This window comes from Octopus sinensis, linkage group LG6 (genome assembly GCF_006345805.1).
Source record: "Octopus sinensis linkage group LG6, ASM634580v1, whole genome shotgun sequence".
Classification (NCBI taxonomy): domain Eukaryota; kingdom Metazoa; phylum Mollusca; class Cephalopoda; order Octopoda; family Octopodidae; genus Octopus; species Octopus sinensis.
In genome coordinates, this window is record NC_043002.1 from 96,021,811 (window position 1) to 96,093,899 (window position 72,089).

At 38.7% G+C, this 72,089-nt stretch overlaps 3 protein-coding genes, 1 long non-coding RNA gene and 1 other non-coding gene across 5 annotated transcripts in view; 3 read left to right on the forward strand and 2 right to left on the reverse strand.

Moving 5' to 3' along the window:
* The window catches only part of LOC115213088 (ester hydrolase C11orf54 homolog), a 24,931-nt gene extending 19,634 nt beyond the window's left edge, over positions 1-5,297 (reverse strand). Inside the window, exon 1 of the mRNA XM_029782008.2 lies at positions 5,038-5,297. Coding sequence (XP_029637868.1) covers positions 5,038-5,113 — 76 coding nt within the window. The 5' untranslated portion in view covers positions 5,114-5,297. The remainder of the gene's footprint in view (positions 1-5,037) is intronic.
* Positions 71-177, forward strand: LOC115213583. Its single transcript, XR_003881833.1, has one exon. It is a non-coding gene; the product is annotated as a U6 spliceosomal RNA (small nuclear RNA).
* A 19,898-nt stretch (positions 5,298-25,195) lies between the features above and the next one.
* LOC115213111 (thioredoxin domain-containing protein 17) lies at positions 25,196-45,874 on the forward strand. Its single transcript, XM_029782041.2, has 4 exons — positions 25,196-25,394; positions 37,639-37,720; positions 41,830-41,911; positions 45,735-45,874. Exons 1-4 carry the CDS (start codon positions 25,256-25,258, stop codon positions 45,801-45,803), a joined length of 372 nt encoding a protein of 123 aa, XP_029637901.1. The 5' UTR covers positions 25,196-25,255; the 3' UTR covers positions 45,804-45,874.
* Positions 27,658-43,995, reverse strand: LOC118764002. Its single transcript, XR_004999777.1, has 3 exons — positions 43,886-43,995; positions 42,434-42,436; positions 27,658-27,669 (listed from the first exon to the last, which is right to left on the reverse strand). It is a non-coding gene; the product is annotated as an uncharacterized LOC118764002 (long non-coding RNA).
* A 25,726-nt stretch (positions 45,875-71,600) lies between the features above and the next one.
* The window catches only part of LOC115212831 (LON peptidase N-terminal domain and RING finger protein 1), a 57,204-nt gene continuing 56,715 nt past the window's right edge, over positions 71,601-72,089 (forward strand). The window contains exon 1 of the mRNA XM_029781602.2: positions 71,601-72,089. This exon is cut by the window's right edge and continues 823 nt beyond it. The gene's annotated coding sequence lies outside the window, so the exon portion shown is untranslated.

The window sequence follows — 72,089 nt, forward strand, 5'->3', positions numbered from 1 at the left end:
GTCGATGTAATCGACTTAATACCTATGTCTGTCCTTGTTTGTCTCCTCTGTGTTTAGCCCCTTGTGGGTAGTAAAGAAATAGGTTGTACATACACAAAAATTGGAACAATACAGAGAAGATTAGCATGGCCCCTGCACAAGGACAACATGCAAATTCGTGAAGTGCTCCATATTAAGAAAGGTGGCAAGGTGGCAGAATCATAAGCACGCCAGGCAAAATGTTTAGTGGCATTTCATCCATTCTAATCCCACCAGGGTTGACTTTGCCTTTCATCCTATCGCGGTCAATAAATTAAGTACCAGTTGTGTACTGGAGTCAATCTAATCGACTGGCCCCCTCCCCCAAATTTCAGGCTTTGTGCCTTTAATAGAAAAGATTATTACAATTCAGTTTAAGGCAATGGATAGGTAGAATCAGATTAAATCTCCCATGGTATTTTATTAGGGACCTTTACATTCTGAGTTCAAATCTCACTGAATTCAATGTTTTCTTTTATCCTTCCAGGGTAAGTAAAGTTCTTATGAATATAATCAACTAAGCCCTCCTGCAAATTTATTGATAGGTGCCTATGTTAGAAATTATTACAATGCAGCTATTTGGAGCAGTTGATTCTCAGAGAAAATCCAATATCAACTTACATCTAAGGTTACAAAGCTGAAAAATAGTTAACAGAACATTACATGGAACAATCTTGTGGAGAGTGTGTGAGAACAAATAGCATAATTCTAAAGTCCACTTTTCCATGCTTGTATGGGTCAGACATTGCTTAGTGAGCTAGATTTTCTACAGCCCAATACCCTGCTGCTAACCCTAGTATGTTTCCAAGCAGGGTAATATTTTCCCTTGGCCATTTCATCTGCTGCTACGTTCTGAGTTCAAATTCCACCGAGATTGACTTTGCTTTTCATCCTTTGAAGGTCAATTAAATACACACTTTATCCATCGCTACAGGTTTATAGCTTTATGTTTATAGAGTGTATGTGTGTGCATATACACACACATACATATATACATACATACATACATACATGCATACACAGGCGTATGTGCGTACATGCATACGTACATACATACACACATGTATGCATACATACACACATACATACGTACATATATATGACGAACTAACTGTTACTTTCTCAGATGCAGCACGGATTTTTGTCAGTGAACAGGTCGCGGATTTTAGCGACGAAAATATTTTGACAAATTAAACTTAAATGTTGAAGTGAATCGAACGACTTTTGTGTGTTTCTTAAATGGCTTATAAACACCTTCCACGCTGCAATTGTTTTCGTTTCAGCACACGATCTCAGATCAAATTACTTGCTATGCGAGTACATCTCCCCAATAAATAGACACTAGGGTTGATGTAATCAACTTACTCTTCTCCCCTCAAGTTGCCATTGTGACAAAAATTTGAAATCATTATTAAAGGCAGTGAGCTGGTAGAAACATTATGACACTGGGTGAAATGTTAAGCAGTATTTTGTCTGTCTTTACATTCTGAGTTCAAATTCTGCCATGGGCAACCTTGCCTTTCATCCTTTTGGGGTTGATAAATTAAGTACCAGTTGTGTACTGGGGTTGATCTAATCACCTGAACCCCTCCCCAAAAATTTCGGGCCTTGTGCCTAGAGTCGAAAAGAATATTTTCCCTTGGCCAAACATGTTTTCACAAAATATTCAAAATGAATACAAAGCTACGCAGTGGGGAAGAACCTGAAACCATGTGATTGGGAAGCGAACTTATTTATCACAAAATCTTTAATGAAACTTTGGGGCTAGCCATGCAGCAGATAAAGACTTGTCTAGTTCCACTGGAAATTACGATACTAAATATTTTTCTAATAAACTAATTCATATTCTACATCTGCTTGTAATTGTATCAATCTTAATTACTCACTTGATAATAAATGTTTGCTAAAGTCATTTAGTGCACTGAGCTAAATGACTGTTCTTCATGCTGGCATGGGCTGGATGGCTTGACCAGAACTGGCAAGGCCAGGGGCTACATCAGGTTCCATAGTCTGTTTTGGCCTGGTTTCTATGGTTGATGCCCTTTCTAATGCCAACCACTTTACAGAATATACTGGGTGCTTTTTACATGGCACCATCACCAGGGCTTTTTACATGGCACCAGCACCAGAGCTTTTCATGGGGCACCAACACCCACACCAATGTTTTTTTACATGGCACCTTGGATTTAGGATCCCACTTCTTTTGTGGAGGGGATTTTCTGAGAGAAATTAAATAGCATATCTTTCACAGGAGATAACTATTGAAGGACTTTGTTACAACTAAGTTTACTGCTGAAGACAACAAAGACTGAGTGTACTCAGTTGTTTTTCATTTTGTTTTAGTTTTTTTTTTTTTTTTGTCTATGTAATATAAAACAGTATACACTTGGTGGCGGGATTAAATAAATTCGAAATGTATTTTTTATAATATGATGAAAAGATAGAGAAATGTATGCACAGTAAGTAATATTTCCCTTGGTTAAAATTAAAACTGTAACTTGTAAGGGATATATTTTCTCAAGATAAGTGTTGGATCTTTTCGGTTTGAACGCCAGTTTTTTCTAGCGGTGTCATATGAAATTTTCACCCATAATTATGACCCTAGTATCGATCTATTGCATTTCAATCTCTTTTAGGGTTAGGGTTAGTTAGGTTTGGTTAGGGTTAGGGGTGAGGGGAAGGGTATCTTTTTTTCTTCACAAATGTAAATAAACCCAATCTGCTTCTTAAACGAGGGAATGGCACAGAATGTTTTTTACCTCAATAGACGTCAGTGATTGGTTGAAATTGCAGAAATTGAAGAAAAAAAACAACAAATATCTTACAAACTATAGAATTTTCTGAATAAAGCCAAGAGAAAAAGATGTTTTATAAACACATTCTACCGGTATACGAAGTTTAACATTTTTTAGTTACCTAGAAATTGTTAAAAACTGCCGTTCAAACCGAAAAGATCCTAAGTGTTTTGTATATATTTTTAGTAGAGGAGGTGAAGGGACAAAAATGTAAGTTTTAAAAAGTTTTCTTCTGTACAACTGGAATCTCTAATTTTCAAACTTTAGAAATCTGAAGATTAATGTGGAAAAAAATAAAAAGTTAGAGGGGGACGTGAAGCATTTATTCGTTTCGGTAGTTTAAGAAAAGCCCAATTTAAATTTTTATATTCCCCGTTATTGTTTGTCTCAATTTTAATTACACTGCTTTCATCTGCTGAAACCATTACGTTTGTCTTGTATGATATCTTGTTTATATTTCATGTTGTAGGGAGGCAGTGTGAGAGAGAGAGAGAGACTACAAGCCACCGTACTAGAATACTACTTGCATTCTTTTTAAAGTTTGTCAGTTTGTCTTTCGTCAAGCAGATCAAGTCTCAGGCATGTGCGCGGTTTAGATCCACTTGATTTAATCTACAGATAAAACTTTAACTACTTCAGATATCTTGTACTCTTCTTTATGTAGTACAATCAGTTTATTTTTTTAAGTTTTGTTTTGTCTTTTACTTGCTCCAATTCATTTGATTTTAACAATGACGACCCCGCTGTTTTTTTTTAACATGTATTTTAGTACTGGAGCAGACGATAATGCACTCGTGTACAACTTATTTTAATGTTATTGTTTGGCTCCTGGTCATCACTGATAGAGCAAATCTATTATTAAAGGACTTCCATCCATGACCGTCTTGGGTTTTTTTTTCTTTTTTCTAGCAATTATACTATCCGATCAGTCTTTATCTACAACAATAAGATGTGATTTTGAGGGAGATTGGGCCACTATTTCAACTACTTAACACAAGGAAAGTTACTTCAATATGACAAAACTAATAACACGTTTAGTTGACATTTTTTGCTCCTTACCAAAAACATATCACTCTTTCTACATTTAAAACTGTAAAACTGTATTTATTTTCTCATGAGAAGTTACGATTCAAAGAGGGAGCGCTTGTGTATTCCTTCTTCCTTCTTGAAGCTATGCCTGGCTCATAAGGGCCGGTTTCCCGGTTTCTTGGCGTATAGGTTCCCTACATGGACGGGACGCCGGTCCATCGCAGGTGAACTGCAAGATGCAGGAGGAGAGAGTGAGAGAAAGTTGTGGCGAAAGAGTCAGCAGAAGTTTCGCCATTACCTTCTGCCGGAGCCGCATGGAGCTTAGGTGTTTCGCTCATAAACACACACATTGCCCGGTCTGAGATTCGAACCTACGATCCCTCTACCGCGTGTCCGCTGCTCTAACCACAAGGCCATGTGCCTCCACCGCTTGTGTATTCGTTCGCGCTGCGATAGCAGCCAAATTTTCCTCAAACACCACCCTACTGTCTAAAGGGAAAGGAAGGATATTTTCGTTAACACAGCCGAAGATGCCCTTCACCTTGGGTCTGCTCACAGAACCGAGTGAAAGAAACTGACTTGAGTTGTTTGGACTATTATAAAAATCTGATATCAGTCACGTGAATAATTAGCATTAATTTTTAAAAATCTCGATAAAAAATACTTATAAAAAAACAAAAAAACCGGTAACATTGGAAATTCTGTCGCGTTTTGTGTAAATATTAAACAATAACAATAGCTTGTAAGGCGATCTTCGCTTGTAAAACTAAAGTAATGCTAAGAATGGTTTGATACTTAAAATGTGTATCATATCAACATTTAAATATTAACTACTTTCAGACAACTACCTAGTGTTGTTTATCTACCCGAGGTCAAACTCTGATAAAAGGAATTCAAGCTGTGACCGTCCCATCTTTGTAGGGGTAGCTAAGACTACAATATACCATTTCTTCTTATATAAGACGGTATAGTGTGGTTCTAGACAAATTTAGTTCTTATTTCTAGTGAATTCATTTACCGGTAACATCTTCGTAAACTGTTATGTAATTAACAGGCATCGTAACTATATTTTCGGCGATCTAACCGAATAAGTTGGAATAATTCAGTATTTGATATTCTTCAATGAGCGTAAATATTTTGATAATCAACAAAATGCAGAATAACCTGGAATTAAAAAATTAATTAATAAATTTACCTGAAACTAACTCAGCCTCGTCGGGTACTTTTAACGGTAATTTTATGGATGGAGGATCTGACAATTCCTCTGCCATGGTTTTAGTATGTTATTGCCTTGTTGTCCTGAAGATACTGATAATTGATAATAATATTATTTGTCACATACTCAAAAGAAAGATATTCTAGAGATAAAGACAACGTGACATTTCCTAACTTCTATGAATTCCCGGATGTTGGCCTGCAAATAAAAAATAAATACATGAACATTTCTGCTATTGTTCAAAATTTTTATTTTCTTTTTCTCTTTTTTTTTTTTGGGGCGATTTTTCGTCTCTAGTAGATCTTTCCGTCGATTTGCGTAAAAATTTTTTTTTTACATATGGGCTTGCGGGAACTTTTGAAGTAACATACATACATATACACATACACCGAGTAAAAAATTTCAGTTATCTCTTTCTTTCACACATTACTCTGTCTCTTCACACATACTAACAGAAGCACTTCACTTACACAACATACTGTCTGTCTCCCACACCCCCATCAAACACACACACATGTACATCATGCACGGTAACTTCAAAAGAACTTCCCTCGTCATACAATCGCTTTCTCTTAGTCTCTTTCGCTCTCATTACTTCAAAAGTTCCCGCAAGCCCATATGTAAAAAAAAAATTTTTTTACGGAAATCGACGGAAAGGTCTACTAGAGACGAAAGATTGCTTTTTTGTTGTTTTTTTTGTACGTGTCCCTAATTACATATAAGTTAATAAACAATGTTTTATTGAAATTAAAAAGAATGGAATAAAATTCTGATTGTAAAGTGAATGTAATCTTAATCGCAGTCCTCAAACAAATATTATGTGGGCCATATGTTGTTACTGCAGCTGCATTCCTTTGTGCTTATAGCTATTAAAAGTTGCAGGCAAAGAAACAACTGTTCAAACCACCTCGTCTGTTGCTTCGGCGTGTCGTTTTTAGATTTTATCAAATGTTGCATAACGAGGTTGTATGACCCTGATCTTGAATGTTATGCGTTGGAACACTGTGGGATCTTTTCGGTTTGGGTTAATATAGGGCGTAACAAATATCAGAAAATCAAAAAAAAAATGTGTGTAATAGGTGTAAAACAACTTCCTATGAAAGAATATGAAAAAAAAAATTCGCGCACGCGAAAGGGGGGTGGCGGAGAGGCCTCGGAATATTCACATCAGGAAGTTCCGAAAGCGTCTGAGGGGCTGACCCGGGCACCAAAACAAAAAAAAAATAGTGTAATATGTGTAAAACAACTTGCTCTAAACGAATATGACAAAAAAAAATGCGCTCTCGAGAAAGAGGGGTGGGGGAGAGGCCTCGGAATATTTATATCGGGAATTTCCGAAAGCGTCTGAACCGGGCACAAAAACAAAAACAAAAACAGCGTAATAGGTGTAAAACAACTTGCTCTAAACGACTATCATGAAAAAAATGCGCGCTCGCGAAAGGGGGGTGGGGGAGAGGCTTCGGAAATTTCACATCTTCAGTCCACGGCCTTTAAACTAAGAAAAAATAGTGTAATTGGTGTAAAACTACTTGTTCTAAACGAGTATCAAGAACACACACTCACACATGAATCATAAACTCCGTATTTCGCAAAAAAAATAAATAAAGAGAAGAAATTCTGGAAAAAGTGAAGAAATGTTGGATCTCCGCCATGTGAATCAAAATACGTGTCAGAAACATCTTGAAATACTACAGAAATTATGTTACGAAAATGATAATGTATACATACCTCTTTGAGTGGTCCATTTATAATGATGATAAAGAAATGAGTTGGATTTGAACTCAGAATATTGACTAGCACAACTACATACTACAAGACTCAAAATATTCAGCCAAGTCACCACCCTTTAACTAGCAATAATAATAACATCAATAACATAACAGCCAAAGATTTATTTGTTCTGAAAATAACAATCATAGTAAATAAATATGTTCTTTAATATTCACATTCATGTGCACAGTTAAACACACTTACATACAACAGTCACGCATGCATAATACAGAACGGAACACATAAATGAAGGATGCATTACTTAGTATATATTACATCTAGAGAATTTTGATTAATAAGTCAAATATGCAAATTATAAAGATAATTAATTGCTTTACTAAACAGTGTTGTAAAGGTGAAAAAATAAATTTGGGAAAAAAATACACGCCAAAACTAATTAATAAAGGATAATTAGGGAAGGATTGACACAAAATAATAATTTTTTCTGTCTCTTTTTTTCTGATAAATGCATCTTAATAAGTGAGAAGAATTGCATATATCTGAACTATTTCAAAGAAAAGCATAAATTTAATGTTTAAAATAGCTTTAACCAAGGAATGAGATCCAACATTTCTTCACTTTTTCCAGAATTTCTTTTCTTTATTTTTTTTTTTTTTGCGAAATACGGAGTTTATGATTCATGTGTGAGTGTGTGTTCTTGATACTCGTTTAGAACAAGTAGTTTTACACCAATTACACTATTTTTTCTTAGTTTAAAGGCCGTGGACTGAAGATGTGAAATTTCCGAAGCCTCTCCCCCACCCCCCTTTCGCGAGCGCGCATTTTTTTCATGATAGTCGTTTAGAGCAAGTTGTTTTACACCTATTACGCTGTTTTGTTTTTGTTTTTGTGCCCGGTTCAGACGCTTTCGGAAATTCCCGATATAAATATTCGAGGCCTCTCCCCCACCCCTCTTTCGCGAGAGCGCATTTTTTTTGTCATATTCGTTTAGAGCAAGTTGTTTTACACATATTACACTATTTTTTTTTTGTTTTGGTGCCCGGGTCAGCTCTCAGACGCGTTCGGAACTTCCCGATGTGAATTTTCCGAGGCCTCTCCGCCACCCCCCTTTCGCGTGCGCGAATTTTTTTTTTCATATTCGTTCATAGGAAGTTGTTTTACACCTATTACACACATTTTTTTTTTGATTTTCTGATATTTGTTACGCCCTATATTAACCTCGGTTTGAACGGCAGTTTTTAACATAATTTCTAGGTAACTAAAAAATTATAAACTTCGTATACTGGTAGAATGTGTTTATAAAACATCTTTTTCTCTTGGCTTTATTGAGAAAATTCTATAGCTTGTAAGATATTTGTTGTTTTTTTCCTTCAATTTCTGCAATTTCAATCAATCACTGACGTCTATTGAGGTAAAAAAAACACATTCTGTGCCGTATGAATATGTCCCTCGTTTAAGAAACAGATTGGGTTTATTTACATTTGTGAAGAAAAAAAGATACCCTTCCCCCCACCCCTAACCCTAAAACAGATTGAAATGCAATAGATCGATACTAGGGTCATAATTATGGGTGACAATTTCATATGACACCGCTAGAAAAAACTGGCGTTCAAACCGAAAAGATCCACACTGTGCATTGTTTTGCACAATACAAGTGGGAACACTAATAAAGTCTTAATTATAAAATTTGCATCATGTTTCCTCTCTTCAACAGACGAACAATTTTATAGTCCTAGAATTTTGTTATGACGTTGTTTACGATTACTAAATCAACCCCATTATCAGACCGATCTTTTATGTGACTATATGATTGAAATGAGATTCTTAAAAGTGCTTTGCAAATTCAGCAATTTACATTTTAAATTTATAATGTGGCATCTTGGGCAAATGTCTTCTACCCTAGCCCTGAGCCAACCAAAGCCTTGTGAGTGGATTTGGCTACAGAAACTGAAAGAAGCCCATCATAAACGTATATATGTATATAAAGTTAATCCAAACAAGAAAGCACAAAAAAACACAACAACGCGAGGACGTGGAACAAATATAGTATTATTGGAAGCTCAGGAAAGAAGGAGGGTTTAACGTTTCGAGCGGAGCTCTTCGTCGGAAACATAGGAGAAGGAAAGATCCAGAGAAGGGAAGACAGAGGGGAAAAAAAAAATTGCCAACGGTACGCACGAGGTCACATTTTGGATATATATATACATATGTGTGTGAGTGTGTATGTCTCTTCTTGTCTTGGCATAGCATAGTTGTAAATGAGTGTCACTGTCATACAAGCAGTTTCATCATTTCCGGCCACAGGGAAATTATTACCTTACTTGGAAGAAAGTAGGAGGGGGAGTTGGTGACAGGAAGGGCATCAGACAATAGACAATCTGCCTCATTAAATTCTCCCCAATCCATGCAAGCATGGCAAAATAGATGTCAATATCATGATGATGTATGAGAAGAAATAAAATCTAACTGAATTATGTGCATGTAAGTGGCTGGGCACTTACATGTATATCTATATATTTCTTTACTACCCACAAGGGGCTAAACATAGAGGGACAAACAAGGACAGACAGAGGGATTAAGTCGATTACATCGACCCCAGTGCGAAACTGGTACTTTATTTATCGACCCCGAAAGGATGAAAGGCAAAGTCAACCTCGGCGGAGTTTTTGAGCTCAGAACGTAACGACAGACGAAATACCGCTAAGCATTTCGGCCGGCACGCTAACATATATATATATATAAAAAAGCAACCACTCCGTGAGTGTAGTGGGTGCTTTTTACGTGCCACCTGCACAGGTGCCAGGCGAGGCTGGCAACGGCCACGGTTGGATTGGTGTATTTTATGTGCCACCGGCACGGAAGCCAGTCGAGGCGGTGCTGGCATCGGCCACGAGTCGGATAGTGCTTTTACGTACACCAGACCAGGGATCCTGGCTGGTTCAATTCGATTTCAATTTCACTTGCCCCAACATGTCTTCACAAGCAAAGGGGGTTGGCATGGGTGCCTGTCGTATGGTCGGATTGGAGTATTTACGTGCCACGGCCACGAGTCGGATAGTGCTTTTACGTACCACACCAGACCAGGGATCCTGGCTGGTTCAATTCGTTTCGATTTCGCTTGCCCCAACATGTCTTCGCAAGCAGGGGGGGTTGGCATGGTGTCTGTCGTCGGATGAGGTTCTATATCGACTTCGCCTGCCTCAACAGGTCTTTGTGTCCAAGGGAGGAAAGGCATTCATAAGTGGGCTGGGCTCACTTGTCCTGCCTGGTCTTCTCACGTACAGAATATTTCCAAAGGTCTCGGTCGCTGGTCATTTCCTCAGTGAGGCCTAAAGTTCGAAGGTCGTGCTTCACCACCTCGTCCCAGGTTTTCCTGGGTCTACCTCTTCCACGGGTTCCCTCAACTGCTAGGGATTGGCACTTTCTCACACACCTATCTTCATCCATTCTCGCCACATGACCATACCAGCGCAATCGTCTCTCTTGCACACCACAACTGATGCTTCTTAGGTACAACATTTCTCTCAAGGTGCTAACACTCTGTCGAGTATGTACACTGACATTACACATCCATCGGAGCATACTGGCTTCATTCCTCACGAGCTTACGCATGTCCTCAGCAGTCATGGCCCATGTTTCACTGCCATGTAGCATGGCTGTTCGTACACACGCATCATACAGTCTGCCTTTTACTCTGAGCGAGAGGCCTTTAGTCACCAGCAGAGGTAAGAGCTCCCTAAACTTTGCCCAGGCTATCTTATTCTAGCAGTTACACTTTCAGCGCACCACACCCACTACTGACTTGGTCACCTAGATAATGGAAGCTATCAACTACTTCTAGTTTTTCCCCCTGGAAAGTGACGGAAGTTGTTTTCTGCAGATTTTCGGAGGTTAATGCTCCCGAGCATCTGCCACATACAAAAAACTATCTTCCCAGTTAGCCTACCTTTGACATTGCTGCACCTCTTATGTGTCCATAGCTTACACTGGGTACATCTTATAGAGTTTCTACCTACACCTTTTCTACAGATCGAGCAGGGCCATCTTCCTGAAGACATTTGTGGATTGTCTACCTTCCTACTTATTAGTACTTTGGTTTTAGCTAGGTTGACTCTAAGGCCCCTCGATTCTAAACCCTCCTTCCACACTGGAACTTCTCCTCCAGTTCTGATAGTGACTCAGCAATAAGAGCAAGGTCGTCAGCGTAGAGGAGCTCCCAGGGATAGCCTGTCTTGAATTCCTCCGTAATTGCCTGGAGTACTATGATAAATAGGAGGGGGCTGAGTACTGAACCCTGGTGGACCCCAACCTCTACTTTGATTCTTCTGTGTACATGTTGCCAACCTAACCTTACTTACGGCATCTCTGTACATGGCTTGCACAGTCCTCACCAGCCATTCATCTATCCCTAGTTTCCTCATTGACCACCAGATAAGGGATCGGGGGACCCTATCAAAAGCTTTCTCCATGTCAACGAAAGCCAGGTACAGGGGCTTATCTTTGGCTAGGTATTTCTCCTGCAGCTGCCTTACCAGGAATATAGCATCAGTGGTACTTTTCCCTGGCATGAACCCAAACTGCATCTCATCTAAACTAACTCTCTCTCTAATTAGTTGGGCTATGACCCTCTCCGTAACCGCGTGATCTCAACATAGTTGGAAAACTGGGAGAATGGCTTCATGACTTTCTGAAAGATAGAAGTCAGGTGGTAGTAGCCAATGGGGCCACTTCCATTAACACGCAAATAGTGAGCGGTGTTCCGCAGGGCACTGTTCTGGGACCACTACTGTTCATAATGGCCCTCTCAGACATGCCCTCAGCCACGCAGAGAGCCACAATCACAAGTTATGCAGATGATACAAAAGTTTCACAGGCAATACAGAACCCTGAGGACATTAAACGCCTGCAATGTGAGCTGGACAAAATATACAAGTGGGCTGAAAAGAATAGCATGCAGTTCAATGCTGAAAAGTTTCAAGCTTTATACTATCAGCATGCAAAACTAAATGCAATACCCAATGAATACACTGGACCCGGAGGAATAGCAATCCCAGAGGCACGACAAGTGTGTGACCTGGGTATTTACATGAGTGATGACGCAACCTTTCGTGTACATGTTGCTAAATTGGCAATGAAATGTAGACGACTGGCCGGATGGATTCTCAGAACCTTTAGAACAAGAGAACAAGAAACCATGATGGTCCTCTGGAGGACACTTGTCCTAAGCCACTTTGACTATTGCTCTCAGTTATGGTCACCATCAGTGTCAAGTTGATCACAGAGCTCGAGGCGATCCAGCGTAGCTACACGAAGAAGATAGCCTCTATGCAGAATGTAAGCTACTGGGAAAGACTCAAGAGATTAAAACTATATTCCTTGGAGCGTAGGCGGGAAAGATATGCCATAATATACATCTGGAAGATTCTGGAGGGACGTGTCCCAAACTTTGCATCGAGAGTTACACAAATGCCAGAACTGGGTGCCACTGCGTGGTGCCTAGGACTCCAAATTTGCCATCAAGATGTAGGACAAGATACTGTGATAGCCTGGGCTTCCGAGGCCCACAGCTCTTCAATATCCTCCCGAAGAACCTGAGAGACCTGCATGGGGTGGATGCAGATGTCTTTAAAATGAAACTGGATCTCTTCCTGTCAGGTGTCCCAGATGAACCAACTTCACGGCAGGAGGTGCAGATGAGGGCAGCTGCATTGAACTCTCTCATGCACCAAATGGCAATTGCTAAAAAGCTTTCGTGAAGTAAAACCAAGTAGCAACACCAAATGGCGGTGCCCCAGCATGGCCACAGCTCATGATGAAACAGAATCAATCAATCAATCAATCATATATATATATATATATATATTATATATATATATATATAATATATATATACATACATACATATATATATATATATATATGTATATATATATATATAATATATAACATTATTGGTGAATTGAAGAAATGGAGCTGAACGCAGATTGAACAGAAATCGTTTTATTTCATTCTACACGTTTCGAAAGGCACAAATTACCAAAATCCGATGAATAATGGGACCATATTGGTCTTTCTCTTCAGGAAGAAAAAAGGAAATCCGTTGGAAAACAAAAACAGAACAGAGGCGGAGCAAAAAACAAATCGAACTGTGCTCCTAAGAGCCCATGGCGAAACTGTTTATCAGTGTATGTTGAGAACCGGTGGCTGAAGAATTCAACGGGTCAGGCATCGGCAATCATGGGGTGAGGGTGTATAGATGTTCTTTGTGACCGAGAATAAAGTTTGACTATTTAAAGAATATTGGATGTTTTATAAGGGGCGAGAAAAAATCTACTTAGAGACGTGGTGTGTGTATTACTGTTCTATATATGTGTGTGTTGGCGTCGGGTAGAAAAATTTTTTGTGTACGTGTGTGCGTTTGATCGTTCGGCTGCAGGACTTACTGCGTGATAACCGTTGGGTGGCAGAAAGAAAAAAAGAAAAAAAATATATATATATATTATGTTTTATGTGTGTGGTGTTCATCTAAGCCTGCCTTGTCAAGGAAACCCCCGCTGTGAAAAAATCAAGCCCCGTTTGTCTTACAGGAGTAATTCCCCTTGCAGTGGTTAATCGTAGATATCTTAAAGGCTATTTCAGAATTGTTACCAAGGGCTATGGGTGCCGGTATTATTATAAACGCTATTTAAAGGCCAGATAGTGTAACGCCGCCAATGGGGGCATCGAAAAGCCGACTGTAAGAGCCCGTTTACCATCCGGCCTCTGGTAAACAAAATATGGAAGAGTTCGGAGACACAAAGGTTGCACTGTCTTCTGCCCCTATCAAATGGGAGGGCCACCGACAAAATTGACCATTCCAGCCTATAGCTTAAGTTCGCATCCTCAGTCGCCATATTAGCTTACTGAGTCCCGTGGTCTGGCGCTTGTTCACGTCCCGAAAAGTTGCGTAATGGTTGGAGACACGCAAAGACAATCTTGAGGATGATGCCCCTACATAAGTGAAGGCATCTGAGTCCGGTAAACCTTGCATTGGTAGACGGCGTTTTTGATCTTGGAGTTCACCGACGAGAATCTTAATCTGCTAGGATTGGTTTCTGAAATTAGAACTGCGTTCCTGTCACTATATTCGTTCCGAGACTGCAGCGCTTACTACTCTATTTTCCACTACGTCACTATTAACTATAGGAATAACCCCTGATTCTCCACTATCTATCAGAGTGCTGTCATTGCTACTGCCCGTGGTACTGCTATTGCGGGAAATGATGCTGGGGATGCTAATGGGGCTCTCTACCCTACTCCCATTGTTACCGTCAACCACAACACCCCTATTATAACTATACCCCTAGTGGGTACTCCCTGGCTGGAGCTGAGATTATGTGTCACTGTACTGGCTCTCATATCATTATTACTACTATAATTATTCCTACTGAGCATTAAACCGGGAGCGGAAGAGGCTGTGCCTCCGGAAAAAGGTGATAGGGTCTAGTAAGTAGCCTATTATTATGGGAGGCGATTATCTGGGCGAGGTTTTTAGTGTTGGAGAAAGCTATCCTAACTTTATGTGAGTTAACCGTGGAGTAATATTGGAATTTCTGGGGAAGTATGGCGATGGCATGTCTAAACATGAGGGGGAGGTTAGTTCTAATCTGCTTACCAAAGGGGATTACAAACCATATATGCTTATTCCTATCAGTGTGATGGGTCGGACGCCAGCTCTCGCATTCGGGTGGGTGATTCTCGGATGAATAAGGGTCTTGGGTTAGTGTAAGACCTCCCGGACCGATAATTATCCTTGTTCGCTAAATTAAATGCGGGAGCGACTACCCCGGCATCCGCCGCGCTCCCGTCCTTACTTAAATGTTAATGTTATTATATACGGCCCTATCCTGATGACCGAATGATGGCATCGGAAGGGCCGGATCAATATAAATTACCTTCTGCCTATAACCGGCCTTGGATAGTGCGGCGTTATAAAATTCCGCTTTCTGCATAAAAATATCGGCACTGGCGGACAAGCCAGACAATCTTAGAGAGATGTTTTTAACAAATTGTCTGTTATGGTTTTGGCATGATTTGAGAAGACACTGACATACTTCAAATTAGTGGAAGGCTTATGGTAAGGGCAGTATGAGGTTAATAAACATCCAATAAAGAATATTGGATGTTTATAAGGGGCGAGAAAAAATCTACTTAGAGACGTGTGTGTGTGTATACTGTTCTATATATGTGTGTGTTGGCGTAGGGGTATACACACACACACGTCTCTAAGTAGATTTTTCTCGCCCCTTATAAAACATCCATATTCTTTAAATAGTCAGAACTTATTCTCGGTCACAAAGGAACATCTATACACCCTCACCCACATGATTGACCGATGCCTGACCGTTGAATTCTTCAGCCACCGGTTCTCAACATACACTGATAAACAGTTTCGCCATGGGCTCTTAGGAGCACAGTTCGATTGTTTTTTGCTCCGCCTCTGTTCTGTTTTTGTTTTTCCAACGGATTTCCTTTTTCTTCCTGAAGAGAAAGACACAATATGGTCCCATTATTCAATCGGATTTTGGTAATTTGTGCCTTTCGAAACACGTGTAGAATGAAATAAAACGATTTCTGTTCAATCTGCGTTCAGCTCCATTTCTTCAATTCACCAATAATGTTTATTTCAATTATCCGCACCAACGCACGGTTGCAACGCCAGATGGTTGTACCTCCAACCGTGCTGTTTACTGCTGTGATTTTTGCTACTAAGGTATCGGTTAAACTTTTGATTAATCTACTACAAGATTATTCATCTTTCTATTTCACAAAATTATATATATATATATGTATGTATATATATATATATGTATATATGTATATATATATATATATGTATATAATATATATATATATGTATATATGTATATATATATATATATATATATGTATGTATATATATGAATATATATATATATCTATATATGTATATATATATATATATAATATATATATAGTTATCGCCATACTAATATGGCATTCTTATAAAAATATAGTATGGCGATATACATATTATTTTCCGGGAACGCTGCCGCTGTTCTCTTTTAGAGAGACTTAGTAATTTAATATTTCTATTATATATATATATATATATATATATATTATTGTATATATTATATATCTATATATGTATATATATATATATATATCTATATATGTTATGTATATATGTATATATATATATATATATATATGTATATATGTATATTACCTACACATTAAAAATTAGAAAAAGAGGGGAAAAAAAGAAAAGAAAAGAAAGATAAAATAACTGCAAGCTCATAATTCAAATACAAATTTCTCAGTATTACAGCAAACATTCTGTACAATCTATTCTACATACTTCTCCTTAAAAAAAAAAAATAATTAAAAGTAATCAACAAAACAAACGAACAAAATAAACTTTAATAAAACATATCCACCAGAATGGCTAGCCACCAAAAATCCAACTAAAACTGGTCTGATAATGAAATCGACGTTCTTATCAACACATGGCATTGCCTTACCCAAACAGAGAGCATAGGTGCTTCGTGTCTGAACGAAATTGCTAAACGAACATTTCCCCATTTGCAAACTCGATCTGAACAGCAGATACAAAATAAATTAAAACAAATCGAAGTTGCTTTTAAATTAATAAATAAACACTTCGATAAAGTGAGATGTGTTTTCTCTTCAACAACAACAACAACAGCTACAGCAACAACAACAACTTCAGCAGCAACAACCTCAGCGGCAACAACAACAACAACCTCAACAACAATAACAGATACAGCAACAACAACAACTTCAGCAGCAACAACCTCAGCGGCAACAACAACAGGATGAACCACTCCTTGATTCATCTACAATGGCTGATTTGCTAAACGAGGGTCACACAGCAGGAAGCACCACCCCTTCCTTTCACGGTCCCAGCAGCTCAATCATCATCACTGTCAACATCATCTCTTCTGCTTACTACTGCTAGTACTACTCCCACTATGTATCCACAAACATCTTTGTCTACCGCTATCTCATGGAATTGACCTCCTCAATCGTCATCACTGTCAAAATCTCTTCTACCTACTACAACTACTACTACTAATGCTATCTCAAGGAATTTACCTCCTACAGGTCACAAAAGTCGCCAAAACCTCAACTATCATCTACACCTCCCACAACTCAAACACGCACCTACACACCCACTCGAAACCCCATCATTTGCTGATATTCTCTTCGCCATAGATTATGCACTGATAGAGACTTCAAATTCACCCATTTACCTGGAACAAAACGCTCTATCCCCACAAACTACAACAGCAACCACCATAATACATACTCTATTACAACACCACCACAACCACCAATATCTCAAACAAGGAATCCCCAAATCTGCCGCTATTCCCAGCGAGATAGATTGTGTTTGCACAGGGATTGCCCCTTTACCCATCTCCCGGGGACTCGTCGGACAAATGACATTATAAATAAAAATAAAAGCAAAAAACCTACGACTCATATAGAAATAACCACTCATATAAAAATAACCACAACCACAGTCACCTACAGTTCCCTAGACAGGAAACCTCTTCTTCCCCTTTTTTAGCTATAATGAATCTGGCAAAAGAACTGGAAAAAAACATCCGAGCTATCACCCACCACTATCCACCACTATTACCCCACTGCACATGCCATTAAAAAGCAATCAAATTAACAAATCACCAAAACAATTAAAACCATCCACTCTCGCCTCAACTTTTTTGCTTAATGCCCAAGGCATCAGCCCTTCCACCAATACACAAAAATGGAAGATAAAATTCCTGGAGGACTGGGTCGATGCCCATCCAAACCACATCCCTTTCTTCGTCCTCACTGAAACCCATCTTAGTAACCTTCACTTGGAAGCCGAGGTGAAAGTTAAAAATTTCAAAGCCATTCGTGCTGATCGTGCTGGCAGTAGAAAGGGTGGGACTGCCATTTATGTTCATGATTCTTTCTCAACTGAGGCTGTGAACATATTTTCCAATGGATACTGCGAAGCAGTCGCTGTATTCAGTCAAACCAACAACTTAACAGTAGTTGGGCTCTACAGACCACCCCAAGCGCCCCTACCATGCTTCAAGGAATGCCTCAACAACATAAAGTGTTTCATTCAGCAGTGTCAACCTGACAACATTTTAATGATGGGAGACTTCAACCTTCCCAGGGTTGACTGGTCTACAAACAGTCTGCCGCCAGGTTCTTCTCTCTCAACCCCTGACAGGGAGGCAGTGGAATCGCTTCTTGACTTCATGGATGATTTCTTCCTGTCCCAACTGGTACTTGAACCAACGAGATGTCATAAAAACATCTTAGACTTAATTTTCAGCAATCACACTGATACTATCCACAATATTGCAGTGGAGAAAACCCTACTCTCTGATCATGACATGGTTCTCTGTGATCTGAGATTTCACTGGCCAAAATGCAAAACAAATGTCATCCCTCCTGTTCATCCATTTGACACTATGGATTTCCACAATGCAAACTGGGAAGCAATCAATAATGATCTTGCACAAGTCGATTGGTCCTTCACACACACATACACACCTGCCAACATCAAAAAGTCCTGGCAGTCATTTGTAGACACCATTACGAACATATGTGCAAAACACACCCCATTAAGATCTGCAAACAAATCTAAGTGTCGAATCCCTAGAAATAGAAAATCTCTCATCAGGAAAATTAAAAGAATTAACAAAAAAATCAACAAGCTGAAATACTGTCAACAGCAACACACCAACCTGACTGCCATCTCGTTGCTAGAGATTAAAAAACATAAACTCCAAAACAACATCAATAGTCAGCGAAGAGCTGAAGAGGCCTGGGCCATTGAGAAAATCAAACTCAATCCCAAAGTGTTCTTTTCATTTGCAAAAAAACACAGAGTCACTGGTTCTACTGTTGGCCCTCTGATTGATGAAAATGGTACTCTTCAAGACAATGCCAAAACCATGGGAGAGATATTGCAGAAACAATATCGCTCTGTTTTCAGCAATCCTGATATGACTAATCTGGGCTGTATCAGTGATATTACTCCCCAATACACTTTATCGAAAAAAAAAAAGATGGCGAAAATCATTTCAGACTGGGGTGGTGAGGGGGTGAAAAAAATAAATTTTCAAAATATTTTCCAGTTTTTTTTTTTCATGAAAAGATGCTTCTCGTCATTCTGAAGACTTTGCTGAGAAACATTGGAAAAAATCCCTGTCAAAACAGAGAAATTCTAACTTATGTGGGCCATCTGATCCAAAACTTCGTTTTCCAGAAACTCCTCGCCCCCACCCCCTTCCAAAAATTTTACCCACAGATTTCTTTGTAATTGTAATCTACACCGTTTGAAAGAAATTTGCTTAAAATTTCATCAAAAGATACCTATTTTCCAGAAAGTTATGAGGGGAAATTGTTGAGTCCTGTGAATTTTCCAAAATTACTCTCCCCAACCCTTCAGAAATTTTTCCAACAAATCTTTACATACACTCAATCTACAGGATATAAGCAATTATTTGGTGAAAGCTTCGTTAAAAAGTATCCATTTTTCTGGAAGTTATGAGGCAACAAAGTCAGGGTGTTAAACTGTAGTTAAACCCTTTTTCAATAAAAGTTAACGGATTAACGTTAACTTCTGTTACATTTTCAAAGAATTAACAGATTAATGCTGTTAACTTTTTGGTTAACAGATTAACAAAGTTAACTTTTCAATTAATGGTGCCCACTTGTGTGTGTGTGTGTACATATATATATATATACACACACACATATTGATATATGTGTATTTGTATAGATATATTTGTATATACTATCCATACATACATACATACATACATACATACATTATGGCTGCCCCCTCGTTATCAAGTATGGCCATTGCACAAAGCTTAACTGTTACTGGTGCTGTGATCGAATGTGACTTTTTAGCCCAGCCAAAGATCTACAATGTCTTGTACAAAATTGGCAACTAAAACCTTTACTGGTAATAGCCGGCTGTAGTTGTAACTGGGCTTCATGTACCTTTGCATGTCGTTTAAGTCCTCTTGCCGAATTACACTCTCTTCCACATGCCCGACAGATATGGTTAGTATGGTGTGTTACACCACAACCAGTGGCCAAGTTGTCACTCATCTGTCTCGTTTTATGACTACGAAGATGACTCATGAGTCCAGCTTTACTGAGGCAGGGTCTTGCACAGACATTGCATGCCAGAATCAAAGGAAGACCCTTCCCTTCTGGAAGTGTAACAGCGATGCCCTTCCTGACATCCCTCCTTACTTTCTCATGTGCAACTCAAATATCATTGGTATGGAGTAGAACTTTGAGCAGATAAGGTAGAAACAGATCCTAACTCATCTCCGTATCAAAAGATACAGAGATGACTTAGGATCTGTTCCTACCTGACAGTAAAATGAGGGAGAACTATAAGGCAATATATATTTCTTTATTGCCCACAAGGGGCTAAACAAGGACAGACAAAGGGATTAAGTCGATTATAACGACCCCCAGTGCGAAACTGGTACTTTATTTATCGACCCCGAAAGGATGAAAGGCAAAGTTGACCTCGGCGGAATTTGAACTCAGAACGTAGCGGCAGACGAAATACCGCTAAGCATTTCGCCCGGCGTGCTAACGTTTCTGCCAGCTCGCCGCCTATAAGGCAATATAGCAACATTTCTATCAACAGACTGACTATTTCTCTGATGTAAGATAAGGAATGTTATAGGTACATAGGGATGGATGAAAATCAATCCATTGATGTAACTTGTGACAAAGAATGCCTAATCAGAAAATGTAACACCTGGATGAAACAAAAATATAGTCCTCAGGATTTTTTTATAACATTAAATCAGTATTCCACATGTTTATTATATCAATAATTGTATGAACATTTGGGTTACTTGATGAGATACTACAGCAGGTCCATCCATATTGTCAAAACAAGAAATCTGTAAGCCAACACTAGAAATTTCAATATCATTACTAAAGTACTTTGTCTCTAATTAAAAGGAAAATAAAGCAGCAAAGTGTTAATATTGATTCAAGCATTTGTATGATGTATCACATGCATGCAACAACATCCACTAACCCTCCAAATGTCAAAGTTCATGTATAGATGAAGCATACATGAGGTAAGTTACGTAATGAAACTTGGAAAAGAGTACCTCAGAAAGTATCTTCTAACCGATGATCAAGGAGGCACACCCAGAGAAATTGCACAAGTCTGTCACAACACATTATCAAATGAAGAGCAGTATGCGTATCAGTAGAAGGTCATTCATGGTGGCTGTTTTGCTTGTAAACTTCAAATTGACAACACAGTTAACCAAAGTAATCTATTTTGAATTGCGAGGCAATGACTAGTGACCAAGACCTTTGGAAGTATGCTGTGCATGAGAAGACCCGGCAGGACAAGTGAGACCATAACCCGTGGCCTCTACCTGAGATGTAGCCAGTCCACTTATGCATACCTTTCCTTCTTGGGACACAAAACTCAACTTGCGAAGATCTGTTGAGGCAAGTAAAATCAAAATCGATCAAAATTAATGGAAATTGTATTTGTGATACCAGTGTCGGTGGCGCTGCCCCGACTGACCTCCGTGGCGATGGCTCGTAAAAAGCACCATCCGATCGTGGCCGTTGCCAACCTCGTCTGGCACCTGTGCCAGTGGCACGTAAAAAGCACCCACTACACTCACGGAGTGGTTGGCGTTAGGAAGGGCATCCAGCTGTAGAAACACTGCCAGGTCAGACTGGGCCTGGTGCAGCCTTCTGGCTTTCCAGACCCCAGTTGAACCGGCCAACCCATGCTAGCATGGAAAGCAGACGTTAAACGATGATGATGAGGAGGAGGATGACTTGGCGGTGTATATTTTTGTCATTCAGTAACAAAATGCAATTTTCTTTTCTCAGCCATTTGCCCAATATTTCTTGCACCTTTGAAATAACAAGCTGCATACCACCAAACCACATCCTCCCCAGCCAATCCTAATTGCTTCTCTTCCTCTTGTTGTTCCTAATGTATTTCAGATTCCACATTAAAGAATGTCCTGAACATTTGCTGTCAGAACTGTAGACATTGATATTCTACCCTGTCAGCTCTTGTTCCACAATAGTCAACCTATAGAATATAAGTACAGGAACAAAATTTACTTAAGAGTGCAAACCCAGGTCCAAAATTTCTTATAAGGTCGATTTTTTCAGTTTCAATGTAAAACAAACACAGGTGTCAGACGAGGCTGGCAAACGGCCACGATCAGATGGTGCTTTTTACGAGCCACTGGCACGGAGGCCAGGCGAGGCTGGCAATGGCCACAATTGGATAGTGCTTTTTACGTGCCACTGGCACGGAGGCCAGTCGAGGCGGTGCTGGCAATGGCCACGTTCGGATGGTTCTCTTACGTGCCACCGGCACTGGTATCACAGCTACAATTTCCATTGATGTTGATCGATTTCAATTTCGATTTTGATTCTCACTTGCCTCAACAGGTCTTCACAAGTAGAGTTTTCAAATTTTGGCACAAGGTCAGCAATGTTGGGGGAGGGGTAATATAATTCCATCAATCCCAGAGCGCAACTGGTATTTATTTTATCGACCTCAAAAGGATGAAAGGTAAACTCAACCTCAGCAGAATTTGAACCCAGAATATTAAGACAGACAAAATGTTGCAAAGCATTTCGCCTGGCATGCTATCAATTCTGCCAGGTCTAATAATAGAAATAGTTATTACATTTACACATCAATCAAATCAGATAAATTCAATGATGGAAAAGAAATTTTTAAATTCAGTCAAAAAATGTTTCTATGCTTGTTCATTTTGGCAATGAAGTTTTTTGGGAGGATGCTCAAAGCATCTTCATTGCTCCCACCAAAAGTTTTAGAGAGTACTCTTGCACCCTCTGCACCTGACTGAGCCTAAGCCACAGAAGTAACCTACAAAGCTAATGATGACTACTTCTAAATGATAAAAAAAAGAAAATTGTTAACACATGATTAAATATCAGTTTTCAGATAAAAGTATTTGAGATAAAATAGTCACATAGAAGTGACTTAATTTGATATACAGGGTTGACCGAAGTCACTTGACAATAAATCAAAACCGTTTAATGTCAAGATCTGTTTATGCTTAACAACTAAATGAATTTAATAAAAGCATCTGGATCTTTTCGGTTTGAATGGCAGTTTTTAACATAATTTCTAGGTAACAAAAAAATTTTAAACTTCCTATACTGGTAGAATGTGTTTATAAAACATTTTTTCTCTTAGCTTTATTGAGAAAATTCTATAGTTTGTAAGATATTTGTTGTTTTTTTTCTTCAATTTCTGCAATTGCAACCAATCAAATACGTCTATTGAGGTAAAAAAAAACATTCTGTGCCATATGAATATGTCCCTCGTTTAAGAAACAGATTGGGTTTATTTACATTTGTGAAGAAAAAAAAATTACCCTTCCCCCACCCCTAACCCTAAAAGAGATTGAAGTGCAATAGACCGATACAAGGGTCATAATTATGGGTGACAATTTCATATGACACCACTAGAAAAAACTGCCGTTCAAACCGAAAAGATCCAAGCATCTAAATATGAAACATCATGAAAATTGTTCAAATTGAAGTCCTTCTTGGGCAATACATTTTTCCATTCGAGTCAATATAGAATTACAGATACTATCTATGGAATTTTGATTTACTGTTGGGTGAATTTGGAAAAGACTTTCTAACTAGAAAGGGTATGGCCTGGTCAACCTGTAATGACATGTATAAGATCTGGTCATCAAATCTAAGTAGAGACCTCAAACTTGAAATCTTCAAAGCCACAGTCGAACCAATTCTACTATATGGCTCAGAAACCTGGATGTTATCAAAGAAGCTTGAGAGGCTGTTGAATGGAACCTACACTCGCCTCCTTATGAGAGCTCAAAATCTCTCGTGGAGGCGCCATCCAACCAAAATGCAAATATATGGGAAACTACCACCTGTGTCATTTCTTGTGAAAGGTAGGAGAGTCCAGTTTGCTGGACATTGTTGTAGAGATGAAAAAGAGGTAATTTCTACTCTTCTCCTCTGGAAGCCATCTACTTGCAATACCAGAGGGCTCACAGAACAGTGAAATAGACTATACTCCTCTGAAAATTTCAGGACTTGTGCCTATAATACGGTATAGGTGCATTGGGCAGTTGCCTGAAGGCCTCCTGAGCCTAAGGGCTCGATTCTAATCTACGTCTTGCACTCAATAACTATTCTTTTCTATTCTAGGCACAAGGCCCGAAATTTTAGGGGAGGGGGCCAGTCGAAAAGATCGATTCCAGTACGCAACTGGTACTTAATTTATTGACCCCGAAAGGATGAAAGGCAAAGTCGATCTCAGTGGAGTTTGAACTCAGAACATAAAGATAAACGAAATACCTATTTCTTTACTACCCACAAGGGGTTAAACACAGAGAGGACAAACAAGGACACACAAAGGGATTAAGTCGATTACATTGACCCCAGTGCATAACTAGTACTAATTTAATCGACCCCGAAAGGATGAAAGGCAAAGTCGACTTCGGCAGAATTTTAACTCAGAGCGTAGCAGCAGATGAAATACCTATTTCTTTACTACCCACAAGGGGCTAAACACAGAGAGGACAAACAAGGACAGACAAACGGATTAAGTCGATTACATCGACCCCCAGTGTGTAACTGATGCTTAATTTATCGACCCCGAAAGGATGAAAGGCAAAGTCGACCTCGGCGGAATTTGAACTCAAAACGTAACTGCAGACGAAATACAGTTACGCATTTCGCCCGGCGTGCTAACGTTTCTGCCAGCTCGCCGTCCATTCAATAAATATTATAAGACCCAGGGCTGGATTTTTACCTGGAGGTGGTGGGGGGAATATAATGCTGTTAAGACGGCTCTACTATAGTGGAAAGAATTACTTTTGCTTTACAATTTTGTAATCAAAGTCTGTCAGTTATCAGGCCGTAGGATTCCGAAATCCGCCGAAACTACACTTGATTATATATAGACTTTAGATGAGTTGTAGTGCACCTGAGCACTGTACACAATTATTATTATTATTAAAGACATCCGTACATAATACTATATAATACTACTTTAAGATAAAACAAGTTAACTGTGACTATGCATTTATACAAGTTACAATGACTCAACGATAGTGCGAAAGTTGAAATAAAATCATATTATGTGTTAACGGAATTAAATCCGAGTACTGGCTCGATTTGTGATCGAAATAGAAATAAACACTTGGAGTAATTAATTACTAATTAGGTACACTAAGACTCAAATTACGTGAAACTCTCTCTCTCTCTCTCACTTTCCCTCTATCTCTTTCCGTCTTTCTTTTTTTATTTTAGAGTTATCTACCTTTAGTCAACAGTTCTTAATTGGTGTTGGAATACTTCACAAGTCGTCAACATGGCTCAGGAAATTCTCGTGAATGGATATGATGAATATGTAGCAACAGCTGATCAAAACAAAGGCAAAACAATATTTGCTTTATTTACAGGAAGTAAAGACTCTAGTGGCCAAAGCTGGTGTCCCGACTGTGTCAAAGGTATCAAATTCTTATAATTTTGGATTTTAGATCGTCCTTTTCATTGTTTCCTGTAGGCGAACTGGCAGAAACGTTAGCAAGTTTTCTTTGAAACCGAGCTCGTGGTGCAGTTTCAATCCCCCATCAGAGTTATTTCGCACTCTGTTCATCACTTCCTTTGTAAACGATATGCTTACTCAACAGTCTTTCATTCCGTCTTGCTTTAAATAGTTCACGCTTCATGCTTCTGTCAAAGCTTGTTGTAAAGTAACATTTTCTTTGTTAAGCTAACGGTTAATTATATGAACTTCGAAGGCGGCGAGCTGGCAGAAACGTTAGCACGCCGGGCGAAATGCGTAGCCGTATTTCGTCTGCCGTTACGTTCTGAGTTCAAATTTGCCTTTTCATCCTTTCGGGGTCGATAAATTAAGTACCAGTTACGCACTGGGATCGATGTAATCGACTTAATCCGTGTGTCTGCCCCTTGTGGGTAGTAAAGAAATAGGTTAATTATATGAACTTCGAACCCAAACATGAGACATATATAAGGACTTTGTATGCGCTCTCTCTGTATGTATGTGTATATATATATATATATAAAATCTTGTTTTTCTGACATGCTAATATATCGTTTCATTTCTTAACTTTAACTCACATCACTTTATGGGTGGTACAGGGGAGGAAAGTCAGTATAATCGACTGTACCTTTTTTTATCATCGTTACTATTTTATACCATGTTGTACTGCACATCGTACCATCCTTGGGTGTTTCTATTAACATACTAGCCTGTTGCCAGCCTTTCAGTTTCTGGAGGTCTCCAGAACTTTGTGCAGCGCAACACAGAGAGAGAGAGAATTCATTACACACACACACTCTTCAACAACATGTGACATCGTGCTTGGTGGAGCATCGTTCTGATATTTAATGTCTCATACCAGCATTAAAGTCTTGAAAACTTAAAAGCAAAAATCAACTTCAGCGGCATTTGAACGTGGAGTGCAGTGTAATGTAATGGTGATTAACTTTTTGTTGTTGTTGTTACTTTACTTTTCCAATGCAATTAATTGATTCAATTTGAAGATAGGAAATGCGAAGAAACTTGTTATGGATGAACTCTTCTTCCTTGTTCGATCCACACACATGTAATAGAAATACAGAATCGTTACCAACCCGGCTGAAACCGGCTCTGGCTCTTTAGAATAAATGTCTTCCTATCACTAGCTGAATGATAGCTAAGTCATTTTAGTAAATTTTTTGTTATATTTCAAGTAATTGAAAGAAACAGAGTATCTCAAAATAAATACAGTAACGAAAGGGTAAAAGTTGCCTCTTAGAAGTTAGGGTTAGAATGCTTATGTGACAAGTTATTTATTGCTGTTGAAAGTTAATGGTCACTAACTTTCATCATCATCGCTTTACTCCTGCTTTCAATGCTGGCTTGGATTGGACAATACATATCTGAAGATGCTGCCTTCCTTGACAGATTAAATCTTGCTCTCTTCTATTCTTTTTTTATTTTGCTGTGTTTCCTACGGCTTGCTAACAGTACAAGACTGATGGATTCTCTCAACCCTACATATTCTCCATATATTTTTGGTAATCATTTTACAAAGTGTACTGCATGCATTTTATTGTGCGACAGCTCTTGTGAGTTTACCTTTTCCCTCGCCAGGAAAATGTTGTCACTACTTAACGTCTCCATGCTTACTAAGAAGCAATGTAACAGAGTGGGTAGAAGAAAGAAGGCACGCTATATTAAGTCCTTATTGTTCATCAGTAGTTTTAACAAATCAGTCAATAATATATTCTCCATTATTCACGATTTCTTGCCAACGTTCCACTAGCTTGTCGATGCCTTGACGGTAGAAATCATCTCGAAGAATTCATCGTGTCATGTTTTCAGCTCCACGTCGTTATTGAAGGTAACGCCTTGCAGACTGTTGGAAAGTGACCGAAAAAGATGATAGTCTAAAGGTGCTATATCAGGAAAATATGGTGGGTGCGGTGGAACTTCGCAACCGAGCTCTTGGATAGCATTTTTGGTCAAATTAACAATGTCGGGAGCGAGCGTTGACGAATAGAAGAAACACGTCGTGTTGCCGGTTGAGTCCTTACAGCTGGATTGCTCATCGAGTGAAATTTATGGTGATTGTATCATGAGACCATCTCATGTGCTGGGTCATTTCCCATGTGGATTCACGCTGATCCTCGTGAATGGGCTCATTTCATTGATTCTCATTAAACGAAAGAGGTTGGCTGGAATGCGGAGAGTCTGTAAGGTCGAATTTCCCCCTCCTTAAATGTGTAAGTCATGCCAGTACAAGAAATGAAGCCAGTATGCTCCGATGGATGTGTAATGTCGGTGTTCATACTCGACAGAGTGTAAGTACCTTGAGAGAAAAGTTGGACCTAAGAAGCATCAGTTGTGGTGTACAATTGAGACGTTTGTGCTGGTGTGGTCATGTGGCGAGAATGGATGAAGATAGTTGTGTCAAAAAGTGCCACACCCTGGCGGTTGAGGGAACCTGTGGAAGAGGTAGACCCAGGAAAACCTGGGACGAGGTAGTGAAGCACGACCTTCGAACTTTAGGTCTCACCGAGGAAATGACTAGAGACCAAGACCTTTGGAAGTATGCTGTGTGTGAGAAGACCCGGCAGGACAAGTGAGACCATAACCCGTGGCCTCTACCTGAGATGTAGCCAGTCCACTTATGCATACCTTTCCTTCTTGGGACACAAAACTCTACTTGTGAAGACCTGTTGAGGCAAGTGAGAATCAAAATCAAAATCGATCAACATCAATGGAAATTGTAGCTGTGATACCAGGGCCGGTGGCACGTAAGAGAACCATCCGAACGTAGCTGTTGCCAATGCCGCCTCGACTGGCCTCCGTGCCAGTGGCATGTAAAAAGCACCATCCAATCGTGGCCGTTGCCAGCCTCGCCTGGCCTCCATGCCGGTGGCTCGTAAAAGGCACCATCTGATCGTGGCCGTTTGCCAGCTTCGTCCGACACCTGTGCCGGTGGCACGTAAGAAGCACCCACTACACTCACGGAGTGGTTGGTGTTAGGAAGGGCATCCAGCCGTAGAAACACTGGCAGATCAGACTGGGCCTGGTGCAGCCTTCTGGCTTCCCAGACCCCAGTTGAACCGTCCAACCCATGCTAGCATGGAAAGCGGACGCTAAACAATGATGATTTCCGTGCAGTTCTTTCAGTAATAGCACCTTTTCTGCAATGCGTGCGTGTGTGCGATAGTAGTCTCTTATAGTCCGAGAAAGACGGTTCTAGAATTTTCTGCTGAATAACCTACACAACTGATTTGTTTGTACTGACCCAATGTGTAGTGTGATGGAGGAAAAGAACAACAGAAAAAGAAGCAATGAAAGAAAGAAGTACAAAAGGCTTTACCTTGGCGAAATCAGCGGTCATTCTCACGAATTCAACACATCTTGTCGCTCTGCACTCTTTGCTGACCACATGTGCTTCCTGACCCGCACGTACTTCCTGCCCACGCATGCTCCTTTCACTCTTCTGCCGGCGTGCTCTTCCTCTGCCCCGTGTTGCATTGATGCAGTTCACGGATGCCTCCACTCGCACCTGAATATTGCCCTGTGTGACACCGACTCCTCAGCCTGTCCTGACCTGGGCAACATATTGTACCAAAATACGACCTCGATTGGTGAAATGTGGCCCCTCTCTGCCATGGTCTTGATGGTACGATGATGCCTTTCCACATAGCCAGTATGCCGCCCTGAAGAAGCGTTTGACCTTCCATCCATCAAGCATTTCTTTCAGGACCTCCAAACGAAATGCAGTGCCATTATCCAGAAGCAGTTCATCCACATGGTTCTGGGTTCAGTCCTGCATGGCACCTTGGGCAAGTTTCTTCTACTGTAGCATCAGGCCAACTAAAGCCTTGTGAATGGATTTGGTAGACAGAAACTGAAAGAAGCCTGTCATGTGTGTGTGTATTTGTGTATCTGTGTTTTCCCTCAAACATCGTTTGACAACTGATGTTGGTGTGTTTATGTCACCATAACTTAGTTCAGCAAAAGAGGCTGATAGAATAAATACTAGGCTTACAAAGAATAAGTCCTGGGATTGATTTGTTTGACTAAAATGGCAATACTCCAGCATGGCTGCAGTCAAATGGCTGAAACAAGTAAAACAATATATGTGTGTGTGTAGTTCTATATTTAAGAGATGAGGAATTATTTACATTATTTACATTTGACATATATTTGTTCTCATCTTATTTTTGTTAACACAACATTTTGGCTAATATACTCTCCAGCCTTCATCAGGTGTCTTGGGGAAATTTCAAACCTGGGTTCTCATTCTTAAGGTATTTTTCGATGTTGTTGTTGTTGTTATCATTATTATAATTATTATTATTATTCAGGTCACTGACTGGAATCGAACTCGGAATCTTGGGGTTAGTAGCCCACGCTCTTAACCACTGCACCATATGCCCACGGGCATACTAACCCCAAGATTCCGAGTTCAATTCCAAGCAGTGACCTGAATAATAATAATAATAATAATAACATGGAAAAATACCTTAGGAATGAGAACCCAGGTTCGAAATTTCCCCAAGACACCCGATGAAGGCTGGAGGGTATATCAGCTGAAACGTGTTAACAACAAACAAGATGAGGACAAATGTCCATCAAATGTAAATAGTTTGTGTGTATCTCTTACCTTTTACTTGTTTTAGTCACTAGACTACAGCCATGCTGGGGCGCCACCTGTAGAATTTTTAGTCAAATGAATCAATACCAGTACCTTATTTTAGAGCCTGATACTTATTTTATCAATCTCTTTTGCTGGACTGCTACATTATGGAGACGTAAACACAACACCGGCTGTCAAGTAGTGTGGGAAACAAAGGCATATACATGTATATATATATTTACATGACAGGCTTCTTTTCAGTTTCCATCTACCGAATCCACTCACAAGGCTTTAGTTGCCTGAGGCTAAGATAGAAGACTTGTTTTTCGGATGTTCTGATCACATTTTGGCTTGACCTCCTGGTGACATCATTTGTTTAGCGACTGTTTTGATCTCTTGTTTTTGACTAGTAGAGGTCCAATGCTCTGATTATTTGATTTTCAGTATACACCATTTTTTTTTTTCGTCAAAGGTCTTGGTAACTTGTTTTTGTCTGATGGTCATCTAATGTTCTGGTTGGCTGATTCTCTTAAGAAACCACTGGTTTCAGACAGCTCAATGTTTATTTGGGATTCCCTTGTAGTCTGTTATATTCATTACCTTATCTATACCTATCTGCGCCTACATGTGTGCACATGCATGCATGTATAAGTATATAATGTAACTTGCTTGAAGCATGGCAATATGTATAAATGAAATGTTTTTAAATGCTTTGAGCACTGCAGGTGTAGAGTTAATCAAAACATATAAAATGATGTCAATGTATGAAAACAGATGATGATATAGTGTTATCTTATATAGATTGTTTTAATCCTATAATATTTCAGGAAAACTCCACCCTTTTTGAGTTTTTTAACATATTACATCCACTGCAACCTCTGGCTTTTCAGTGATATACATCCCTTATGTATGTCATATAGATAAATATGTTTACTGTTTTTCTGACATAGTAATAGGCTATCTCATTTAATTTCTCTATTGCCCGTGACATTCCATCATCTCATGGTCTGTAAAGTAAATACTTTTAAGTGACTACGCACATACCTCCAAAATATGTGACCTTGTACCTAGTTGATAGCAGAAAAGGTAGAGTGCTTCAGATATTTAATGAAATACTATCCCTGTCTATTCTATGTCATGTGTTCGTTAAAGCCTTAAAAGTCAAAAATTGACAGGAGTAGCTTTAAGCATGCATCAGACAATGATGAAATAGAGTAGTATAATGTAGTTTTGATCCAGCTCTCTGCTGTCTTGGTTGTCCATTTCTCTACTGCTATCGTCATTATTTACTTTTTCCTTGTAAATGAATAATTAATGAATGTTTTGTTTGCTTATTGTTTTTTAAGTTTTTTTATTGCCCACAAGGGGCTAAACATAGAGGGGACAAACAAAGACAGACAAACGGATTAAGTCGATTATATCGACCCCAGTGCGTAACTGGTACTTATTTAATCAACCCCGAAAGGATGAAAGGCAAAGTTGACCTCGGCGGAACTTGAACTCCGAATGTAACAGCAGACTAAATACCGCTAAGCGTTTCGCCTGGCGTACTAATGTTTCTGCCAGCTTGCCGCTTATTGTATTAAACTCAAAGCCACCTATAGTTTGGCAGAAACTAGAGGTAGCAAAGATGTGTCCTAAGCATTAGATTGCCATGAAATATGTTACCATATCTGAATTAGTGCTTTAAGTTTCAGTTTGCAACTTTACATTTGGTTTTTCTTGAGAGGAGATAATGCAAGTTTTTTTCTTTTATGTTGAGAAAAATTAAACAAAGTTACAGTTATGCTTTCCATATTAGACTATAATAAAAAAAAATGTGATTAGCAGTAATTGATATAATCAGATAAAACAGAATCTAGGAAAACTGGTGGTAGTCTGTATTGGCAAGACTTGTATTACTTGGGAAAAGCAACAGAAAGAGTACCGTAAATCCTCAAGTATATACGCTGAGGATTTTTAGAGGGCTGTACTTCTGAAAAACCTAAACCTTGTGTATAATATGCACCCCTTCTCTACTTGAGTTGTGCGTAATTAAGCCAGCAGCACCTAGTCAAACAAACACTTCCGCGCATCTGTCATACAATTATGGTGATGTTCTTAACTGTTATATGGGAATGTAAATATGTTTGCAAATTGTTTTTGTTACATGTTATTCTATGTTCTGAATACTTTTATTTTAATAAATGTTGCTTACTACAAGTTGTGGATGATTCTTTTATGACTTCATTGCTTTCAGGCTTAGCTCGAGGTATTTTTACACCTGACATCACAAAATGCATCTGAATAAACATTGCCAGACTGCAAATAGAGACTCAGACATTGCTTAGAAAATATTTTTCATTTTTAACCTCGTATATAGGGATTTCGACCATTAAATTTTGGGGAAAAAATGCGGATTATACTCGATTTACAGTACAGTGAAATTTCTGTTGTTTTTGGACAGTCTTTCTCCTAGGTTTAAAATGATAGGAAGCAGGGAAAAGGGAAGGCAACAGAGTTTTTGCAGCTTCTATGTTTGAGCAACTGACTGCAATTGATGGTGGGAGGTACAAAACAATGTGAGTTTGCATATGTAGACAGGAAGTAATAGGAGACAGACACTGAGAGAGGAGATGGTAAAAGAAATGAAAAGAGGAAGAGAAGTAGATGAAAGTGAGGTTTAGGAAAAAATTAAGGCAGGAAAGGAGCTGAAAGATAAAAATGGGATTGGAAAAATATTCATTTAAATTTGTCAGTACTTGTCCCAAGTTTGAATATGGAACATTGTTCCCTCTGTTTCTTGAGTCCATGATGTGCAGAGATGCCAGACACTGCTAAATGTGTAATGGAATGTCTTGTGGTGTTAAGGTGGATGGTGACCTAACTGGAGTTGCCAACTTAAGAATAGGTAAACTTTGCTTGTATCTACTATGACCCAAAGTAGAAAGTTCTTTATTTTCAATACATACCCTTAGGTCAAAAACCAGTCGATTCTATACAATGGGATCTTATGTTTAAAGAGTTTTGTTGGAAATTTGTCACTGAGATTAAGAATTGGTCATCCCTTCACTACCACCTCATCCTACATAAGACAAATAACTTTTCTTCTCTGTACTTTGCTACCTCATGCCATTGTTTCTCATCCACATATATATATTTGTTTTGTTCAACCCTAGATCAGCTCTGATTGAGCAGACCTATGACCAAATAAATGTGTTACAGCCATCTTGTCCTTTTTTTCAGGCTAGTATATCTACAATTACATCATTATGTAATATATATTTCTCTTAAGATAGCAGGGTGTGATATGAGGGATGTTTGGTTGTTATTTTTAGCTGATTACGTAGAGGTTCCCTTGTTGGTTTGATAACCATATATTGAATACAGTGGTAGACATCTCATACTTACCATTCTTATTGGGGTGTGAATGACAGATTTGGTTTTTGTAGCTACTGAAGGGAAAGAAAACACAGAAACACATGTCCTACAATCTAATGATATCATTCACATGCCAAAGATGTGTTTTCACGCATGTGCAGGATGAGAATTTTCTCTTGTGACTAGTTCTTCAGTAAAAGGTTTTCTCATGTCCAAATACATTTGAACATGTAAAGTATGATTTTACACAAAGATAGTTATATAGGCACAGTTGTAGCTATATGGTAAGAAGTTTGTTTTTTCACCACATGGCTCTAGGTTCAGTCCCACTACATGACACCTTTGGCAAATGTCTTCTACTATACCCTTAAGGCGACCAAGGCCTTGTAAGTGGATTTGGTACATGAAAACTGTAAGAAGCCCATCATATTTATTTCATTTATATGTATATATTTGTGTGTGTTTTTGTGTCATCTCACTACTGCTTGATTTGTTGGTTTGTTTATGTCCCTCTAACTAGCAGTTCAGCAAAAGAGACTGATAGAGTAAGTTAAGCTGAAAAATAAATACTGGGGTTGATTTGTTCACCTAAACCCTTCAAGGCAGTGCCCCAATGTGGATGCAGTCAAATGACTGAAACAAGTAAAAGATAAAAGTTACATTACACTATAATGACATGATTATTAAGGAAATCAAAATATCAACATACTGGGTTATAAAGAGGGTTTGCTATCAATGAACTAGCTGTTTTCTGTTGACACTCAGAAAAATTGACAAAAGAAGGCTTTATAGGTTTTAACCCTTTAACATTCAGATTTATTCAGTCAAATCTAAATACTTATTCAATCAAATTTTTTAATTACCGTGTATGAGACCGTAAATGAGATCAGGGTTTTTAATCACTCATCTTTGTCTGCTTGTCTGTGTGTTTGCAAAATTACTGAACAGATTTTCACCAAATTTGACAGAATTTGGGTGAGTGACTCAAAATTATAAACATTTGATTTGATTATCTTTAAAAAAAAATTTTTTTTAAATTGAACTTACAAATTTCCTGATAAGCAACTGGTAATTATATTTTGTTCACTTACTTTTTCATATGAATTGACCCTCATCTGCGTGTGTATAGATCATGGTGTACCTATATGCATAGACACATGTGGTACATGCATAAATACATACTTAGATATACAACTGTGTGTGTGTGTACAGTGATGGATTCGAGGGTTTCATTTATTTATGAGTTGATTTCTTAATTTCACCAGAGTATAAATACCTACAATGGTGATACTTAAAAAAAAAGAAAAATTTTTTAAAATCAAACTTACAAATTTCCCAATAAGCAAGTGGTCATATTATTTTGTTCACTTTTTTTTCATATGAATTGACTCTCATCTGCATGTGTATAGATCATGGTGTACTTATGCATGTAGACATATGTGGGTACATACATAAATGCATACATAGATAGGTGACTGTGTGTGTACAGTGATGGACTCAAGAGTTTCGTTTATTTACGAGTTGATTTTAATTTCACCAGAGTATAAATACATATAATGGTGATACTTAAAAAAAAATAATTAATTCAGTTCAATTAAAAAGCATGGGTAAGCAACACATTGTAAGCCACACTATAATTTGCAAAAAAAATTATCTGCATGCAGGGTATGCATCACCCCTCCGATATCTTTTTTTTTTTTATTAATCTTGCATTATCTCATAGCTTTGAGATATTGATGATATGTTTGTTTATTTTTAGAATGACATTGTAGGGTGGGTGTGAGAGGCTGTATCTGACCAGTTTGAACATATAACAGAATATTTGGGCCTGATATGGCTAGTTTAAATGCTAAGGGTTATAAGATATTATTGTTAGGTATGTGACACAAGAATATCCAAAAATATGGTGAAATAAGTGTTTACCAGAAGAGTAACACAATGAATGTGTATGTTTTCCTCTGTATATCCATCATTTTGAGTTATCTGTCTTATTGCTCTCCTCTTTCTGTAAGTATATTTAATGAGTTAATTAGTCTTTTTTTTTCAACTGTAAATAATATATTAATCATAATAATATATGTGAATATGCCAAATTATTGTGATTAAGGATGAGTGTACTTTAATAAATTCCACACTCAGATATTATCCAATTTCTACTCTATAGAATAGTATCTGGTAAAATAGTTATGGCAGGGTTTAAGTCTTGTTTCTTGATTAAAAATTCACCACTTCAGCAATGTGAAGAGCCAAGAGAAATGTCACCAGGTTTTCTCTCCGATTTTAATAATTCTACCTATCCATTAAAGTAAGTAAAGTAATGTAAAATATATAATAATTATGAATTTTTTAAAATCCTTACTTTTAGATGTTTCTATAGAAAAGAAACAAAATAATTACATATAATTTGAATATAATAATAGACACAGGCATGGCTGCATGGCATTTTGAGCAAGTGTCTACTACTATAGCCCCAGCCTTATGAGTGAATTTGGTAGATGGAAACTGAAAGAAGCCTGTCATATATACATTCTTTTCTTTTCCTTGTTTCAGTCATTAGCCTGCAGCCATACTGGAGCGCCACCTTGAGGAATTTTAGTCAAACTAACTGACCCCAGTACTTTTCTTTTTAAGCCTGGTATTTGTTTAAATGGTCTCTTTTGTCAAACTGCTAAGTTATGGGAATGTAAACACATTAAGTGGTGGTGGGACACACACAGACACATATACAATGGGCTTTTTATAGCTTCTTTCTGCCAAATCCACTCACAAGGCTTTGGTCAACCCAAAGCTATAGTAGAAAATACTTGTCTAAGGTGTCACACTGTGGGAGTGAAGCTTGTGGTTGGGAGGCAAGCTTCTTACCACACAGTCTCACCTGCACCTATATACATTTACACAAGTGTGTGGGTGTGTATAGATAGAAAATTTGGCCCTTAATCTGTTGCCCACTTTAATTCTGCCACATAGTACCTTGGAAGCTTTTAACAGAACCCACTCTGTATCAAGCATTCAAACCTAGTCTCTGGTTTGAAGATACTTTCCTTTCTCCTTCTGTCCTGACTAAAAAGATTAAAGAGTAAGTCTCCACATCTTTACACGAACTGCTCGAAATAACAGCTTAACCTTTCAAATTACATGCTACTGTTTTATAAGAAGAACACATTGATTAACTAGATACACTATGCCAAAAAAGATAGGATGATCACACTTGGAATGTCTTTTGCTTACAGGTCTGTTCAATTAGGGCCAACCTTGAGCTTAATCACTGCCACTGTATTTCTTTACCATTGCTGTAATCCTGCAATTATGCTAAGATTGCATGTTAATTAAAAGTGGTGAGAAAAATTATCTAGAGGTTACCTAATTGTGTTGGTGCAAGTAGATTGTGTGCATTTAGATGACACAGTTGCTCACAGATTAAGTTTTTAAACAATTTGCATTGTTTAAAGATTCTAGTTGTTCTATGAGCAATCTATGAAGCACACGCACATAATCACACATCCTGTCTGCTCAGAAGGAAATCAGCAATTATGTCAATGCGAATTTGTATTCAAAAGAAAATTGATTTTAAAATAACTCTAGAAATGGGATTATGTGGGGTGTGTTTTCTGACTGAATGTTGAATTTAAATTATGAATCCAGGCCATTTTGAATCACAAGATTTCATTTTTGTGTTGCTGTTGTTGTTGTTGTTGTTGTTGTTGCTGCTGCTTAGCCTCTGGTCAGCTCTGATTGAGCAAATATATGATCAAAGTCATTCCATATTGTTCTGTTCTATCAGAACCCTGTAGCATCCAGATTACTCTGTCAAAAACAGTGCTTATTTATTCACATTGTTTCTAGTTAATTATGTATTATCTCGTACTTTCAAAATTTAGATGTGATTGTTTACTTTTAGAATGAAATTGTAGGGTAGGTGTGAGAGGCTGAATCTGGCTAGTTTAGACAAAAACAGAATACTTGGGCCGGATATAGTGGGTTTTAATGCTAAAGGGTTAAAACAATTGTGTATTACTTGAGTGAGATTTAGCTGCTACATTAGCATATTGGGTGACCTCATAGAAGCTTCTATTCATTTTCATATAAAACAAATAGGTTAAAATGTTTTTAATAACAAACTAGAGAGAATTAAATTTTAACTCAAAACTTTTCATGTGTTGGAGTTATCTTAAATTGCAATAAAAATATTTACACTATTCTTTAATTTATTCTTCCATATTTGTTGTAGCTGATCCTGTGATAAAGCGAAACATGAAGCAACTTCCAAGTGATGCTATTTTTATTCACTGTAATGTTGGTGATCGTACATTGTAAGTTAATCTATATACTCTTATTCAATTATGTTTTAATAATTTTTATCAGAGAGATATTTATGTTGGTTTCTAATTATTAATATTACAAGGATTTATTTTTGGATATTTTTTCTCTCTTTTTGCTAGTTCTGTATACTAATTTATTTAAGTTCATTTAATGACTAAAATCTGTTATAATTTCATTTGTGTTTAATACGCATTTATTATCATCATCATGAAGTTCAGCTTGCTCAAATTTGCATGAGCCTGATTCCTATCTACCATTCCATATGATAATTCTTCTCTGTACCTCCAGTATTATCTATTAACTGATCTGAGTATTAATATTAGAGAAACATCATAGGCGGTGAGCTGGCAGAAACGTTAGCACGCCGGGCAAAATGCGTAGCTGTATTTCGTTTGCCGTTACGTTCTGAGTTCAAATTCTGCCACGGTCGACCTTGCCTTTCATCCCTTCGGGGTCGATAAATAAAGTACCAGTTTTGCACTGGGGTCGATGTAATTGACTTAATCCCTTTGTCTGTTCTTGTTTGTCCCCTCTATGTTTAGCCCCTTGTGGGCAAGAAAGAAATATATTAACTGATCTATGTATATCAACCAATGGAATACAACTCTGCTAAGGTGTCCAAAATAGGGTGTCACTAACCAGCCCCTCCTTATTTCTCTAGTAATGTTCAGTCAAGTGTACCTTCTCTCTCTAATGGTATCAGACTTTAGGAAGCTTGTTGCATAATCATTCTTTGGTGGAGTGTTCTTTTCAGGACATATTCAAAATGGCAAGAAGCATATACACATAGGTGCCATCCAGTATAAAAATATGAATTGATCAAATATAGACAATGACAAACTATCCCACAGGACTTCCTGAATGGCATACCTCACAAAAAAATTACCTTGAATTTTTTTTTAGTAGTGCAGCCTGTCTGATGATAAACCATGTGACATGTGGCTTGGTTCTTGAAAAAAGGTTGCCTTTGACTGATCTAGTATGTGACAGGTATTTTATCAAATCTAGAAGGATGAAAGGCAGAGTTGTCTTCAGAAGGATTTGAACTTAGAATATAACATCCCATAGCTAAATATCACAAAGCATTATATTCAATGCTTTAATTGTACTGCCAATTGATCACTTAAAAATGCTGAACTTTTTGGTTTACATCTTGTTTTTGAGATAATGTACTTGACTCCGTTTACTCAAGTAACAGAATACAAAAAAAAGGATAAACAGATAGCAAAGTAGTAGCATCAAACAGCCATATTGATGTGGTGATAAATATTACTTCTTTGTATAGTCACTACTTTCATCTCTTATTGAGGTTCTTCTAACTAGCTATTTTGCTTTCGTGTAAAATCAGTGATCGATGGTCGCTTATTTTTCTGTATGTGGCGAGCTGAAGTGAACCCCGTCAATTTGTAGTGGTTGGGTGTTCACGACTGAAGATGGGCACAAATAACCTGAAACTGTTCAGTCTCATGATCCCGTCATCTACTAGAAGATGATAGAGTTTCACTGCCCTACTTGCAATCAATGCAAGTTACATATAATTTGAATATAGTATTAGACACAATCATGGCTGCATGGCATCTTGAGCAGGTTTCTTCTACTATAGCCCCAGGCTAACCAAAGCCTTGTGAGTGAATTTGGTAGATGGAAACCTGTCATATGTACATTCTTTTATCCAGTAACCAGCTGGCAGAGGATCTGCTTGGGGGTAAAGCAGTAGTAACATCAAACAGCCATATTGATGTGGCAATAAACAGATAGTTTATCCATTTTCTTTGCTAACATAAGTATTTGGACATTTGCACATCATTAAAGCAAGTATTTTTACAGCTGGAGATATTACCCTTTTAACTCTTCAATGGGAAGAGAACTGTGAAATAGAAGCAGAGCTGCTTCTGCTGGACATGTTGAAGCAAGTATTTGACTGATGTACAACACTATGGAATGTTTTATGCTTCCCACTTATAACCATAGTGTTATGCCTCTATCAAAAAATTATTTTACCTACTTCAATCTGTCTGGTTGAAATAGATCCCTTCCCTTTTCACAGTTTACAGATAATATCCAGCTGTTAAAAAAGATTTCTTCAATGACATCTGTAAACAGAAATTTGTAGAGCCATCAAAACCACGAAAAGCATTCAAAAAATTAGTTTAAAATAGTGAGTAACATTTGTGTAGTTAAGAAGTACACTTTGCATCAGTATGGTTTCTAATTCAGTTCCACTGAATATCATCTTGGGTGTTTTCTGCTATAGCCCCAAGAGAACCAATGCCTTTTGTGGCTAGAAACTGTAATATGCCTGTTTTATGTGTATGTGTACAAATGTGTATGACTTGATATTTTGCAGTGGTCATGTTGACATTACAACCAGTTGCTTTGCACTTTTGAAGACCTGTGGAATAATAATAATAATAATAATAATAATAATAAAACTTCCCTCATCTGCTCACCTGAAAAATAGATGAGAGTTGGTGACAAGAAAGACATCTGGCTGTAAAATCCTATCTCAAAATCAATTCTGATCTAAACCATGCCAAGATGGTAAAACAGAAGTTAAAATATACCAAATGTATGAATGAGTATTAATAATAACTAAAGTTGAAATTCAAAAGTAAAATTTAAGAATACAGCAGTTTATCAAAAATTTTGATGTTGCCACTCTCTTCTATTCATTCTCTTGATCACATGGCCTTAAATGAGCAGAGATACTGGAGAGTAACAAGTTTTAAATCATACAGGACATAAGACAATCTCTCTAGTGTCGGTGCATGTAAAGTAGCCAGTAAAGTAGCTCACCCAGTACACACACTATGAAGTGGAAATAATGCAGGATTGAAAGGATCCTTTTGACTGACCAAGAAGATGACAACTATTCAGTTGGTGCCAGTAAAGTAATTCACCCAGTACACTCTGTAAAGTGACTGGTGATAAATTAGAAATAATGAAAGGTTGACCAAGAACATGACAACCTCTCTTGTGTTGGTGCTTTGATAAAATACTCTATAAAGTGGTTGATGTTAATAAAGGCATCCAGTCATTGAAACCTTCTGAAACTGGAACAAATAAATGAGACATGGTACTTCAACCAATATAGGAGGACAGTAACTCTGAATAAAAACTATCTTGAACCATGACAACTTGTCCAACCTATGCCAACCATGAAAAAGGATATATGACAGTAGTGGTGGTGGTAGCAGTGACAGAACAACAACTGTTGCTTTAATAGTTTTTAACATGTATATAATAATCTTCTTGTCCATTCACTCGTTACACTTTAGTTAGTTAGAGAGGTGGATGTGGAGTGAGTGAGAAGTAGGGTAAAAGTGAGAGAGAGAGGGGAAGAAATGTGATTAGAGAAGAAAGAAGAGAGGAGTATAATAATACACTAAGGCCAAATGCCTTATTGGTTAAAGAGAGAGGCAAAGAGTGAAAGTAAAAGATGGTGAGAGAAAAGTGGGAGAGAGAAATGTTAAGGACATGCTGTTGGGTGGGGAGGGAAAGGTGAAGAGAAAGAGAAATGTTAGAGGCATGAAGAAGGTTGAATTACATGGTTAAAAAGTTTGTTTAAGAGGTAGAGAGAAAGATAAAGTGTTTAGCAGAGGGAAATTTTAAAATCATATAATATATTAATTATGACTGCAAAATAAAAATAAAAATCATCCTTTCTTTCTTAAATAACTTCTCTTCATCTTTATCATTCTGTGGAATTTCCACAGGTCCTGCCAATTGAATTTAATTTTTGTAGTTAGAAAATGTTATGAGATATTATCCACAGTTTCTTCCTTAATTATTCACATCTAGTATGCATAGTTGACAATTTGTGAAGAGAAAGGGTTTTCTTTTGTCATTGAGAATCATTTTATGTAGAAAGCAGTTAATTCATTTAATTTGTACACTAGATTGTTGTTGTGTGCTTTAGAACACTCCAAACTTCAATTAACTTCTATTCATATTTCGCTGAAGTTATAAATCTCAAAAACAAATTACAGTTTTGTCTAAGATTGAAACTTTTATGGGATTTATATGTTATTAAACTTCCACACTCACTGATTCTTCGATATTGTTTAATATTTCTGTTTTTCTTTTTAACTTCCACTAGTTGGAAAGATCAGAATAATGGCTTTAGAAAAGATGCTAAACTACGTTTAACTGCTGTTCCAACTCTATTAAAATTTGGCCATGTAAGTAATACCATATTTTACAAATATTTTATTTAACTTCATTAAAAGCCTATTTCAGTTATTTATAAATTTTACCAGTTTTTAAGCATTTCTAAAATTTAACCTAATTTTCATTTGCTAGTATGTAATTCTTTGATATCATATAATGTTCTGTAGATTGTTATAGGCAATATTGTGCATTTTCAAGATAATTTAAGATGATTCAAGCTTAAATTTTCCCAGAACTTATAAGCCAAAATGATTCCCCCTCTGTTGCTTGTGTTGATCAAAAGAGGGCAAATAGTTTGATTTTTAGAAGCAAGGAGTAAATTCATGTAATTTAACCATGAGGCATTGTATTAGGGGTTTAGTCAACTCCAGTATTTATTTCAGGCTGGTAATTTTGTCAATTACTATCACAGGTGTAGTCCACAGCTACAGGTATAGCAGTGGAGTAACATAATTGTTTTCTCACTTCATGGTTCCGGGATCAGTCCTACTGCATTTCAGAATGGGCAACTGCCTTTTACTATGACCTCAGACCAACTAATGCTGTACGAGTGACTTTGGTAGCTGGAAAACCATTGTGTGTGTCTGTAGGCATGCATGAAGGTGCATGGCTCAGTGGTTAGAGTGTCGAGCTTATGATCATGAGGTTGTGAGTTCAATTCCCGGACCGGGCTGCATGTTGTATTCTTGAGCAAGACACTTTATTTCACATTGCTCCAGTTAACTCAGCTGTAGAAATGAGTTGTGACATCACTGGTGCCAAGCTGTGTCAGCCTTTGCCTTTCCCTTGGATAACATCAGTGGTGAGGAGAGGGGAGGCTGGTATGCATGGGCGACTGCTGGCCTTCCACAAACAGCCTTGCCCAGACTTGTGCCTGGGAGGGTAACTTTCTAGGTGCAATCCTATGGTCATTCATGACCGAAAGGGGTCTCCCCAATATATATATATATATATATATATATATAAGAGAGAGATCCCGCTGTGTCATAATTTAATGTCTTCCTTCTATGCTGGCTTGAGTTGCATGGTTGGAGCTGGTGAGTCAGAAAACTGCACCAAGTTCTACTGTCTGTTTTGGTACTGTTTCTTGGGCCGGATGCCCTACCTAATGCCTACCGCTTTATAAGAGTGTGCTGCATACTTTCTACACGCCATCAGCAGCAGTGAAGTCATCATGTAACTAGGAAGACAGGACCCCTCTACTGAGTGAGGACTAGTATTAAGGGAGTTGGCTTTGTGCCTGGAGATGAGAAATTATAATATGAATAGAGGGTCAGAAATAGGTATTTTGCAGGAGAGGAGAAACATGGTTACTGAGAGAAGATAGTGAAGATGTGATGGTGGGGTTACACTCAAGTTACAAGGAGGTGTGTATAAATGAGTTGGAACCAAGGATTGGGTAGAGCAAGTGAGTGGGGGGAGTAAATTTGTGAGATTGTAAAAAGGGGAGCATAAGGTGGATGAGAGAGAAAGGGGGGAATGTAGCAAGTGGACACAAATAGAGGAAGGGGTGTTAGGGGGATATATTGTGAAGAAGAGATTCAACAGGGATACATTGTGTCCAGGTAGGTTCACAAAGACACAAAGGGAGAGTGGGAGATGGAGAGTGGGTGAGTGGGATGCAGTGAGTGGTGAACCCATCTGGTGGGGATGGGGGTGTTAAAAAGATAGCTTGTTGGAGAAAGGTTTGTTAGGGACAGGTTTGTGTAGAGGGATATGGACATAAACAACAAGTCTTTGTGGTCTTGATTTTACATAGATAGATGGGTCTGCTCAAGCACAACAGATCACCGATAATCTTGCTACTTTGTCATCTCCTCAGTGAGACTCAACATCTGAAGATCATTTTTTACCACTCCATCCCATGTCTTTCTAGGTCTTCCTCTTCCACAGGTTCCCTCCAAATTTAGAAATCTGCACTTCTTTATGCAGCTGTCTTCATATATGTGCATTACATGACCATAACAGCAGTCTTTTTCCTCAACATATTTACACTTTGTTGTACATGCATACTGATATTGCACATCCTGCAAAGCATACTGGCTTCATTTCTTTCAAGCCTTTGCATGTCCTCTGCAATAACAGCCTACATTTCACTACCATGCAGCACAGTTGTTTGTACACAACTATTGTACAATTTACATTTCACTTTGACAGTGAAGCTGTTTATTATTAGTAAAAGTAATAGCTCTCTGAACTTTGCCCAGCTGCCACTAATTCTAGCATCTATACTTTCAGAGCATCCGCCTTCACTGCTAATTTGGTCTCATAAGTAATGGAAACTTTCTACTACCTAAGGATCTTCCTAAGCATTTGAAGAAATCTATTTCCTATGTGTTCTTAATGTACCTTGTTCCTGCACATGTGCCACAAACACACTACATTCTTTGTTAACCTTCTTGTCATTCCAATGCACTTCTTAATTGTCCATAGCTTGCACTGGGTACACCATATGGAATTTCCACCTACACCTTTTCTACATATCAAGTAGGGCCATTTCCCTAAAAGAATTCGTAATTTGTTTGCTTTCTTGCTTACAAATATTTTAGTCTTTGCTAAATTAACTCTAAGGCCCCTGAAATTTCTTCTAGGTCTATTATAGATTTAGCTATAAGAATAAGGTCATCAGCACTAAGGAGCTCTAAAGGGCAGTCAGTTTTAAATTCCTCTCTTACAGCCTGGAGGACTATGTTAAACAAGGAGGGGCTGAGAACTGAACCTTGATGAACTCCTACCCACACATTAGATTTGTTGCTATACTCATTGCTGACTTTCACCTCACTGATAACATCCCTGTTCATGGCTTGGATGGCTCTCACCAGCCACTCATCCACCCTTAGCTTCTGCATCAACCACCAGAGGAGGGAGTGGGGGACCCTGTGAAAGAGTTTCTCCATGTTGACAATTACCAAGTACAGTAGTTTGTTTTTGGCTAAATGCTTCTCATGCAGTTGCCTTACTAGACAGATAGCGTCAGTAATGCTTCTCTCTGACACAAAACCCGAACTGCATCTCATCTAGGTTAACATGCTCCCTAATAGATTGAACTGTTACCCTTTCTGTAACTCTTGTGACTTGATCCAGCAAACTCATACCTCCGTAAATACTTCTGTCTAAGGCATCTCCATGAATTCTGTGTCCAGTGCTGATTGGCCTAGTGGTTGTGTTATACTGAGTGATTAAGTCATCCCTCAGTTGTACACTAGTATTTAGGGAAAAAAATATGAACGAGGATTTAGTTGTTGAAGGTTGAAATGATTGGAGGGGGAATAAATTGAGAAGTGTTGAAACATGAAATACAGTGAAGACAGAGAGAAATATATCAAATAAGTTTAACTGTAACTGTTACAGAGTTAGCAGGTTTAGAAGAACAGAAACTCTTTTAATAGTGCTATAAAAGTTAGAGAAAAGAAACAACTGATCATTGAGACACTGGTTAGATGGCATCAGTAAATATACATTTGCTTATGAATCAGACAATGTTTGTGTAGTTGCAGTATAGCATGTGAGTGAAAGTAGTACAAGCAATCTCAGTTATGTGAGCAGCACTTTAGTGTGGGAAGGAGAAATAGCAGAATTTTGGAGGTACTAAGTATTATAAATAGTAGCAAATAAAGTAATTTGGGTGTGAAAGCCAAATTAAGATGGACTAAAGGATTGCACCAAAACCATAGCATGCCTACTGCAAAAAGTTAAAATTAAGCTAATTCAAGTTTCTCCTTTTCTTTTTCCTCATTCTCATCTTTGTTACTTATTTCTACATGCATACCACTTACTTTGTATATTTTCTAATTTCATTGAAAATATTGTGATATGTTTTATTTTAATTTTTAGCCTAATCAACTCAAAGAAGAACAATGTATGAACGATGACCTCATCCAAATGCTCTTTACTGAAGAATAATTCATATTCTTTCTTCTCTAAATACTCCAAAACTAATTCTTTGAAGATGAAATAAAGTTCTTTGTACTTAACTTTTTCTGAAAATTTCGTTGTGCCTTAGAATTTATCGTTGTTGTCAATTGATTGTATGAATGCATGCATTCAAAAGAACTACAACTTGGAAAATGATTTTTTTTTTACCCAAGTTATTGAATAATAAAAGTTATCTTCTGTTCTTTTTACTAACATACATAAATACATGTAGGCATGTATTTATGTATGTACTTCAGAGTGTATGTATGTTTGTATTTCCTTGTCTTTGCATTGAATAATGATGTAAATGAATGTCATTCTTTTCCAATATTCTGTAAAAACATAATGAACCATGGTGAAATATTATCTTGCTTGGAAACAGGTAAGGCTTAGTGGCAGTTGTAGAAAATCTGCTTCAGTAAACTCCATCTGACCCATGCAAGTATGGAAAAGTGGATGTTAAAATGATAATGATAACTTTTGTATTTATTTAAAAAATATTTTTGGTATAAATTTTCATAAAATATAGAAATAAATGAATTTATAACACATTTTTTTGTTAAAATGAACACAAGTTTTATTTAATATTTCGAAATGAGAAGAAAAGTCAGATTCAGTGATAATAGTTTCTAACATTGCATAAGACCAGAAATTTAGGGCAACAGAACTGGCAATTATATTAAACCTTGTACTTGGCTGATAGTGTATTGCACCCAGAGGCATGAAAAGTTGAGTTGACACCAGCAGAATTTGAACTTGTAAGGTGAAATGTTGTAACTAAATACTACAAGACACTTGTAGTATTTAGTATTTGGCTGCGAACTGGCAAAAACGTTAGCACGCCGAGCGAAATGCTTAGCAGTATTTCGTCTGCCGTTACGTTGTGAGTTCAAATTCCGCCGAGGTCGACTTTGCCTTTCATCCTTTCGGGGTTGATAAATTAAGTACCAGTTACTCACTGGGATCGATCTAATCAACTTAATCCCTTTGTCTGTCCTTGTTTGTCCCCTCTATGTTTAGCCCCTTCTGGGCAATAAAGAAATGTAAATACTACAAGACACTTTGCTCTAACAATTCTGCTAATCCACCACTCTTTATACTTTTTTTTTTGTCGCCCTTTTCAAGCCTAGCCAGGCTCATTGGCCTGGTTTCTGTGGCATATGTGTCCCCTCCCCCCAGCTGGACGGGACACCAGTCCATCGCAGCATTACTCGATAAACAGAAAGAGAGAGTGAGAGAAAGTTGTGGTGAAAGAGTACAACAAGGGTCGCCACCACCCCCTGCCAGAGCCTTGTGGAGCTTTTAGGTGTTTTCACTCAATAAACACACACAACGCATGGTCTTGGAATCAAAACCGCGAGTCCACTGCCCTAACCACTGAGCCATTGCGCCTCCACTACTCTTTATATTTAATAATTATAATTATTAATATTGATTTCAAATTTTGGCACAAGGCCAGCAATTTCAGAGAAGGGGTAAGTCATGTACATCAACCCCAGTATTCAACTGGTACTTATTTTATCATGAGAGGCAAACGCAACCTCAGGGAATTTTGAACTCAGAACATAACGATGGATGAAATACTGTTATGCATTTTGTCCAGTATGCTAACAATTCTGTCAGTTCACCACCTTAATTATCTATATTAATAAAAGAGAAATTCTGTCTGTCCATCTGGGACCCCTGTATTTCAGTCTACATTTGCTCTACATAGACCTATACCTTTTGGAATCAGGATGATCCCAAGATTGAAAATTTGCTCTTCATTTGGTTCTTGGTCATCCAGCACAGGGATCTGATTTAAAAACATTTGGGTTGCTATTTCTTGCAGGTAAGGCCTGGCTGACACTTGCCATCTTGGTCAGCATTTGTCAGATGATGTCAGAGATCAAGGTGAAGATAAATGACATTCGCTTCATTAATTTTACGTTGAGATAAAAACTTTGGGACAAATTGGCCAACAGTTGGAATTCAAATTGGGACTAGAACAATAGAATAGATTACACTTCTGAATTAATTCTCATCTGTACTTAACCTCTGATCAAACACCATTGAAGCATATAGTCATGTTATTTAGTTCTCATTAGTTTGGGGCCAAAGGCCCAATTAACCCTCCACAGGAGCTAGCTTAAAAGTATGCACAGAGTGCAGCTTTTAAAGTAGTAATTGATATTATTAAACATAATTTTTACATTCATTTTGAAATCTTTTCAAATCTTTTTTCATTTATTCTTTTACTTTTTCATCACCGTTATCATCATCATGGTTATGAAGTGAGTCTGAGAAGGACTATTTCTCAGTTAAGATTGTTTGCCAACATAACATGGCAGTCCTGGTTTAGGACGAATGTTGCTGTAATTTAGCCCCAGGAGACATTATCTCCAGCTGGCTGTATGACACAATCTGTGTCCTTATATTTTCAAACACAGATAGTGTCATATAGCCAGCTGGAGATGATGTCTCCTGGGGCTAAATTACAGCAACATTCGTCCTAAACCAGGACTGCCATGTTATGTTGGCAAACAATCTTTACTCCAAAGTACTGTTGCTGAATATCTCTTGTGAGATTTACAAATAGTAATTTTTTGACTATTTCTCAGTTCAAAACATGTATCCATACAAGGATTTCAGTTCACTACTGAAAGCTAAATATTCTTGTCATTCCAGCTTAAAACAGTTAACAGTATTTTCCTTGTTAACAACCAGGCAGGCTGGATCATATTATTAATTGTCTCACTCACAGCACTCCTGTCATGACATTAAATGAACTACTAATCCTTCAACCAAGAGCCTCTATCAACTCAGTTGTAACTCTTGTGTCATGTAATTTATGTAACAATTGATAGAGGGCTATATTCAGAGATAAATTCTTTTCTTAATGTGGAATGCTGAACAGTATCAGATATTGTTTTGTGTGTCTGCAAAAACGTGGATAACACTAAATGAACTAAATTAAACCAGAGAAAATACTGATTCAAATGCATTACATAATGTACAACATAAATATAAAACTGAAAGTGAAACAGCCTTGAATTTTATTTCATGCTTTTTAACTGATAAACAATTAAAATATATAGCTTTCCAAACAAAACAGCCAATGTGTCAAGCAAACAGTTGTCAGCAGGTAGCATATTTTATTATGTTTGTAACAACAATATATTGAACTAAACTAAATTAAAGTGCCTCATCACTAACTGGAGCAGAACTAGGGCAAGGCCATTAAGTAATTGGTACTATAGTCACAGATTTCAGTTAGATGTACAAGTTAATAGAAATTTCAAAATAATATTCAAGTAGCCTTTATTTATGGGTGTGTATGAAGTGCTATTCACTCTAATTATATTTAATAAAAAAATATACAAGAAGGTTCCCAGACTAGCTATATATATATATACATATATATATATATAGAGAGAGAGAGAGAGAGAGAGAGTGATTGTATACTGTCAACTTAACGTGATAATCCCGTAACGGAATAAAACTAACAATGTGTGTCTGTATGTGTGCATCACTAAAACTCGAGAACTACCCAACCAATTTCCTTTAAATTTTACACATGCCTTACTTAGTGTCACAGGCCATAAAAATTTTCAACTCCTTGCCCAACATGAGCCCAGTGCAATCTCTTACCTCTTACACTATTTCAGTTTTACATGTCAAAAGTGAAACAATAAAATCTCTATTGTAATTTGAGATACATTCAGTTTAATACTTTCACTATTAATACTGAAACTATGAAAGTGAAACTATTATCTCACATATATATATGCATATATATATATATATATATATATATATATATATATAATGTATATATAAATGCATGTATATATATGTATATGCAAGTATATATATCTGCATGTGTGTATATATATGCATGTGTATATATATATACACACACATACATATGAATGTACATTATATATATATGCATGTATGTATGTATATATATATATAATTAATATTAATATTAGGGAAGTTATTTCCGAGTCCACAGGGGAGAGAAGTTCAATTTAGTGGTACTAAAATGAATTACTGTATTACATACATATAAATAGATAGTATATATAGGCGCAGGAGTGGCTGTGTGGTAAGTAGCTTGCTAACCAACCACATGGTTCCGGGTTCAGGCCCACTGCGTGGCATCTTGGGCAAGTGTCTTCTGCTATAGCCCCGGGCTGATCAATGCCTTGTGAGTGGATTTGGTAGACAGAAACTGAAAGAAGCCTGTCGTATATATGTATATATATATATATAAGTGTGTGTGTATATGTTTGTGTGTCTGTGTTTGTCCCCCTAGCATTGCTTGACAACCGATGCTGGTGTGTTTACGTCCCCGTCACTTAGCGGTTCGGCAAAAGAGACCGATAGAATAAGTACTGGGCTTACAAAGAATAAGTCCCGGGGTCGATTTGCTCGACTAAAGGCGGTGCTCCAGCATGGCCGCAGTCAAATGACTGAAACAAGTAAACGAGTATCTATCTGTCTGTCTATCTATCTCTCTCTCTCTCTCTCTCTCTCTCTCTCTATATATATATATATATATATATATATATATATAAAACTTAAATGGAATTTTTCAGAAATTTCTGTCGGCTTTTTTTCGAGTAGCGAGCATATTGTGAAAAATTATATGGTTATGGACAATATGTTCAATTTCGGCATATTTGGCATTAGAAATTTTTTCGTTTGCCCTTATTTATAAGTTGTTTATAATTATAATTTTAACCTTTAAAGGTATTTTTTAATATGCTGGCCATTGATAAAATTTTTTTTAGAAAAAATTTTATCCTACATTAAATATATATATATATAATCTGGAACACCACGTGACATATTTCTTTTGGGTGATTTCAACTTCCCCTACGTCAAATGGCCCGAAGGTCACATACTCTCAGGAATGAATCAATGCAAGCAAGTACAGGTGGAGTCCCTGCTCAACCTCACCAATGCCTTATTCATGGAGCAAGTTCTACTCAAGCCAACTAGGGCAAATAACATTCTGGATCTCTGCTTCACGAACAATATGGACATCATTCATGATGTGAAAGTGACACCGACATCAGTTTCGGATCACAACATAATAGAGCTGTCTATGTTTGGGCCGAAAGTAACCAGAGACATACAGCCTAAAGGAAGCACCCAAAATCTCTCCAATCTGAACTTCCATAAAGCAGATTGGAAATCGATCCAAAAAGAGATCCTCAGAGAGGACTGGCCGGAATGTCTCTCCACACCAGACATTGACATGAAACTAGAATGTTTCATGTCTTCTGTGCAAGCAGTATGCCAGAAATATGTCCCAGAGCACAAGGCCAAAACAAATAGGAGCAAGATTCCAAGAGACAGGAAGATCCTCATGAGACGAAGGTTGCAAATCGTCTCAACCAACATCCCAAAAGTAGCGAAACGTCCTGCCTAAAAACAACACTGATGGAGATCGAAAAAAGGCTGCAACAATCCTATGTGAAGGAGAAAGCAGACAAAGAAGTCTGGGTTATAAAAAACATTAAATCAAACCCAAAGGCCTTCTTTCATTACGCGAAAGAAACAGTCTCAGTGCACTACAAGATAGGACCCCTCCTCCAAAAGGATGGCTCCCTCACAGACAGTCCAACTATGATCAGTGAGATGCTGAATGACCAGTTCAAAAGTGTTTTTAATATCCCGTTGGAACACAGACAAGTGAACGAACCAGTGGACTTCTTTGCCGCCTCACCTATAACCAGTGAGGCGGTTACAATAGAATGTATTGACATTAGCGAAAACGATGTCCTACTAGCCATAGATGAAGTGGACACAAACTCAGCTGCTGGTCCAGACGGTTTCCCAGCCATCCTCCTCAAAGTGTGTTAGCATGCCCTGGCAAAACCCCTCAAGATTCTCTTCCAGAGCTTTTTTGCGAATGGAAAACTGCCAAGCAAGCTGAAGGAGGGAATAATATGCCCAATACATAAAGGGGGAAGTAGAGCAGATGCCAAAAACTATAGGCCTATGTCTCTGACTTCACACATCAACAAAGTCATGGAAAGGATAGTCAGAAAGAAACTAATCGCATTCCTTGAGGAAAATAACTTGCTGAGTAATACCCAGCATGGTTTTCGACCAGGTAGGAGCTGCCTGACCCAGCTCTTACAGCATTATGACTGGTTGTTGAGGCAGTTACTCAAAAAATCAAATGTGGATGTAATCTACCTTGATTTTGCAAAAGCTTTTGACAAGGTGGATCATGGTATGATATGCCACAAACTACATGACCTTGGCATAGCTGGAAAACTTGGAGTGTGGTTGCATGACTTCCTGAAAGATAGGAGTCAGGCAGTAGTGGTTAATGGAGCTACCTCTATGAACACACAAATAGTGAGCGGTGTTCCACAGGGCACTGTCTTTTTATAGTGGCCCTCTCAGATATGCCCTCAAATGCCCGGATAGCCACTCTGGCCAGTTATGCAGATGATACGAAAGTCTTGCAGAAAATACAGAACCCCAGCGATGTTGCACACGTGCAGCAGGAGTTGGACTCAATCTACAGATGGACTGAGGATAATAATATGCAGTTTAATGCTGAAAAATTCCAGGCCCTGCGCTACCAGCATCCAAAACTGAATATTAAACTTACAGGATACACCGGTCCACAGGGAATTTCAATCCCAGAGCCTAAGTCTGTGAGGGACCTGGGTATTGACATGAGTGATGATATCTCTTTCCAAGTGCACATTACCAGGATGGCGACAAAGTGCAGACGACTGGCTGGGTGGATCCTAAGAACATTCAGAACCAGAGATAAAGAAACCATGATGGTCCTCTGGTGGACATTCATCCTCAGTCGCCTGGATTACTGCTCACAGCTATGGTCACCCACCAGTGTAAAATTAACAGCGGACCTTGAAGCAATCCAGAGAAGATTCACAAAGAAGATCGTCTCTTTGCAACAGCTCAGCTACTGGGAAAGTTTGAAACAGCTAAGACTCTACTCCCTGGAGAGAAGACGGGAGAGGTATGCAGTAATATATGTCTGGAAGATCCTGGAAGGAATTGTGCCAAATTTTGGCATTGTAAGCTACACCAATGCTAGAACGGGACGACACTGCATAGTGCCAAAGATCCCAGCAATGCCATCACGCTTCAGGACCAGCTTCTGCAACAGCCTGGGTTTCAAGGGCCCACAGCTTTTTAATATTCCCCCAAAGAGTCTGAGGAACTTGCACAAAGTAGATATAGCGGTTTTTAAATCAAAGCTGGACATCTTCCTGTCAAGAGTCCCAGATGAACCTACCTCACAGCAAGAGGTGCAAATGAGAGTAGCTGTATCAAACTCCATTCTTCACCAAGTGCCACATATTAGACGAGGTTCGTCGTAATAACAGTGTAGCAGAAAACGGCAGTGCATCAGCATGGCCGCAGCTCTGAGCTGAAACTAGAAAAAAAAAATATATATATATATATGTATATATATATAAGAAAATGGAGGAAAAACAGCAAATTGAAGTGCATCTTTGATGCTAAAAACCCATTATTTAATTAGTAAAGCAAGGTGAAGGTAAGAGTGAGTTTACTGCTGCTTCTGTGCACAATGTTGGCGTAAATATGTATTTACCTCATTGCAAATGGTAGACGTCATCAGACTTCAAATTCAACCAACCCCTATTCTTCAACTACTTCACAACGGATTTAATGAACTTTGAATGCAACTAAATTGTAACAGTTTCGAATCATTGAACATTTTCTTTTCTGGTTTTTCCGCCTACCTTGCACTCTATTCTCCTCTTTGTCTATCTCTGACGTCTTCGGTCTGATGACGTCTACCATTTGCAACGAGGTAACATGGTACAAGGAAACAGCTATAAATTCACTATTACATTTGTAACGTGAAAGGATCTATCATCGAAGCACTGGAAGGGTGTCGAGATCCTTTCTAGTCACATACAAAATTCTTGCAGAAAACAAACAGACGAAACTCAGGTAAAGGTGAACAGACAACTTGGTTTATTGATTCATGGTTGTACGTTGTCTGATGGGGGAATAGACACCTCTGATATACTGCTGGTGTTGGTCGTTGAGGTTGGTTGAAGTTGGTTGAAGCTGGTGTGTGGCTGTCAGAGCCAGGAAAACCGTGACCGATCGCAGTGCTGTCTTGAGCTGAAGAGAGAGATTTGAGGTTCGCGGGCTCGAGAGATGTTTTCCCGCACATGCGCATGGGGAAGACTTCCGGTGGCCACCCGGAAGTAGTCCCATTCTGTGCACGCGCGCCGAACCCTACACAGTAGCATCACTACAGGGCTCCCCTCCGAGTGCGAAGTACGACAACCAGAATATTGTGGTGGTGCTGCAGAAAACAGAAGGCTTGCCGATCCCCCAGAAGACTTGGTACATACTATTATACAATAAGAAACATTTTAAAGAAAGTTAAATGTAAATTGTTTTTGAAAGTTTCTTGGGCCAATGCACTGTTCTGCCCGATTTTGTAACATACGGTGTGCTCGGGGCACCCGTTGACGGCGAGGGTGGTGTTGTAGGAGCCGGTGAAGGCAAAGGCGTCTGTGCAGGTGAAGGCGTTTGTGCCGGTGAAAGTGTTGTTAAAGGTGCATAGGTGGGTGTGTCAAGGTTGTCATCAAAAGATGAAGACGTCTCAAAATGTGCCTTTTTAAAACGGTCCACGGAAACGGTCCCTCCGAACGACCATTTATCTCAATCGTGAAACCTTTGGTGTGCGAGAAAGCACACGAAAAGGTCCTTTATAGGGAGAAACAAGTGGGCCCTTCACAGAATCGTCCCGAACAAACATGCAACCAGGTGTTCATATCCGGTGGAAGATGGGACGGTGGAGATTGCTTTCTGGGAAGCATGGGCGGAAGGTTTGAAAAATATTCCCGCAGTCTGGTGACATAGGTCGCCGGATCATGGGGCGGGGAAGTGTCTGGCACCAACATCGTACCGGGCAATGCCAGTGTGGTACCATACAGCAGCTCTGCAGCAGAAAACCCCATTTCTCGACCATACCTTCTGCCCCCTTCTCACAGATTCCTTCCGACAAAGGCATGGCTTCAGGTTTGCCTTCATTTACGGGGGATGCGGGGCTGTGGTTTGCACAGGTGGAATCAAACTTTGCCGCGCATACCATTCCGCCACAACAGCAGTTACATCTACTGTATTCAAGTTTGCCCTCCCGGCTCGCAACATCGGTCAGGGATCTCATTGTGAGTCCCCATCCTGACGCCACATATGCGTCAGTAAAGGCGGAGATCCTCCGTCGCAACACGCACTCAGAAGAAAGTCAGTTTAATGAACTGATGGCCGACGAGCAGTTAGGGGACAGAACTCCATCCCAATTTCTGCGCCATCTAAGAGAGCTAAGCGGCAACGCCGCTGACACGCCGCTCTTACGTAAGATATTTTTCTCAAGGCTGCCTGCCCACGTGCAGACAATGTTGGCCACGGCACTGGATGCTGTGTCTGTGGACCAGATCGCCACGATGGCCGACAAAGTGTTGGAGTTTTCGCGCCCATCTCCCTCGCGGGGCCTGTACGCATGTACAGAGCCCCCCCCGACACCTCCGACGAACGATAAACTGGGCGAGAACATCGACGCGCTTACGCGGAGGATCGATGATCTGTGCCGTGCGATCGGACGCCAATCTCGTAGTCGCAGTAGCTCTATTTCCCGCAGTCGGAGTGACTCTGTTTCTCATTCCGGCTGGTGCTGGTACCATTCGAGATATGCCGAAAAGGCAGATCGGTGTACCCAGCCGTGCACTTTCAAGCCCTCGGAAAACTAAATCCGGAGGAGGTGAGCACGTCACCTTCTTCCATCTCGTTTCCCAAACATCGTGCATTCTATGTAAAAGATCTGGTGTTGAAGACATTCTTCATGGTGGACACCGGCTCCTGTTGCAGCATCTGGCCCCTTCGTCTGGCTGCAGACAAGCCCAAGCGCTCTTCGATTGTCTTGCATGCTATTGACTCGTCTCCATAACCACTTACGGTCAGATTTCGCTGCGCCTCAACCTCAACCTTTGTCGAGACTTTCGATGGTTTTCGTCATCGCTGACATCCCGCATCCTATTCTCGACGCTGATTTCCTGGATAGGTTTAACCTATTGGTGGATGTCAGGCGTCGGAGGCTTCTTGATAGCACGACGTCGCTCTCTACACCGACTGGGAGTTCCACCACTGCGGTCCTTAGCCCGACATTCTTTGTTGCCACCTCTGGAGACCCTTTTCACTCTCTTTTGGTTTCATTTCCGGAGCTAGTGGACATTGCATTTAAACCGGAAAAGCCTACCCACTCGACCCTCCATTTCATCACCACCAATGGGCCACCTGTATTCTCACGCCCCCGGCGCCTAGCGCCAGACCGACTAAAAACGGCCAGAGCCGAGTTTGAGCACATGCTTCAACTTGGCCTTATACGCCCCTCCACCAGCCCATGGGCACCTCCCCTTCATTTGGCGCGAATGGGCGAGTCTGATTTTCGCCCGGTTGGAGACTATCGACGCCTCAATGCCGTCACAATAGCCGATCGCTATCCGATTAGAAATCTCCGGGACTTTACGGCAAATCTCCATGGTTGTACCATTTTTTCGAAGGTCGATCTGATACGCGCTTACCACCAATACCGGTCAACCCAGCCGACGTTCCAAAAACTGCAATCACTACACTACCCCGTTTGGGTGTTTTGAGTTTTTGTACATGAGTTTCGGTTTGCGGAATGCTACTAGCACCTTCCAGCGTTTCATTGATGAGGTTGTCCGCGGTCTTGATTTTGTGTTTGCCTATGTCGATGACATACTCATTGCGAGCGACACACGAGAAATCATCTCCGGCACCTTTCTCAACTCTTCCAGCGTCTTCGCGCGTATAGCATACGCATAAACCCCGACAGTGTGTTTTCGGACGCTCTTCCCTAGATTTTCTAGGGCATCATATTGATTCGACTGGAATCAGCCCCCTCTCGTCAAAAGTCGATGCCATTCAACGCATCGCACCCCCCACTTCCTTGCGCCAGCTCAGGCATTATCTAGGGATGGTCAATTTCTACCGACGCTTCATTCCCGGTTGTGCAGATAAGCTGCTACCTCTCACCAGGCTGTTAAAGGACTCTCCTAGAAAGGACAGTCAAGTCACCCTCTCTGTTGAGGCAGTGACAGCCTTTGAGTCCATTAAGAAGGAGCTGGCTTCTGTTTCTTTGCTTGCACATCCAGTTCCTGGTGCTTCTCTCTCTTTGACTGTGGACGCATCGGACACTGCGATTGGCGCTGTGTTACAACACACAGTGGATGACCATGTTCGACCTCTAGCCTTCTTTTCCCGTCAACTGCAACCAGCTGAACGACGATACAGCACCTTTGATCGTGAGCTCCTAGCGATCTATCTATCGGTTCGTCATTTCCAGCATCAACTTGAAGGGCGAGATTTTGTGATCTATACGGATCACAAGCCCCTTACGTTTGCCCTGTTTTCAAAAACGGACAAACTCTCTCCCCCGTGCTTTTCGGCACCTGGATTTTATCTCTCAATTTACTAGCAACATTCGACACATACCTGGAAAAGAGAACGTTCCTGCTGACGCTCTCTCTCGCCTTCCAGTTTGCGCCCTTTCGTCTCCTGCTGCTATCGACTTAGCTGCCATATCGCAGGAGCAGCCACCTTTGGCGTCGTTAGATTTAACTTCTCCCAAGTTCTCCTGTTGCCAGTTTTCCTACCTTCCGCTTCCGTCAGCCGAAGGCACCATTCTTTGTGACACTTCAACTGGATCTCCCAGGCCACTGGTGCCTGAGACCCATCAACGCTCAGTGTTTGAAGCACTGCACTCCTTATCACATCCTGGCATCGCTGCCACCCTCAAACTAATCACTGCTCGGTTTTTCTGGCCGAATATGCGTCGCACAATTACTTCTTGGACACGCACCTGCTCCAAGTGTCAACGATCCAAGATTCAACGGCACGTTCGTGCCCCGCTTGGACAATTTCCCCCACGGAGGCCCGTTTTCGCCATGTCCACATCGATCTGGTTGGACCATGGCCTGTGAGTCGCGGGTTCTCTTATCTATTAACTTGTGTCGATCGTCTCTCCGCTGGCCAGAAGCCATTCCGATAGCAGACATTTCTGCTGAGACTGTTGCGCGAGCTTTCGTTTCAAACTGGATTTCTCGCTTCGGAGTCCCGTCCCGATTGACAACTGATCGTGGACGACAGTTTGAGGCCTCGCTATTTCGCGAATTGTCGCGAATTTTGGGTATGCACCATATCCACACCACAAGCTACCATCCAGCGTCTAATGGATTGGTTGAGCGGTTCCATAGACAGCTCAAGGCCGCTCTTCGTGCCTCTTCGGACCCACAGTCCTGGATCGAATTTCTGCCCATTGTGCTTCTCAGCTGTCGGACTGCTGTCAAGGCAGACCTGGGGTTTTCTGCTGCAGAGCTGCTGTATGGTACCACACTGGCATTGCCCGGTACGATGTTGGTGCCAGACACTTCCCCGCCCCATGATCCGGCGACCTATGTCACCAGACTGCGGGAATATTTTTCAAACCTTCCGCCCATGCTTCCCAGAAAGCAATCTCCACCGTCCCATCTTCCACCGGATATGAACACCTGGTCGCATGTTTTTGTTCGGGACGATTCTGTGAAGGGCCCACTTGTTTCTCCCTATAAAGGACCTTTTCGTGTGCTTTCTCGCACACCAAAGGTTTTCACGATTGAGATAAATGGTCGTTCGGAGACCGTTTCCGTGGACCGTTTTAAAAAGGCACATTTTGAGACGTCTTCATCTTTTGATGACAATCTTGACACACCCACCTATGCACCTTTAACAACACTTTCACCGGCACAAACGCCTTCACCTGCACAGACGCCTTTGCCTTCACCGGCTCCTACAACACCACCCTCGCCGTCAACGGGTGCCCCGAGCACACCGTATGTTACAAAATCGGGCAGAACAGTGCATTGGCCCAAGAAACTTTCAAAAACAATTTACATTAACTTTCTTTAAAATGTTTCTTATTGTATAATAGTATGTACCAAGTCTTCTGGGGGATCGGCAAGCCTTCTGTTTTCTGCAGCACCACCACAATATTCTGGTTGCCGTACTTCGCACTCGGAGGGGAGCCCTGTAGTGATGCTACTGTGTAGGGTTCGGTGCGCGTGCGCAGAATGGGACTACTTCCGGGTGGCCACCGAAGTCTTCCCCATGCGCATGTGCGGGAAAACATCTCTCGAGCCCGCGAGCCTCAAATCTCTCTCTCGGCTCAAGACAGCACTGCGATCGGTCACGGTTTTCCTGGCTCTGACAGCCACACACCAGCTTCAACCAACTTCAACCAACCTCAACGACCAACACCAGCAGTATATCAGAGGCTGTCTATTCCCCCATCAGACAACGTACAACATGAATCAATAAACCAAGTTGTCTGTTCACCTTTAACCTGAGTTTCGTCTGTTTGTTTTCTGCAAGAATTTTGTATGTGACTAGAAAGGATCTCGACCACTACACATTCACTTTGCTTAACTAATTAAATAATAGCATTTTAGCACCAAAGATTCACTTCTATTTGTTGTTCTTCCTCCCTTTTTTTTTATGTATATACACATTAAACTATGGTGTACCTTTTTAAGTTACCTGCTGCCGTATACCTTATACCAAGGAGCATAATTAGGTAATTATCAAGAAAGCCTATCATACTTCTATCCCGCAGAAGGCATGACACCTATAATTTACCTTACAATTATATATATAAATATATATATATATATATATATATATATATATATATATATATATATATATATATAAATAATATATATATGTATATATATATAAATATATATATATATATATATATATATATATATATATATAATATATATATATGTATATATATATATATATACATATAAATATATATATATATATATATATATATATATATGTATATATATATATATATATGTATATATATATATATATATAGATATATATATATGTTATATATGTATATATATTATATATATATATAATATATACAATGTGCATGTATATGTATATATATATGTGTGTGTGTGTATACATGCATATATATCTCTCTATATATATATGCATGATATATATATATATGCATATAAATATATACATATATGCATGTATATATATATAAATATATGCATGTATTTATATATATATATATATATATATATATATATATATGTATATGTATATATATATGCATGTATATATTCGAAAATTGGACCTTTGGAAATATGCTGAGCTTGAGAAGACTCGGCAAACCAAGTGAGACCATAACCTTGTGGCCTATGCCAGGGGTGTAACCAGTCCACTTATGTGTACCTTTCCTTCATCGGACACTCAACTCTGCTTGCGAAAACCTGTTGAGGCAAGTGAAATCGAAATCGAAATCAAATTCGATGACTGGCATCCATGCTAGTGGTGCGCTAAGAGTACCATACAAGTGTGATCGTTGCCAGAGCAACAGACTGGCTTCGGTGCCGGTGGCACATAAAACGCACCGTTTGAGCGCGATCGTTACCTGTGTCATCTTACTGGTACTACTGCTGGTGGCACGTGAAAAACATTTGAGTGAGGTCGTTGCCAGTGCCGCTGGACTGGCTCCTGTGCAGGTGGCACATAAAAAGCACCGTTTGAGCGTGGTGTTGCCCGTACCGCCTGACTGGCCCTCGTGCCAGTGGCACCTAAAAGCACCCACTAAACTCTCGGAGTGGTTGACATTAGGAAGAGCATCTAGCTATAGAAACTATGCCAGATTAGATTGGAGCCTGGTGCAGCCATCTGGTTTGCCAGACCTCAGTCAAATCATCCAACCCATGCTAGCATGGAAAGTGGGCGTTAAACGATGATGATGATGATATATATGCATGTATATATATTACATATGCATGCATATATATACATATGCATGCATATATATATGTATGTATATATATGTATATATATATATATATATAATAATAAATATTAGGGAATAAATCCAAATTTACAGGGAAAAATCAGATTTAGGATTGAATCCAATTTTATAGTAAAATATTATATAATATTAATTAATTGTAGTGGCGAATTTAATTTTATTTAATTTATATAAAATTTTGTATGTATTGGATTAAGTCTTTCTTTGTTTGATTTGCATAATAGTGGTTTTGTCTCTAATTAATATTATATATATATATATATATATTATATATATATATATACATGCATGTATATATATGTATGCCTGTATATATATATATATGCATGTATATATATATGTACGCTTGTATATATATATATGCCTATATATATGAATATATGCATGTATATATCTATGCATGTATATATATATATGCATGTAAATGTATATATATCTATATATATATATATATATATATATATATATAATATATATATATATATACATACATACATGCATACTAGCAGAGATACCCGGCGTTGCTCGTGTTACAGGCAATTGAAGAATTAGACTTTTCTGTTATATTTTCTCTAATGAACTGGAATACCTATGATTCAAATTTCCTCAAAATTGCAGATGAAGGTTCTTTCCCTCTTTACACACTGTAAAAAAATTCTATTCATGACACGTATCGCATGCTACTGATCTTTATGTGCAGATTCCAAAATTCCAGTCTTATGGAACCTGTTAGAAGGATTTTGCTCCTGAAAAATGGAGGTCATGGAGCTCTAAAATGTGGGAGTTAAGGCTCCTATTGAGAGTTGGTGTCTTAATATCAACCAGAGAAGTTGAATTGTTGAGAATCTTTTTAACTTGGGTCTCACATCTATTGTTTGAATTTCTTTGAAATAGGAAATATATTTTCACTGGGTTTGTAAAAGAGAGCAAAGCTACAGGAAACCAAAAGACGAATTGTCTTTTGCAGTCAGCTACCCTACCCTAGTCATTACCACTCCCAATGTAGGATTCCTCACCATCCAGGTGACAGGCACAACCGTAAGATGCATTACAAATCTATAGCAATTGGAAGGGTGTGACCCAACTGAAATCAAAATTAACAACTGTGTGATGTGAGGGCTAAGGAGAAATGAAAGTGTCACCTCTGGAGTTTGCAAATGACCACTATACTGATACATAACTGGACAGAATAAATTTACAATGTATAAATGTCTTTGAATAACCAGTCACTCATCTGGGAAGGCCTTGAAATCAATGTTACCATGTGGAGACTATGTGTGACCCAGTGATAATAAAAAGACTCAAAGGAGGTCTGCAATCAAATAACTTTACTGAACACTTTGCAACTGAATCAGTGGAGGCAAAGATGCCTCTCATTTACTTGACACTTTATGCACCACATTGCAGAAATCACAATCTAAGTGTATGTTAAAGCAAACTCTTACACTATTGTACCATTGAATTACAAATAATGCTCATCTTTTATGCTCAGGTAACCCTACAGATTTTATACCTGTGTGTGGCAGATGCACAGGGGCAATAAACACCGAAGATGTACAGAAAATAGATTCCATCACATGCCTGGGGGAAAGACTAGAAGTAGTTGATAGCTTTCATTACCTAGGTGACCAAGTCAGTAGTTGGGGTGGATGCTCTGAGAAGAAGCTGCTAGAATAAGAATAGCCTGGGCAAAGTTCAGAGAGCTCCTAACTCTGCTGGTAAGAAAGGGCCTCTCACTCAGAGTGAAAGGTAGACTGTATGATGCCTGTGTGCGAACAGTCATGCTACATGGCAGTGGAACATGGGCTGTGACTGCTGAGGACATGTGTAGGCTTGAAAGAAATGAAATTAGTATGCTCCATTGGATGTGCAATGTCAGCGTGCATACATGACAGTATAAGCTCCCTGAGAGAAAAGTTGGACATAAGAAGCATTAGATGTGGTGTACAAGAGAGACAACTGTGCTGGTATGCTCATATGTTGCATGTTGATGAGGACAGCTGTGTGAAGAAGTGTCATACCCTAACAATGGAGGGAATCTTTTGAAGAGGTAAACCTGGGAAGACATGGGATGAGGTGGTGAAGCACAACCTTTGAACTTTGGGCCTCACAGAGGTAAGGACAAGTGACCGAGACCTTTGGAGACATGCCTTGCTTGAGAAGACCAGACAAGCTACTACAAAAATAACCTCAAAAATGAGGCTGGGTCACACAATTTTAAAGTCATCAGCTGAGGGAGGCAACTCTGCCTGAAGTATGAAGTTTTGAACTCATTATCTTATGGTTAGTAATCCATTTCAAGCCATTAAGTCTTTAAACATTATTTTACTACGTTTAGTCTTTCGACTGTCACCATGATGGGGTATCACCATCAAATATTTAATTGATCATACTGACCTCAGTATGTATTTCAATCTGAAGTTTGCTTTCCAACCACATGGTTCCATGTTCAGTCCTTCTGCATGGTACCTAGGGCAAGTGTTTTTTTATTATAATCCTTGGCTAACCACAGACTTGTAACTGAATTTGGTAGATGGAAACTGCAGCTTTGTTCATCAGAAAATGACCATAAAACATCTCTATATATATAAACGGCAAAATGTCTGCGTGTGTATCCTTTATACAAATCCACAATTTTTCAGTTAGAGGGCTCGCACTTTCTATGGTCATTCAAAACCGTCCAAAGGTGGTCGTGCACATCTTTACATTTCCCCAGTCACCCTGCAAAGCCATTAAAAAATCAATAGAATTGACTTTTTTGTGAATTTTCTATCCAAAACCCAATCAAAATGCCTGAAACTTGATATGCCAATTGAATGCCAGCTAGCTGTATGTGATTGGTTGGAGATTTGGACAGTACTCACGTGTATGTGCGCATGCACGCAGCTGTATATGCATGCACTAGCACTATGACTCGGTGTTGCCAGGTCATAGTGCTAATGTTTATATAAAAGAGTTGTTTGCTTCATATTCTTCCTGTGCTGATTCTGCCCAGAAAAAAGGAACACATAATACAAAGGGGCTGTAGGTCATAACACCAGGGCAACGCCAGGGTGCATTGCTAGTTATATATATAATTTACAATCATAAAGGATGACAGTAACTTTGAAATTTATCAGTCCCTGATTATGATTGGCAAAACTTTCAAGTTCCTGTCACCCTTTTCCTTGTACATATGTGTATATATTTTCAACTCAAGATATTTCAAGTAATTTCCTGTTTTGAGTTTCTAGCTACAAGATTTCAAAGTACTGTATGTGAAGATGTCTCTGAAAACCAAAAAATGTTTTGTTTTGTTGAATTATATTATGTTGTATGTATACAGGAGAAAGACCAATGTCTATGGCATATATATATATATAACATAACAACCATTTAATAATGTGGATTGAAAAATATCTCTAACATATAGGCATAGGCATAGGAGTGTGTATATATATATATATATACACACACACACATATATATAATTTTTGGGACTCATGACTATATGTCAATTAGTGTGTTGAGTAAAGCACGTTCACAATTTGGGCTACCTGGTATCATCCACATTTGGGGTATATTTCTGCTGGATCTACTTCAGGAATTCCGTAGTTTTAGCTGAGATAATAATAATCAAAAGAAGGAAATGGAGAATGGATTAGTCTTTGTTCAGTACGAACATCATTTCGACCCCTCCTGCAACTGTCCTTTATGGGTGTGATGTTGAGCATCCAATTGTGTTGCATTGGTCAGTGTACTCAGGGTCACATTCCTTTCCTTCAATGATTATCATATATGTGTGTATATATATGTATATATATATATATATATAAAATTAGAAAAAACCCACCTTTTATCAATTCAAAATGAACAATTAAATTACACCATCTAGAAAATTACATATAATAGAAATATTAAAATTAAAATAACAATAAAATATCAATGATTAAGTAAATTGCAAAAAAAATAAATAATAAAAACGTATAAATATATATATATTATATATATATATATATATACTTACATATATATATGCATGTGTATGTATGTTAATAAAATAGATGAATAGAGTTTGCATACAGTCAAAGTCACACAAAGCAACATTTAATAAAATACTTTTGTGAAAACTCATATTTAACATGTGTGAATACACACCACTGAAATACTCCCAGGAGGAACGTCTCCTTCTAGAGAACATATGTGGAAACATATTCAGCTGTGAAAGAGGTCATTGGATTGTAGAAAGCATTTCTTTCTGTATTGTTAAATGTTATCATTTGTGAATACCAAACCTACCTTTCACAGATTGAGAGAACAATTCATCCTTATATTAGAACAATGAGCAGGACATTCACTGATGTGCACAAAGCTTTGTCAAGTAAGAATTAGCTAAAAGTGCACAAAGCAGCACTGAATAAAATATATTCATATATAATCATATTTAACATGTTCAAGTGCACTCAGATGTGAGAAGACCTTTCACTATGGAAATTGTCTTGGGCAAAAATTCTACTCTTAGACATGTGTGAAAATACAGTGTTGTTCCACGTCCAGGTGTACATGAACATGTAAAATAAACTTTAGAAGAATATATTTTATTTAACACTGCATTGTGACTTTAGCTAATTTATTCTAGCATGAAAATGCTTTATGCACATCAGTAAATGTTCTGTTTGCTGTTCTAATATAAGAACAAATCATTCTTATGAACTGTGAAAGGCAGATTTGATATTTGTAGCTGATGACATGTAACAAAGCAGACATGCATGCATCCTATTATCTAATAGGAGGCGCAATGGCCCAGTGGTTAGGGCAGCGGACTCGCGGTCATAGGATCGCGGTTTCGATTCCCAGACCGGGCGTTGTGTTTATTGAGCGAAAACACCTAAAAGCTCCACGAGGCTCCGGCAGGGGATGGTGGTGATCCCTGCTGTACTCTTTCACCACAACTTTCTCTCACTCTTACTTCCTGTTTCTGTTGTACCTGTATTTCAAGGGGCCGGCCTTGTCACTCTCTGTGTCACGCTGAATATCCCCGAGAACTACGTTAAGGGTGCACGTGTCTGTGGAGCGCTCAGCCACTTACATGTTAATTTCACGAGCAGGCTGTTCCGTTGATTCAGATCAACCGGAACCCTCATCGTCGTAACCGACGGAGTGCTTCCATCCCATTATCTAATAACATAATTCTCAGTCTGATGTGTTTTCATACATGTTGTCCAGAAGGAGAATTTTTCTTCTGAGAGTATTTCTGCAGTGAAAAGTCTTCCCATGTCCAAATGTACTCGAATGTTAAATATGATTTTATACAAATAATGTATGTGTATACATACACGCATGTGTGTAATGCATGATGAAATGTAGTGCCTTTTACCCTTTTCCAGATCCTCTGAGATCAATTGCAGAAAGAGGGGAAGTTATCCTTAAACTGGAAACTCTAACTTAAATGCTTACAACAGAGTGAACTCTGCTAAGGTTACCCAAGAACTAGATGCTGATGTAAAATCAGACAGTAGATTAAGTGTACCACCCCAAAACATTAATCAAACAGAAGTGGGTGGGTTGTCAGATAGCACCTGGGGCTTCATGCCAACTTATTAATGAAAGTGAATATAGATGGAAATGAAAATCCTACTTGTATAAATATTAATGCATTTGTTGGCAACAGGTATTGAGAGAATCACTGATAACAAGGAGTTAGTTAAAGTATTGTCTTCAATATATTTATAGCTTTTAAATATTTATAAAGTTGCATAAAGGAACTACCGGAGGAGGTATATTTTAATCAAATAATAGATGTCCTATGCAATTTTTTAAAAATAAAGAACTGGTGAGGAGAAGTAATGTACATCACTTTTGTAGGATCTTACAGGTTAGTGAGATCAAAGTGATTGATATCTAGAATTTTCCACACATGTAGGTCAATGTATGCAGGAAAACCATTATTGGTAGAGGGTAGTGGTTCATGGTTTGGAGATGAGACACATTAAGAGTGACAACATTGTTTCTGAATAATATCCAGCAATAATCTAGTGGCTGAAAATGTTTATAAAACTACCCCACCAAAAATTTTGAAGCACGAAGCAAATCTTTTATCATGACAATAGTGAAGCAAGATACATTGTTGTTTTGCTTTGGGCCAACCCCAATCCAATAGGCCTGTGATCAAAAGTATTCCAGTCATGACTTTCTTTACAGGGACAATAAAGACTGCATTATCTTATATCACTTCCTTGTATTTAAAACAGTTAGTTAGTTAGTTAATTTTTTGGCTCAAAAAGCAAAAAGCAAGGCCATGTAGGGGGACATGGAGTTATGTACAGGGTGGTGTTCATGTAAAGAGTTCAGGCCACTTGAGGTCAAGGGAGACTTTGAACCGAGCGGTCATCGGCATCTTCACCATCTCGTCAGGCAGCTTATTCCACGGATCCGCAACCCGGACGGAGAAAGCCCCTCTCCTTCGATTGAGATGACATCGTCGCAGATAGAGCTTTTCAGAATGACCCCGCAGCTGACGCTCTGGAGCAGGAGTGAAGAACGGCTCTTTCGAGAGGTCACACTTTCCGCTTATGATGTTGTGAACAAGAATGAGATCTCCACGGCGTCGTCGTTTTTCTAGAGAATAAAGGTCGAGCGTCTTCAGCCTTTCCTCATAAGACAAATTCTTGAGACCAAGAACCATGCGGGTAGCCAGCTTCTGGACTCTTTCGAGATGCTGTATGTCTTTGAGGAGATAAGTGGAGAATGAATTGAGGGAGATTTGACTGTTATTTCTAGCGTGTGATCCCCCACCATATATTTTATGTATGAATTAATCTTCCTTCAAATCTGCTTCTTGTTAATTATTGAAATAAAGTAAAAGCAGAGATAAAGAGAATAATTGATGTCTGACTACAACTAAATACACTAAGACAAAAGATTCAAAAGTCTTAGTAATACATTATTGTTTGATTCATCAAAGAGAATGTGACATGATGTATTATTTAATGGATACCATCATCCTCATCATCAACATTTAGTGTGTGTTTTCCAATAAGGCAGCAAGCTAGCAGAATCATTAGCACACCAGACAAAATGCTTATTGGTATTTTGTCCATCTTTACATTCTGGGTTCAAATTCTGCCGAGGTCAACTTTGCCTTTCATCCTTTTGGGGGTCGATAAAATAAGTACCAGTTGAACACTGGGGTTGACGTAATCAACTAGCCCTCTCCCACCCCCACCCCACCCCCATCTTGCTGGCCCTGCACCGAATTTTGAAATCAGTGTCTGTTTTCTATGTTGGTATTAGTTAGTTTGACAGGACCTGGCAAGCACCAAGCTTCACTCTCTACTTTGGTATGGTTTCAGCAGCTGGATGCTCTTCCTAATGCCAACAACTTTAGGCCGTATATTGGGTGCTTTTTTGAAGTGGTACCAACACCAACTGGAAGACAAAAGACCCCGGGGGGTGGCGGAGTAGTAGTGAAGGAGATGGTTTTGTGCCAGATGCTGAGAAGTTAAAGTATGACAGAAGAGAGGAGTGAAAGAGACTAATATTTGCTAACTTGCTGAGGTATAATATTTGAGTGATTAAGACAGTGTTTTTCCAAGTAAATTCCATGAAAAAATTCTGACATTTTATGAGATAAGGAATCTTTATCTTTCCGCCATTGGATTGCAGCCATGCTGGGGCACTGCTTTGAAAGGTTTGGGTCAAATGAATTGACCCTAGTACTTTTTTTTAATCTTTTAAGCCTATTACTTATTGTATCAGTCTCTTTTGATAAACTTCTAAGTTACAGGGATGTCAGCAAACCAACACTGGTTGTCAAGTGGTGGTGGGGTACAAACACAAAAGATAAATATATATAAATATCAATGGTGGTGGCATTAACTCATATCTGAGTACTTAATCCTCTTCATCTTGATGGGTGCAGAGGTTGCCGGTTTGTGAGATGGCAGTATAGAAGAACCAGGGGCATTTTTCACAGCACAGAGTTGGCAGAGAACAAGGAAGTGCAAGTTGCTCTTTGCATCTTCGACATCCAATCTCTGCCTCTTGACATTTGTTATTTTTCCATCTAGTCTGTTTCCTCGATGATAACATGCCACATATATATATTTCTTTACTACCCACAAGGGGCTAAACATAGAGGGGACAAACATGGACAGACAAAGGGATTAAGTCGATTACATCGACCCAGTGCGAAACTGGTACTTTATTTATCGATCCAGAGAGGATGAAAGGTAAAGTCGACCTCGGCGGAATTTGAACTCAGAACATAGCGGCAGACGAAATACCGCTAAGCATTTCGCCCAGCGCGCTAACAATTCTACCAGTTCACTGCCACATATATACAAGATAGGCTTCTTTTAGCTTCCGTCTGCCAAATCCTTTCACAAGGCTTTGGTCAGCCTGAGGCTATAATAGATGACACCTGCCTTAAATGCCACAGTGGACCCAGAACCATGTAGTTGGGAAGCAAACTTCTAACCATGAAGTTGTGTCTGTGCCCACTCTTTTACTTGTTTCAGCCATTTGACTGTGGCCAAGCTGGAGCACCGCCTTTAGTCAAGCAAATCGACCCCAGGACTTATTCTTTGTAAACCTAGTACTTATTCTATCGGTCTCTTTTGCTGAATCGCTAAGTTACGGGGACGTAAACACACCAGCATCAGTTGTCAAGCGATGTTGGGGGGGGGGAGGGACAAACACAGACACACAAACATATACACACACATACATATATATAAATATATGTATATATAAATATATATACACATATATACGACGGACTTCTTTCACTTTCCGTCTACCAAATCCACTCACAAGGATTTGGTCGGCCTGAGGCTATAGTAGACACTTGCTCAAGGTGCCACGCAGTGGGACTTAACCCGGAACCATGAGGTTTGTAAGCAAGCTATTTACCACACAGCCACTCCTAATAAATATCTTAATAAAATTCCAAAAAATTTATTTTATTAAAAAAAAAAAAAGGTATTCATCATTATGAAAATAATAGTTTTTCATATTTTTGTAAATAAATTCTCTTTTTCTAAAACAATTTTTGTTCTTCACACATCTGTGACCTCTTCAGTGACACTTTCCATCTTCGTGTGTGCTCTTGCTCTGCTTAGTCCATTCTCTTCAATTTTTGTTCTATTTAACGTCTTCTTAAAATTAGGATAGCAGGGACTGTCTGTGAAATATAGGTGTTGGTTCTGCGATTTTTAGAAAATTACACAAAAAGTTTTGTGACAAAATAAGTTTGGAAACCGCTAGTTCAAGAAACTGAGTTAAATTCTTCAGCAACTGTTTATTTTCCATAAAACAAGGCTCAATATTCATAAATGAAATGTGGTGAGCTGGTAGAGACATTACAGCACCAGGAAACATGCTTGGCAGTATTTCTTCTCACTTCAAGTTCTGAGTTCAAATGCTACTGGGGTTGACGTTGCATTTCATCCTTTCGGGGTCAATAAAATAAGTACCAGTTGGACACTGGGGTTGATGTAATCGACTTACCCCTCTCCCGAACTTGCTGGCCTTGTGCCAAAATTTAAAACCAATATTCATCTATCAACTTGATTGGAAAATAAGTATTCCGTCTACACCATAATAATTATAAGGAAAAGGATTCTGCTAATAAAAGAGAACTGCAGATACCAACAGCTTATTTAGATTCAAATTTACAGAAGTCATCACCAAGTTCTAACAAAACAGCCAAAAATGACATTTCATGCTAACGGAATATTTCTAACATTTTGAGTGCAGGTATTATAATTTTTTTTTTTACTTCAGCTATGATTAAAAAAAATAGTGGTTTCATCAATATTAAAGTAACTGATACGTAATAACTGGGTACCCTCACTTTTATAGGTCTAGATTCGACTAGAAAAACTAAAATTCGAAATATATCCCAAAAGTATATAAAATTAGTAATGTATTCGAAATGATATATATATATAATTTCAACAATATAAAGGAATGGCCCTCGTAGGCCATTCGTCTCACCAGAAAGAGCAGCCATATATAAGAACAAATCAACTAAGATATTGGTTACAGATTGTTACAATAAGGTCATCAGATATACCAGCAGCCGTTGAATTCGGGCAGGTGACTTGCGAAGAGAGTCTGTAACGTTTTACCAGCTTAACAGAAAAAAAAAAAAAAAGGAAAGGGAAAGTGGACAGATTTTACAAAATTTAATCCCCTGCATTCCATCAGCAACCGTCGCAGTGTTCCTAAAGTGAAATTAGGCAGGCAGGTTCTCCACACCTTTCATAGGAACAATTGTTGCGAATTAAATGACGTTTTGCGCGCCATTCGATACAACATCCAATTCCAAAGCACATACTAAATCACTAACTGTCCAAACTTCTCGGTGGGTAGCAGCAATGTCCAATATCTCACTCATTCGGGTCGCTAATAGTAATTTCTGCATGTAAAAGTCCAATCGTGAAACATTATAAATTACGTAATCAAAAGACCAATTCGAATTATGGACCGAAAAAGCAAGGATACCCTAATAAGAGAATCTTTGCTTTTATTATATGGAATATTATTAATGACTGATCCAATAAAATACGTAATCTAAAACGTAAATTCGCTCATGGCGATGTCAAGGGAACCTTTACGTGGTTGCTTGCTAGAAATAGCTACCAAATTTCCTTAAAATTATACTCTACCGACTTAAAAATAATACTCAACACTATATGGAATATGTAATGACACCGGGGTAATAGAAAAAACCCCAAAAAACGATGAGTTTATTGTTGCATTACGTTTAACTATAGATCTGCTCATTCAAGAGTGACCTAGGGCTGAAAAACAATAACAATTAAGATGGGTTTTTTTTAAGTTGTTAGAAAATAATACACAGAAATTGACATTTTTAGCTTCCTTATCACGATATTCTTGTCAACAATAAATGAACGTCTGGAATATATACATATACATACAGGCTTATATAAAGGCTAAATGAATGGAAACACGTTTATGTACACGAGGGAACATGTATATTATGTAAACAGAAATATAGGATACCTCTGATACCCCTGATGAAAAGCATTCCTGCCGTAACCATCCAGTCCTTTTGTATATCTAAAACTACATTATCGAATGTGCCCTTCCTTTTTTTTTTAAAGACAATAGGGTGAGATTTGAAGGGAATTTAACTGCTATTTTTAGCAGATCGAGTGAGTGTGTAGAAGCTCTCACGTTGGGCTCGCAAACTCGCTTATGTATTTGGGAGTGTATGTGTGTGTAAACACTCGCCTCGCAATTTTATGAATCGATAATGGGAAATACGAATATAAAAGAATTTATCTAATTATATAAGATAGCGAAACTGGAAAACGCTGAAAATG

What these genes read in the sequence shown, in the direction of transcription:
- LOC115213111 (XM_029782041.2), top strand. Translation starts at nt 25,256, where the DNA reads ATGGCTCAGGAAATTCTCGTGAATGGATATGATGAATATGTAGCAACA. An exon ending in GTGTCCCGACTGTGTCAAAG is followed by an intron (nt 25,395 to 37,638) that starts GTATCAAATTCT and finishes TATTTGTTGTAG; the next exon opens with CTGATCCTGTGATAAAGCGA. An exon ending in CTCTATTAAAATTTGGCCAT is followed by an intron (nt 41,912 to 45,734) that starts GTAAGTAATACC and finishes TTTAATTTTTAG; the next exon opens with CCTAATCAACTCAAAGAAGA.